Source organism: Hibiscus syriacus, unplaced genomic scaffold (assembly GCF_006381635.1).
Source record: "Hibiscus syriacus cultivar Baekdansim isolate YM2019G1 unplaced genomic scaffold, ASM638163v2 tig00111027_pilon, whole genome shotgun sequence".
Lineage (NCBI taxonomy): Eukaryota > Viridiplantae > Streptophyta > Magnoliopsida > Malvales > Malvaceae > Hibiscus > Hibiscus syriacus.
Genome location: NW_024062960.1, coordinates 4,014,864 through 4,086,952, shown reverse-complemented (window position 1 = coordinate 4,086,952; position 72,089 = coordinate 4,014,864). Strand labels below are relative to the sequence as shown.

The following is a 72,089-nucleotide window of genomic DNA, read 5'->3' as shown; positions in this document are numbered from 1 at the left end:
TTATATTATAAACTATATAATTATTATAAGCTATATATAAATTATGTTTATGTGAACTATATATATAAACTATATATGTATAAACTATATATTATTCAAAATGAGTGATGGGAGAAAACTTTTTAAAAGAAATATTTTTTTGTGTGAAATTTTTTGATTTTATTTCGGAATTTAGTTGAGAAATTTTGAGAATATAGGGAAATTGAGAATTTAGAGGAAAATTGGGAAATTTAGAGAGAATAGAAAAATTTGGGAAGTTGCCGCCAATGATAGTGTCCAACAAAATATTTTGTGTTAATTAGGCTCATGCTCCTCCAACAATCATCATTTTTCCACTTGTATTTGATTTTTGATTTCTTTCATTTTAGTCATGGTTTAATTGTAAATATCTTATTGAATTTTCAATTCGATGCAATTTAATCATGCATACATTCTAATTACATTTAATTATATATATATATATATATAATATAAAATATATAGTTTATAAATTATATTAATATAGTATATATATGTATGTTAACTAATATAAGTAATCTATAGATATATATATATATATATATATATATATATATATATATATATAGAAACACTATGCATAAACTATATAAAGTAATAAAGTATATAGTTTATAGAAACCCTAAACCCTAAACTTTATACACTATACATGTATAGACAGTTGATAATTCATATATAGTTTATAACTTTATATAAACAATAGTTTATATAAATTATATATGTAACATTAACCTATAGTATATAAACAATAGTTAATATATGTAACCTATAGTATATGTATACGTGTAAACTATATATGTAACTTATAGTACATGTATGTATAAACTATGTATAGTATATATAAACTATATGTATAAAGTAAATTACTTATATAGTTTATAGAAACACTATGCATAAAACTATATAAAGTAATAAAATATATAGTTTATAGAAACCCTAAACCCTAAATAATATGCATAAACCCTAAATCATAAATCATAAACATTAAAATATAAACCCTAAATCATAAATAATAAACCCTAAAACCTAAACATTATGCATAAACAATAGTTAATATATGTAACCTATAGTATATGTATACATGTAAACTATATATGTAACTTATAATACATGTAAGTATAAACTATGTATACTATATATAAACTATATATATATAACCTATAGTATATGTATCTATTTATATGTTATATAAATTATATATGTAATTTATAGTTTATAAACAATAGTTTATATTAGTGTACTATATAGTTTATACTTTATAACCTATAGTATATAATTTATAAACTATAGTTTATATTAATGTACTATATAGTTTATATTAATGTTAATTATCTTAACTATAATTTATATTAATATAGTATATAGTTTATAAACTATACTATATTAATATTAATTATATTAACTATAGTTTATAAATTATACTATATAATTTATAACATATAGTTTATATTAATATTAATTTTATAGACTATATTTTATATTAATATTAATTACAAATTATAAACTATATTATATTAATATAAATTAATATTAATATTAATTAAATTAATATTAATTATAATATATAATTATTTTTATATTAATTATAATATATAATTATTTTAATATTAATTATAAATACTTTATTAATATAAATTATATAAGGCGGTGGCACCAAATAACCAAACTAGAATTGTCATTTTTCTCCTATTTTTATTTTTCTTCTGCTCTTAATTGTTTCCCTCTCTCCAAACAACCTATATAAGGTGGTGGCGCCAAATAATCAAACCTTGTCATTTCCCTCGTATTTTTCTTTTTCTTCTGCTATTAATTGTTTCCCTCTCTCCAAATAACCCATCGCTCCAACGATTGATTTCCTCTCCCAAGAAGGAATCTTCTCTTTTTCATTGTTTTCTCAGTGTTACAGTGAAGAACAAAGAAGATGACAGGCGGATCTAAATCCAATCCACCAAAGCCTAGGAAGAGAGTCGACGCTGCTTCAACCGACGCTCCTACAGCCTCTCTTGTCCGCGCCAAAGATGGAAGTGCTTTTGTCAAATGGTAATCTCATTCACCCTCAACCTAGGCTTTTGTTTCGATTTCCTTTCTGGGTTTTTGCATCATTTTGAAAATTTGAGTGACAAAGTTGTCTGTATCATGGCTGATTTGCATGGTTGGACTTTAGAAATGCTGAATCTTTATGGTTGTAAGATCAGCGATGCTAGTTTGGGTGTGATTGCAGACAACTGTCAATTGCTCAATGACCTTGATGTCTCCGGGTGTGCTATCACTGATTCCGGAATTGCATCTCTGGCTCGTTCTAATCAGATAAATCTGCAGATCCTTTCTGTGTCTGGTTGCTCTAAGGTCTCCGACAGAAGCTTGCCTTCACTTGGAAAATTGGGTGAGACCCTAATCAGTTCAATCTGCAGATTCTAATCAGAAAATGGTATTTTTTTCTTTTTTTTTTTGTAGAATGCAGAATCTGCTTCTTCATTACTCAGAAAAGTGCCTGCAATTCTCTTGGTAGTTTGGGGATCATTGTCATGAGGCAAGGATTAGTGGATAATAACTACTGATTGCTTGCTCTTTATTAATCTCGGATCTTTTTTCTAATCAGTGATTGTGCTTGCTCTTTATTAATCTCTCTTTCATTTTAAGTTGAAAAGTTCTTCAGCCTTTCAATTTCCATATTCTTCTCTCAGGTAAAAGATTCTATGCTCACAGAATCTGTCTTCTAGCTTCTTCGGATACATTCGGTGCCATGTTTGATGGTGGTTACCGGGTAAGCCAATTCGAGGATATTTTTCCCGTCATCTTTTTTCACTTTCTGCTACTTTGCCATCCCTTGGACAGTATTTCGAAATCGAGGAGCACATTGCTATATAATATAATAAAATGCTTCAATAGAAGGATGATCGACATGAAAATTGTTTTGCAGGAGAGGGATGCCAAAGATGTTGAGATTCCAAATATCAGATGAGATGTTTTTGTCCTAATGATGAGGTATATATTTGAATGCTCACTTGTAAATGTATAGTAAAATTGTGTTGGAAAGTCCTCACTTGTTTGCTGTTATGGTATTATGCTGCCAGGTATATATACACTGGAACAGTGACCGTTGAAATCGATCTTGCTCAAGAACTTCTTAGAGCTGCTGATCAGTATCTTCTTGACAATCTTAAGCGTCTTTGCGAATACACCATTGCTCAGGTGTGTATGTTTTACTGTGATATTTCTTCTACTGATCATATTACGGATTTACATGATTATCTGTTCTAATTATCCGTTTTTAAAGGATATTTATGAGGAGAACGTTATGCTGATGTATGAACTAGTCGAGGCCTTCAATGCTACCACACTACGTGAAGCTTGCCTACTCTTCATGTTAGAGCAATTTGAAAGAAGCAATTTGAAAGAAGCAATTTGAAAGAATAAGTGCCAAACCTTGGTATGTGATTCCCAAAACTGTACTTTGATTGTCGAAAAGTTGATGTTTCTAAGCCGTTTGATGCTGTGAACATGCAGGCGTAGCTGTTTGATTCATCGCATCATTCCAGATTTACAGGATTTCTTCGTAAGTTCACTTGTAAAGTGTCATGACCCTATGAAGGACACATGTGAACTTTTAATTGATACCTCGCTGTCGATTAGGTTACACCATCAATTTGTGAGGTCTTTTCTTGTGGATAAAACTGATAGATTCCGTGTTATATGTGTTTGTATATATAGGAATTGGTAGAACTGTGAGAATTCTTTGATCTAATTCTAATATTATGAAAGTTTTACACCAAAAATTCTTGTCATTTACTTTTTTTACAGTATCACATGTGGTAGTATAGAAAGTGGACATTAAAAGGTGTGTACTATTTGTTTTTCATCACTTCTCCAACTATAAATCATCCTTTAAATCTTTCACTTTTCTTCGTTTTCAATTTCTTGTTCCTTACAGTTTTCTCTCTTACAAGATAAGCTAGAATCAAAATGAACTTGGGTTAGTCATTTAGTCTCCCAATTTCATTCACATTATTGAAGTTAGGTTATGGGTTGTGGACCTTTTCCTTATAGTTTTTTACTTTATTTTCTTAATTTAGAGGCTCAAGTTATTTTATATAATATTATTTTTTTTATATAAATTAAACTATATAATTTATATAAATTAAACTATATTAATTTTTCTTTGTATTATTAATAATGTTTTATCTAATTTACATTTAAATAATTTTATTAATTTTATTAAATAATTTTATATAATAGGTCTATTTATTAATATAATTATCATAATAAATATTTTTATTATAACATTTAAAAAGTAATCATATTAATATTTTAATTACATCATAAGCTAAAAATCTTATAATTTTATTAAAATCTTATAATTTTGTCTATGGTTTATATAAGTCAGGTAAATATCAGATTAGATCTTTAACAAGTCAGATCATTTACAGGTCAGGTTAAAAACATGTCAAGTTCATAACAGGTCAGGTTGAAACAGGTCGGGTAATACCAGTTATTTACCAGGTCAATCTCGGGTTCGGGTTCATATCAGTCGGATGTAGTTCGGGTTCGGGTATCATATTTTCGGTTCAATTCGAGTTCAGGTCGTTCTCAGATCGGATGCAGGTCGGGTTCAGATCCATAATTTCCAGGTCTAAATCGGGTTCAGGTCAACACCAGTTCCGACTCGAGTCGATTTTGGATCGTCACAGTGCAGGTCAAAAACAGTTTTGACTCGGGTCGGTTTCAGTCAGTTTTGCAGGTCGGTCAACTTTTTACAGCCCTAACTCAGGTAACATATTAACGTCTAACTCAGACAATTATTATATTTTAACAAAAAAAATATAAATTTAAAAGGTAATGAATAAATAGTGACTATTTTGTCATTTTTAATAATCGATAAAGAATAACTCGTATAATTGAGAAACTCAACAAATAAATTTTCTATAATCATAATCGGGACTATTCATGTACTTTATTATAAAAATAATAATATTAGTTCCGGCCAAGTTTCTTTAATCAAGTCTTTAAAATAAATTTCTCATCGTCTCCATTGTTCACAATTCTGAACTCTGTGTTCATTTATATCGAAGCCGAAGAAGTCTTTAGTTTCATCCCCTTTCTCTTATTACATTTTTTTTGCCTTGTACCCCGAGGCTGAGCGTGGATCGCCAGTATTTGATCGCTCGAAGAATCGATTAAGCAGCTGTGACGGCGGCGGCGGGGGGTTTACAGTTGTGGTGGATTTCAAGTTGGTTATTGGGGGAAAGAAAGAGAGAAACATGGATAAAATTTGTTAACTTTATTATTTATATTTTTGGGAAGGTTAAGGTGTTGGTAAAAAGGGGGATTTTTCATAAGATTTGAGCGGGTTTTTTTTTTAATTTTAGAGATGTTGACCTTAACCGATGGGCTTTGAAGTAATATGGAACTGTTTGTTACATGAGAACAAGATGACACTTTACATTGGTCGCGAAGCTTCAAAGGTTTCTTCCCCCCATCTTCTGTGTGTTCTAGAAATGGGAATTACAAGGGATTTTTATTTGATTTTTGATTCGTTTTTCTTTGTAGTTGTGGAAGAGAATTTGTTCAGAAACAACTACAGAGATCAACCTTCTTCTTGACAATTGGAAATACCTTCTTGCCGGCCTAGTTTTTCAGGTTTTATTCTGTTTCGGATTAAACCCATTTGGTTTTTCGATCTATTGTTTAAATAATTTCAAAATATCATTTATTTCTCGAACACTTTTAGCATTTTAAGTAGTAAATGTGGAGTGGCAAAGCTAGCATCTTTCTTAAGATCAAAGATGCCTGTTTTGATTTTTCTTAAAAGTAAGATATTGTACACTGTAATTTGTTCATGCAGATAACATTGCATCACCGATGATAATTTTTTTTACCTAAATGGATGTCATTGTCAATTGTTTAAGCTTTGTTATGCTACATTTCAATGCTTGTCAAAGAGTTTTGTGTGAGCTTGTTTAGTGTTTGTATTGTCCAAACTCCAAACTTCAAGTATGCTTAGTTAAGAACACTAAGAAGGCTGTGGGTCTAAAATCTGGTTTTGTCTCTGCAGTATATTCATGGTCTAGCTGCCCGAGGAGTTCATTATTTACACCGGCCAGGGCCAACACTTCAGGATCTTGGTTTCTTTCTTCTTCCAGTAAGAACACCTTTCTTTTGATTTTCCTGTTTATCTCTGTTTCTTGCCAATTATTTGGTGAAATTTCTTGTTATATATAATTTTCGTGTAAATTTAGGAGCTTGGGCAAGATAAAGGCTATATCAGCGAGACATTGTTCAGCTGCATCTTTTTATCATTTTTATTGGTAAAGTTATTCTTATGTTGTTGGTTTTTTCTTCGTTATTTAATTGATTTCCTTAGTTTTGCTCAGTTCTCACATTTTCATTACACAGTAATGCAATTCTTTTATTTCTGTTTTATTAAAACTTTTATCTCTCCACTTCTAATATGTGAGTTTCTCTATTTTCAGTGGACTTTCCATCCTTTCGTCTTCAAGAGCAAAAAGATCTACACAGTTCTAGTTTGGTGCAGGGTGCTAGCATTTTTAGTTGTAAGTATACCCAACGTATGACTTTGTTGTAGGACTGGTTTTTTTGTAGGTTCTTCCTTCTTTAAAAGTATGTCTATGTTCATCACTGTGATTATTAAGAATCATTATTTTCTCCTATTGAATATTAATATGGTTGCCCTTGTTCTGTGCCTGGTTAAAACTTTTTAATCTAATGTGTTACATCAATTTGAAGTACCATTTTCATCAACAACCTGCTCAGTCAAACTGAACTCACTGCTGAAATTGTTCAACTAACTTTATAAACATGATGAATCTTGATAAATCATGAAACATTAAGCCATTCCTCAGTCTTTTTGTTTTCTTTGTTTATTCATGTGACGCAGGCTTCTCAGTTTCTCCGAATCATTACATTCTATTCTACTCAGTTACCTGGTCCAAATTATCATTGCCGAGAGGTATAGTCTTGAACTATGTACTTGCTCTTGACTTTATGATTACACTATGAAATGGGATTATTATTATTATTAGGCATTCTTGTTGTTCTTTGGGTTTAGAACATTTTAATAATGACCTCTTCTCACTGCAGGGTTCAAAGCTTGCCAGGTTGCCGAAACCGGACAGTGTGCTTGAAGTGCTCATAATTAATTGTATGTATTCTTATTGCATTCAAAATTTCAACTTATTTCCATTAGATATATGGTTAGGTGTTTTGATAACAAATTTGGCTCATTTGCTAGTTGATTTTTCAGTTCCTCGAGGTGTAATATATGGTTGTGGTGACTTGATCTTTTCATCGCACATGATCTTCACCCTGGTCTTTGTGCTCACCTATCAGAAATATGGCACACAAAGGTAAATTGCATGCATGGCTTATTCAATTAACTTATTTTTAGGCATTAGCTACGATTGTAATGGGGAAATAAGTGAAATAACACTAGTCGGAAAATCCTGAGATTATTATGTCAGGGTACTATTCTTGTAATACTTGTGATTCACAGTAGCAAAATGTTAGACCAGGCTGTACCATAAGCTTGTTTGATTAGTTTTTTTGTATATAGTCAATGGGGCTAAGAATTCTAGCTTGTTCTGTTGACATACATATGAGTTGACAATTATTTGGTTGTTGATTGTATTGTTTTGATTGTGCAGGTGTATGAAGCAGTTAGCTTGGTTGGTTGCTGTTGTTCAAAGTCTCTTGATTGTGGCATCCCGCAAACATTACACAGTTGATGTTGTTGTTGCATGGTATGAAGTAACCTTTTGAAATGTCAGTTACATATACATATTTTTTTCTTCAATTCATTTTGATTTTAGTATGACCTCTGCACAGGTATACTGTTAATTTAGTGGTATTCTTCATAGACAAGAAACTGCCAGGTTAGAAATTAGAATGCTTTGATTTTTGATCTTATCTCATTTGGTATAATCTAAAATCTTCCTCTGCTAGGGGCATAACTTTACCAGTAGTTTTAACACCAAGATATAACTGCAGAATTGCCTGATAGAACCAGTGGAAATTTACCAATATTGCTACCATTAAGCACTAAAGACAAGGAGAGTAAGACCAAAGAAGAGAACCAGAAGCTCTTGAATGGGAATTCCGTAGACCCCGCAGATTGGGTATAGTAATTTTATATTTTCCTTTCTGAATTTTTCACGGTGATATCCGAATGTTATTGGCATTTATGTTTTTCTACTATTTTGTTTAGAGACCGAGAACTCAAGTTAATGGCAAGGTTCTGGAAGATGCAAATGGAATCCACGTCGATACTGCAATGAATGGTGCATAGATGATGGAAGCTGCTTTTACCATCGTAACTGTGCCGGCTTGATTCCTTTTAATCTCAGATGAAAGGCTTAGTGCTTTCGAGTACTGGTAATTTGATTTGTATTCTTAAGGAAAACAGAAATTTGAGTAGTGCACTTGTACATTGTGCTGTCCTCCCGTGTCTTGGTTAAAGTCATCAGCCAACATCATCAGCATCTAAATATATCATGGAATTTTCCAAGTTCCTATTGCCACTGCCATTCTCTTTCTTATGTTGATAGTTGTTGGAATACTGGTTTTTTTCTCTCAACAACGTCGAATGCTTAAAATGTAATTGTTCTCTCAATGCCGAAGGCTATTGAGATAAACTACTTTTTTAAGTGTTTCTGCATCTGTGTTTCATCTCATGGCATTGCACGTGGGGACTCAACTGAAACTCTAACCAAAAGCCGAGGATGACAATGAAAATGTGGTGAAAGGTAAAGGGGTAGCAATGTGGGCCCCTTGATATGTTTTGCCATTAAAGAACCTCTGATTCCTGCACCTAAACTGAAAGGGCTCATGACATTCCGTTTCTTTTCTGGTGCATGTGATGATGGTGTAAGCTGTCACGTATTGTCTAAATGTTCCATTTAACCCTCTTTCTTTTAAATACGTTTGAGTGGCACAATAATGTGCGGCAAAAAGCTTTTGCCTTCAATCATCTAAATAATCCAGGCTGCTGCATCTTTCATACAATGTTTAAATGCTGCACGTTATCTTTTCTTGAATCCAACAATGGAGCAACTTGGCCTTGTCGAGTAGCACAAATGCAAACATAACCATGGTTCTTTCGGACATTCTCGGTTGAGTAATTGTCCGATTGAAAGGGCCGAGGCTTGAGAGCTTGGAGAAGAAGCTGGAATTTTATCATCGTTGCATGTTTGACTGACCATCACTTCATCTGGAACCCAAAGTGGGTGCTTATTCTTATGCCAATACTTACGAGACATGGACTTGAAGTGACGGACGTAAGATTTTATATTAGTTGATAAAATTATAAAATTTTAGGAGATAAACTTATAAAAGTTTAGGGGTGAAAACAGATCGTCAATAAAAAAATATAAAGAAAATTTGTAAATTATATGAGATTTTGAAATTTTTAGGGATTAACCGTTCCTACTAGCCCCTTTGGTTCATCCATGTGGACTCATTTGATGATTTTATCCTTTTCCCCTTGTTGAATGAGAGTGACGAAACGTGCTTAAACCGAAACAGGGTTTGTTGTGCTTATCGTACCTGATTTATCGGGACTATGCATTGATCCTATGCCTCCGTTTTATTCTAGAGTTAGCAAGTTGTACCTGTAACCTGATATCCATTCTGTTTTCCCCCCCTCAGCAACCACCGTATTTAATATTTATGTGAACTGATAATTGTTGCTTATAAACCTTGTATCTCAAATCAACATATTAAGAAAGATTTGTATCTCAAATCAACATAATAAGAAAGACATGATAAAGGCCTGGTATTTTGTTCCCGGAAAACATTAGGTGAAGCACTAGGCTAGCATTTGTCCGATGAAAAGAAAGCTGTATACAATTTTGAACTAGGTTGGTTTGCCACATTAACGTGCACCCTTTTCAAGTCCACAACTTGAGCACTAAAGAGCCATACAGGGAAAACTTTTGCTGGTTTAAAAGAGCAAGAGGATAGACTCAAAAGATATTGTCCGTCTTGTGTAGTTCATTGATGGCGGGACCAGACGCTGATCCTCCTCAGCTTGTTGATCTGTTGACTCAATCTCGTTCACACCAACTACATTGCATGCGATAGAGTGACAAATCTCGCAAGTCTTATAACAATTAAGCAGACTGAATCAGGAAACTATCAGTAAAAACATTATCAAGAAACAGTAGTCCCAAGTCTATGCAATCACTCAAAAGTTCCATGAAAAGATAGTTTTCACTAAAAATGTTAGACTTGTTTTATTTACTTATTTCCTCTGATCTTAAGCCAGGCCTCAGCACAGTGTTTATGAGCAGCGGCAAGCTCATCCTTATAGTCTCCCTGACATAAAAATCGACTAAGAAAAATTCTGAACAAATACTAGCTTGTAACCATCCCAGACTATTAAAAAGAAGTGTTAATATATAGTTGATGCTTACGAAGTTTGTATATGTCCTTGTCTGTGTTATCCCCAAATGGACATTGGACAGCAATTTTATTGGGTACTACTACTATATATTGAGATGAAAATCTCATATTTGTTAATTGATATATGGTTTGGAGAGGGGAATTATAGGTGATTTCATTGGTAAAGTAGAACATATCCCACTCTTGGTGCAACATTGCTGATCACGCTAGCATTTGCTCAGCTTCCTTAGCCATTGTATTTTAACCCACAGTGCAGAATGAAGAGCTAAAGCCTTGCAATGTGCCACAAACTTTGAACTTTCAATTGTGCATGTGCCCCATTCTATTATCGGACTCAGAAAAATTCAGTTCGAGAATTCGGGGGGTGTTACAAGCAATCTCATTGCAAATATTACACTAACAATATAACTAGTGCCTTTATAAGAAAAAAGTTCCGAAGGCACCTGCCCCAATCTAATCCACACAAGAGCCTTATTGGAATTCAAATTTAGTGATTGAATTTCATGTTCCTACTTCCTTAGAATAAGATGATTGTGTTGGATATATCGTGGATTAGATTATGAAATCCATCAAGTGATCTTTGTGGTAAAGTAAAAGGAAATGTTGTTCTTCCTAAAGGTTTGGGTTTGAGCACGTGTGTTATCGTTTGATTAAGAAAATTCTTAATAAATACTACCTTATAATCATCCTAAACTATTCAAAAGAAATCAATCTTTCTCCCATAGTAGATTAGCCCAAAAGATCTATGTAAAAAATATGTAATTAAATAAAAAATTCAAATCAACATGTGATTATATGATAACATAAATAAATTGGTTAAACGGTTTACCAATTCAAAGTGCATATTTACTTAATTTTTATTCTAAATGCAATGAACACAGTAATCAGCTGAAATTGATGTGATTAATTAGGTTTTTAAAGATGGAAAAAGCAAGATGTTCCAACAGCTTAATCACCAGAAATTGGAAACAACTTAGGCAACACAAGTATTTCTTTCCCCCCCTGCTAAGGTAACCATCGCTCTCAAGAGATCAAATTCAATGTTTTCGATTACTATAAAATTAATTAAAAGTTCACTTAGATGCCAATGGAATTTGAATTATTCAATCAGGCTCAATAGGTAACTTAGAGTCACAAGTGAACTCATCAAGTGGTCTTAGTGGTTAAAAAAAGTGTTATTCACTTTAGAGGTTTTGAGTTCGAGCAACTATGTCCATAGAGTGTGCACGTATTATTAATGGTTAAAAAATTATACACAAATACTATCTTATAATAATCTCATACTATCGAATAAAAAGAGAGCCAAGAGTGTTGTTATACAAGTATCTGAAGATTATTTTGTTTTTTTTTTACCAAAAAGAATATGTAAAAAAAGAAGAAGAAATGTTATAAAACAGTAAAAGGTTCTTTGATGGCATATTTACGTTTTACTATTTAAATTTTGACAAAAATGTAATTCAATTAAAGGATATTATTTGATATATAGATAGTGCAAAATTTATTTTAATTTTATTTTATAGAATTCAGTAGTTTTATTAAAATAACAAATATATATTCAAAATTACAATGTAGATTTACAATTATAACCGTAAACTACATATATAATAGGAAATATTTCTATAATTATTAATATAAGAAACTAGTCACTTAAGATCACACAATGACTGTACAAGGAACAAGTTAAAAAACATACCCAAATAAACTCGAATGAGAGGTATATACGAACATATCTGATTACATCGGTAAACAAACTACAAAAGTGAATCAAGCTACTGAAAGACTACTGACAAACCGCCAATTAAAGTCGGACGACGTGAGAAAACTATCCACAAACGTAAATCACATATGCAAATTCAATATGAGTGTCCAAAGCAGGGAATATAACAAATAAGCGCCATTTCGATCAGTTGTGACGATGTCAAATCCAACTCTAATAAAAAGGATAAACGACAAAACGATTGAAAACGTATCAAAAAGCAGAAAAAAACATGCCATAAATGCAGAGGAATTAAAAACTAAAAAAAGCAAAGGAAGATCAGAGATGTGATATATACAAATAAAGAGAAAATAAGAAATATCGGTGACGACAACCAAAGCTAAGACTGGTGTCGTTGTCTATCAACCAAAGATGAAGAAAAATTAAGCAGCTATCAGAGTCTTAGAAAGAAAATTATTAGAGATTTTATGAAAGAGTATATAAACTTGTTTTAATTTTAAATCTTAAAATTTGAAATGCTTTGCACTAAACCTTAAAATTCTATTTTTTAAAATAAATATGAGATAATATTTGTTCAAAGACTCTTAACCTTTGACAAAGAACTCTCATATCCCTGTATATGCGATATTCGAACCCATAACCTCAAATAATAAAATTAGGCATGTCCTTTTCTTTCTATGTATTTAAATAATTTTCTTTGAATTAAATTACACATTTATCAAATTTAAAAGAGAATTTTATTATAATAATTATAGTTACATTAGATTATATTTGATCCTAAGGCAAGTGAACAAACTCTGTTACAAAAATATATTAGCCAACGCTGCCAGCCTGCCACCAAATATATAACTAATTTCCTACTACAAATAAAATGAAAAACATATTAGATTGTTTGTTGATTTGAGGTAACTGCTTTAAAGTTGACTTGCTTTCTTATTTAAAAAATTGCTTACATTTCAGATTTTAACTGTTATATATATAAATATATGCAGAATATAGTTGTTAACCAATTAAATAAATAATATCTTATAATTATTATTTATTATTAAAAAATTGATAGACTAACATTGATGATAAAATGTTATTTATCTTCTATTTTATCACTTTTTCTTGGGTTTTTGTTGATTTAACTTTTTCTTTAGAAAAAAGGAAAAGGAATAAATTGATGACCGAGGAATGGGAAAACCTACACTATTTGACTCGATCCAAGTAGAGTATATATATTAATATGGTATTATGTTGATTTTTTTTATGCTTTAGACTTTCAGAATAGAATTAGATACATAGTTTGTGTTCAGAAATAATTTTCTCACGACGTTTGACTTTGATCTTTTATTGTTGATGGTTTTTTAGTAGTTTGATCTCATGTTATGGTTCGTTTATCGATACAATTAGATCTACCCATATATATTTTTATTTGAGAATTTTAGATGAATTTTTAATTTTTTTTCTTATATAGTCATTGTATGATCTCAGTTATTAGTTTTTTTTATATCAAGAATTATAAAAATATCATAATTATATGTTCAATTTACGTTTATGATTATAAACAGTCATTGAAATATTAAATGTTTTATCTTTTTTATAAAACAAACTACTTCTATTTACAATAAAAAAACTCTATGCTTACGTTGAGATGATAATTAATGTTCTTTGTAATATTCTACTGCATCTATATTACTTATAAAATTTTAATTGAACTAGTGTTATGAATTGATCAAATAAAAGATTAGAAAACTAAAATTTTAAAAAATTGGTGAATTTTATTATAAAGATATATATATATATATATCCAAAAGTCAAATAGCTTAAACAATAATTTTAAATAAATTTTTAAATAGATTCATAATTTTTATTAGACTATGGATAATGTACACTCATACATAATTATTTGAAATCGGATGTTCTAAAAAGAAAAACATTATATTTTACCCCCGAAAATCACTTAATGTATTCAATTAAAAAAACTTTTAAATGTTTTCATTAAAATATTTAAGTTTATTCACATATCAGTTGAAATGGTAACGAGTACTAATTAATAATCTCGACATTCTTAATTTCAATTATAACATGTCGACACCCGTTTTGTCCTATTATTATTATTATTAATTAATTAATTTTATTTATATTTTTTTAGGTTTTACAATAAGCCCAAAATGGGGCCACAAAATAACCCAAACTCGAAGCCCAAAATACAAGTTACATCCAGACCCGAAGTCCAACCAATCAAAACCCAAACTCAGGCCCAGTGCACAACCCCTACCCAATTAGGGTTTCTAAAACCCTAATCTAACACAATCATCATCAGCCACCGTCACCAGAGAAAGATCTACCGCCGCCATTTTCCCCAATCAAATTTGCTGCATTGCTACACTAATCTTCGGCCACCGATGCTTCCATCAATCCCCATCAGCCCTGCCATGTCAGTGCTGTGAACACCATTTTTACAACCCAGAGACCCAAACCCCTAAACCCGACCAAGACTCAACTCGGGTCTAAGGTAACCCTGTTGTTCCTGACACCCATCCATCAGCTCCTGCCACATACCACCTAGCCTCCAGCTATCAGCCACCCGTGCACGCCATTGCAGAAAGAAGAAAACAAAACCTTCAATTATGATTTCTCTGTAAAAAATGGGTATATTAACCCATGCAAAAACCTGTAATGGGGGTCGAAAAAATTCATCTCCAAAAAAAATATTGTAATACTGTTTCAAGCAATAACAACAAAAAAGGTTGTTTATCCTTGTTCTTTTTTTATGATATGCGATTAGCTGGGTTCTTTTTTAGTATTCTTGCTATGTTCTTTTCGAATACAATAGATAAAAAATTTTACTTTTCGTTTTTTAGTTCAAATAAAACAATTTATTTGTTATTTTAGTAAAAAAAATATACACTTATTTTTTCTAAAATACCTTGCATATTCAAATAAGAAAAATAAATAAATTTCCCTTTTCGAATATAATGATCTAAATACCAGTAACTAACAACAAATAATATAAAAAATAAGTAGAGGATCGTATCTTACCAGTGTCTTCGGAGGTTTACCGAAATCCGGGGTAGCAGAACGATCTAGGGTCGATTTTGGGTATTTCTATGGGGCTTTCGGTGGTTTTAGGCCATAATATAGACTCTAGGAGGCTAGATCTAGGCTCGAGGGGTGGCTGAAGAGGCTAAAGGTGACCGACCCACTGTCGGTCGGGGAAGAGGGGAGAGCTGGATTTTTTTGTGTTTGGTTGAAAATGAAAGAGAGAAAAAACTTTGGTATATATAGAGAAAATTAAGGGGTAAATTACATTGAAAACCCTATAAAGTTATTATGTGTTTACATTTTGGTCCCTATAGGGACCAAAATTGCTATTCACTCTTTTAGTCTCCCAAACTTAGCCCTTTTTTACATTTTGGTCACTGAACTTTTCATTTTTAATTTATTGCATTTTTATTATTCCGTTTTGTTTTATTTTAATTTAGTCACTGTTAGTTTTTGATTTAACTACTGTTATTTTAATTTTTGCATTTTGATCATTGTTTATTTCTATTTTAGTTCTAGCTTTTATTTTTCTTACATTTTAGCCAATGTAATTAGATTTTATTGAAATTAGGTCATTGTACTTATTTTACATTTATTTTTTTATTTTAGGTTTTTTTACTATTTTTACTATTTGTTGTTTTAATTATTTTAATTAAGTTTATTACTATTTAATTTGTTTCATAGTTTCAATTTTCTAAATTTAGTTTTTAAATTAGATTAACATTCGAATCAAACTTAGAAATTAGGATGACACTCTAGTTTAATTAGGGAGCAATTCGAGTCGAGTTTTCGCATAAGATGCCCGATTACTCAAATCGATTGCTCAACTTTTAAAATTTTTTAATAATTAATATTTTCTAAAAAATGTTTTAGGTTTAATAATTTAGATAAAAATTAGCTTTTTAAATTAGTCCTCAATTTTAGAAATTATCAACTTAGGTCCTAAGCTTTTAGATCTTTTAGAAATCAATATTTTTAGATCTTGACCTTTTAGTCCTCAAATTTCGATTAAAATTTTATTTTAGACATAATTAATTAAAATTAATATTAGAGCCTCCATCTTAGGTTTGATTTCACATTTAGTCCTTTAATTAGGTGAATTCTTAATTTGGTCCTCACTTTTGCTCGAGGTTCCAATTTAATTATTCGAAACAATATTTATTAAAATTAATTTAAGGTAATAATAGAATCTTTACTTTAGGATAGATTTCACTCTAGTTTGATTTAAGGAATGATTCGAGTTGGCCCTTGTAACACCCATCTCATGTATACACATACGTATACGAGGTACATATGTCACATCATTAATATTATTGTTCCTAATTTGAAATCCCGTAAAAATTTTGTTTCATTTTATAAAATATTTAATTCACTTAAAAGAAAACATACATTAACTTAAATAGACGAACAAAAAGAAATGTTTAATCACCTCATCATTTTACAATGGTTTAATCTAAATATTGTTAAGAGTGTTTTTACTAAACCCTATTACATGCCAACTAAAATAGATCAAAAGTAAACAAGTATGTCATACGGTTACTGATGAGGTGACTCTGGCTTGGATGTCCAATAATCTCCTTACTCAGCTTGAATTCAACCTACACGTGAAATAAACACACGTTAAGTACTACTTAGTGAGACAAAAACTAATCGCATAAAGAAATCCATAAATATATCATTACCCTCTACTGATTAAATACCAATTCTTTATTTCCATTCATTATCATTTCTTTATCATGCACACGTAGTGCCCATACGTCATTCATAAATAAATTAAGAATTTTGTGCTTTGCACACATAGTGCCGAAATGGTTATTCATCCACATAGGATGAATTCCATGAAATGCACACTTAGTGTCGAAACGGTTATTCACCTAGATAGGATAAATTCCATGAAATGCACACTTAGTGCCGAAACGATTATTCAACCACATAGGATGAATTCCGTGAAATGCACACTTAGTGCCTATTTGGTAATCACCACATACATATTAAACAATCATACATATGTAATTCGTGCAACATATAAAGACACAATTAAATGCACTCACCTGACTTGTCTCGCTATGTAACCAATGTAGTGCTGATTACTCTGGTATTTTGCCTTTGCCCTTAGTTTTGCTTGTTTCGGGAGCTTGGTTCCGATCTTTGTAGCTATGGAGAATGCTTCACCCACGTGAAAGAAAAAGAAAAGGAAGTAACTATTTGGTGTTTACTTTCCCTTTTCCCCTTAATTTATACCTTAATAACTAATAATTTTAAATTCATTTTCTTGTAAATGACCAAACTGCCCTCTTAATAATTCATTGTCACAATTTAGTCTAAACCATTACTCTTAATCATTCTCATATTTAACCTTTAATCGAATCAATCCTCCTAATTTTTAAATTCTTTCAATAAAGTCCTTAATTCATTATTTGAGGTATTACAATTCTTCTCCTTAAAAAATTCACCCTCGAATTTTAAAAAAGTACCTGAACCGAAGAGATATGGAAACTACCTTTTCATATCCTCATATCTTTCCCAGGTAGCCTCTTCAACCTTTTGATTCTGCCAAAGCACTTTAACCAACAAAATCCTTTTGTTAAGTAATTCGTTTATTTCTTTAGCCAAGATTCGTACTGGTTCTTCCTCATACGTCAAATATGATCGGATCTCTATTTTCTCAAGAGTGATAACATGCGAGGGGTTTGATTTGTACCTCCTAAGCATCGATACATGAAAAATATTATGGATCTTATCCATGTCCGGAGGCAAAGCTAACTGATAAGCTACGAGACCAACCCTTCTTAAAATCTCATACGGTCCAATGAACCGACTCATCTTTCTTTTTTTCCCAAAACGTAATACATTCTTCCAAGGCGATACGTTCAAAACTATTTTGTCTCCCACTTGATATTCTATTTCTTTCATTTTTTAAATCTGCATAGGACTTCTGGCGACCTGAGGCTATCTTAAGATTACTCTGGATAATCTTCACTTTATCCTCCATATATTTCATTAAATCTGGCCCAACTAGGTCTCGATCTTTCAGTTCAAACCAATTTAATGGTGTTATGCATTTTCTCCCATATAAAGCTTCATACGAGGTCATTCTAATACTGGATTGATAACTATTATTATACGTAAATTTCACTAAAGGCAAATACTTATCTCATGATCCTTTAAATTTAATCACACATGCCCTCAATATATCTTCTAATACCTGAATAGTTCGTTCTGATTGTCCATCTGTTTGCGGATGAAAAGTTGTGCTGAAGTTCAATCGAGTACCCAATGACTCATGTAAAGACTTCCAGAATCTTGAAGTAAACCTTGGGTCTCGATCGGAAACTATCGATATCGATACTTCATACAGTCTCACTATTTCTTTTATATACAATTACGTAAATTTATTCATCGAGTAATCTACTCGAACCGGAATAAAATGAGCCGTCTTGGTCAATCTGTCTAATATAACCCAAATCGAGTCCTTTTTACCCGGTGATAACGGTAGTCCTGAAACAAAGTCCATTGTTACTCGTTCCCACTTCCACTCAGGAATATATATGGGTTGCAATAAACCGGATGCCACCTGATATTCAGCTTTCACCTGCTGACATGTTAAACATTTGGTAACAAAATTTATGAGAGCTCTTTTCGCCAGACCACCAATAATGACTCTTCAAGTCTTGATACATCTTATTCCCTCTTAGGTGCATAGTCAAAGGGCTATAATGGGCTTCGCAAAAAATATCTCTATTCAAATCATCGTTATCGGGAATGCAATATCTTCCCTAGTAATATAAGCATTCATTATCCCAAAATTTGAAATCTTTGGCTTCTTCTTTTTTGACTTGCGCCAATCTCATTAAGCATTTCTTATCTCTACCTTGCAGCTCTTTAACCCAATCCAAAAACATCAACCTTAACTTTAATTCAACCAATAAAGCATCATCTTTTTTTAAATACATACGTGCATCTAAAGCCCTTAAAGCTATAAAAGGCTTTTGACTGAGTACATCTGCTACCACATTAGCTTTTCCCGGATGATAGTCAATAACCAAATCATAATCTTTTAGAAGTTCAATTCATATTCTCTTCCTTAAGTTCAACTCTTTCTGAGTCAACAAATACTTTAAACTTTTATGATCTGTGTAAACATGGCAACGCTTACTGTACAGATAATGGCGACAAATTTTCAAAACAAACACTACTGCTGTTAATTCCAAATTACGAGTTGGATAATTTTTCTCGTGATTCTTCAGCTATCTTGAGGCATAAGCCATGACTTTACCCTATTGTATCATCACACATCCTAATCCGTTATGAGATGCATCACTGAAAATGACATAATCCTTACACGACTCAGGTTGCACAATAACGAGTGCCTTCGTTACTATTCTCTTGAGCATATCAAAACTTTCTTGGCATCTTTTCGTCCAAACAAAAGACACATCATTTCGTAACAATTTAGTTAATGTCAGAGTTAACATTGAAATTTTTTCCCTAAATCTCCTATAATAACCAGTAATCCCCAAGAAACTTTGAACATCAAAAATATTCTTTGGGGGTTGCCAATCTACTATAGTTTGAATCTTTTTAGGATCCACTCTTATGCCCTCTACATATACTATATGACCAAGGAAAATAATCTCAACTAACCAAAATTCACATTTGGACAGCTTCACATACAACTTCTTTTCACGAAGTATCTGAAGAACCACTCGAAGATGAGCATCATGTTCCTCATTTGACTTGGAATATACCAAATATCATCTATAAACACTACCACGAAATGATCCAAGTACGGTTGGAAAATTATGTTCATTAAATCCATAAATGCAGCAGGAGCATTTATTAATCCAAATAACATTACTACAAATTCATAGTGTCCGTACCGAGTACGAAAAGCCGTCTTGGAAATATCATTCTTTTCGATCCTTAACTGATGGTACCCCGACCTCAGATCTATCTTAGAGAACACTGTTACACCTTTCAACTGGTCAAACAGATCATCAATCCTCAGAAGAGGATACTTGTTCTTTATCATTACCTTGTTCAATTGACGATAATCAATACATAACCGCATAGACCCATCATTCTTTTTTACAAATAGCACAGGTGCTCCCCAAGGAGAAATACTGGGTCGGATGAATCCTTTATCAAACAGCTCCTGCAGTTGTTCTTTTAGTTCCCTTAACTCAGTTGGAGCAATTCTATACGGAGCCATAGAAATAGGTTTGGTACCCAGGTAAACCTCAATTCTAAATTCTACTTCACGATTGAGAGACAAACCCGATAACTCTTCAAAAAAAACCTCTGGAAACTCCCTAACTGTAGGGATATCATGCAATCTCACTTCCAGAACCCTAGTGTCTATTACATTAGCTAAAAAGCTATGCATCATTTTGACATCATTTTCTTTGTCGTCATGGCTGATATCACATTGGAAGTTGACTTCGCTTTATCACCAATCACTATAATCTCGAAGCCCTCTGCATCCTTGAAAAACAGTTGTTTCTGATGACAAACTACCCATCCATGATGTAGAGACAACCAATCCATGCCCAAAATGATTTCAAACTCATCAAAGGGCCTCCATTAAGTTTTCAAAGAAAACAACCCATTGAATCTTAATTGGACACCTTCTATAAACCTCTGTTACCCTTGCACTATGACCCATATGATTTATTGCTATCATTTCACTAGCAATTAGTTATAAAGGAATTCCTCTATTTCTAATCACCTTGGTACTGTTCGCGTGTTGTGAGTACTATAAAATATACGCAAATAATGTGCAAGTATACACAATCGCTCAAGTAATATAATGATGAGTGAGTATCGTCTCCACATGGATTGGGTGAAATTACGAAAGTCTAACCAAAGCAATTATCTAAGTATAGTTAGTCTTGATATATACAAATGTCACGGTAATGGAAATGTGTATGCTGGTGAATGTGGATTGATGGTGTGATGGTGTAGCAAATGGAAATGCAGTGGCAATGATGGATGTTTAATGTTGAGTATGGTGAAATGTCAAGGCAATGAAAAATGGTAAAAACAGTAAATAAAAAGATAAATAAAATAAGAAGAAAATAATCCTCACGTGACAAGCTTCCAATGAAATGAATGGTAAGGATTGGTCTAAGGTTGCTAAACTTATTTCTCAAGTATATTTAAGCTATCTTGTCTTTACTTACTCGACATGGCTTTCCTAAGGTGTTCAAAAAGAACCTAACAGAATAGAATGCCAAGGCATCTGCTCTCACTCAACGATGTTGGACAGCCTACCCTATTGATAAAGACACCCTTTTTAGTCGTTGAAATCCTATCCTAGTCTCTTTCGAGATCTAAGGGATTAAGTTATAATATTCCTAGGCCGATTCAAAGCCCCTTGAAAATACCATAACCCATTGCTTATGAGGATCTTATCTTGCGTTTCTTCCAAATACTTACAAGTATTTTTAGCTTAGGATTCTTCCGAATACCTAACCTTCATCTAAGAGATGGACATTTCCATGCCTCTTACAAGTCTAGATGGTGAAGCATTCATAAGCAAAGCAAATAATGAACCAAAATAAACTTAAATATACCATTAAAAATAAAGTTTAAACAACCATTAAATCAACCACCACCAAATAAGTTAGTTCATGGTGGGGTTCGAAATATCCAAACACAAAGTCATGAAAATATTCATTCCAACAACCCACAAATTAATAGAAAAATAGCAGAAAAAGGGAAGTGAGAAGAAGCCTTCGACGCGCCACCAGAGGTCTCCTCTCGGCCACCACGAACCACCTAGCTCGCTAGCTCCTTTCGGCGCCTAGCTTGCCACTCCTTGGAGCTTTATCAATGGAGGAATATCCCAAGGAAGAAGAAAGGAAAAGAGAAAATAAAAATGTGATTTTTCTGCTCTATGCGTGTGCTCTCTGTTCGTGTATCTCTCTCCCCCATGAGGTGTCATATATAATAAATAAAATATCTAGGGGTAATGATGAGTTTATTGGGTGCAAAATACCCCTCATACCCCTAGAATCACATGTTGTGCATGAACCTTATCCTCCAAGTGGCAGTGGTCCATTAGCAGCTCTGGCAGGCGGTTACAGCAGTCCTTCACGTGCAGAGAGAGATAGCTGTCCAGTGCCAGTTGTCCTTATGCAGAAATATTTTTTTGTCTTTTTCTGCGCCAGAAATGCCAAGGCATTTCAATCTGCTTTAGCAACGTGTGATGCCGCGGCATTACTTCCCAAAGAATCATTTTTCTTGCTATTCCCTGCACACCATAGACAAACTGCACCTTTCCCTCAAACAACACCATTAAGAAATAAAATAGCACAACCACCACAAATGCAACTATATTCAACCACATGATCCTAAAATGACTAAAATGAGCTTTTAAACAAACAATAACTTAAGTGAAAAAGGCTTTAAAATAGCCTTTTTAGGAAGTTAACACACCCCCAAACTTAAGCTATTGCTTGTCCTCAAGCAATGGATAGCAGTTACATAAGCATAATGTCATGGCAAAGTTCGATAGTAAGACAATAGGACAAAATTGAATTTCAACCCTCAGAACGATAGGCTTCAACATGCTAGACTTATCAAAAATTCAAGTACTTTTCCCTAGGTCAAAATCCTTTGTGGTAGTGTGTGTGCGTGATTGTATCCAATCTATACTTAGCGAATTTAGACAATTTCTAATCAAGTCCCCTAGTTTTTTTCAAGGCATTTACTTATTATTAAGCACATTTTTACTCTATTTTCTTTGATTTTTTTTAAATGCTGTTACGAAGGGAGTCAGCTCATCACACCTACTCTCCCACGCTCTAGATGAACGAGAGCATACCTTCCATCCCCGAGCTAGTTAAGTAGAGTCATCCCGTGACTTCTTTCATTCACTCATATGCACAAGGCTTCCATTTATTAAAGAAAGTTCCAAGAAATGCCACGGCAAAGAGGAGTGTCCCTCTACAGCTATGCTTAAGCATTTATTTACAGTTTCATTTCTAAGGGAGTTTGTTTTTGATTTTTCTTTTAAACACCATACTATATTTCAATGCTAAGACTAACTAAAGTTCCTTCATAAAAATTTCCTAAATTTTCTAAGTATAGAAAACATACAAATCGTGTAAATATTTTTCACAAAGCATCAAGCCCTAGAGTAAGTTCTATCATTCTCAACAGTCATTTACATTCAAAATTCTAGCCTAACAAAATTATCATCATCGGGTATCCTCAAAACATTTCATCTAACTGTCCTACCATTTACTGATGCCATGGCATAATACTATGCTAATGCTATCATGCATATGACCTACCAAGAACAATACCTCCCCCAAACTTAAGGAAAGCATTATCCTCAATGCTTTAAAGAGAACTAAACTAACTATAAACTATATGTTATGCAATGAAATGCAACTAAATGAAAATGGATGCAAGAGAGGTACCTCAATGTTTACGTGGTGGTGGTGCTTTGGAGGTGCTAGCAGCTCCTCGTCGGGTGCGCTTTCGGATAGGTGCTGGGTTGGACTCGGAAGAAGTGGAGTAATAGTGCGTAATGCGTCCAGCCGTGGTCTTGGTGCGGTGACCACTACGTTGTGCATGAGAAGGATTGGGTGCTGGGACGGGGCTGGGTGTTTCTTCGACAGGGACAGTGGGCGGATATTCAGGAGTCTCAGACCGGTGTGTATCAGGAGTAGGGTTAGCAGCAGGAGGATCAGGTGCATCGTGCTCAGGCTCTGGAGATGCTTCGGCATTGAATGCTGGCATAATTTCGGTTGGGAATCCAGGAAAATTCCGTTGTCCGTGGGGAATGATTTCTTGAAAGAATGATTCCACCACAACATCTCTATGCTTCACATATCCAAAGAAGTTACGGATGTCACCGTGTAAAGCATGCATTTGAGCTTGAGTATGCGTCACAGCTTCCTCGATAGCAAGTAACCTTGCCTCGGCATTCGATTCTGTAGCACCTGCAGATTGCTCATGAACAGGGTCGTTAGACTTGGGATTTTCAATCCCTAACAACAGTGGAAGTCTAGCCCTAGTGATGCCCGATAATCCAGGTAAAATTTCATCAAAAGCATTTTCCTCAACCTTTTTCTTACGACATAAAGTGGTAATTAAATTAGGAAACACCAAAGCACTTGCCTTTTTACCCAAACAGTCGTGAACTTGCTGAACAATGATACGACCCACATCGATCAGACGGGATACCATTATAGAATGTAAAAGCAATAAGCGTGAAAGTGATACCGTAGTGTTGTGGGAGGTGGGCATGAGTTTATGCTTGAGGAAGTGATTCCATAATTTGGCACGCGGCTGAAGACGTTCCTGGTTGACCGAGTATCGGCTCTTCTGGCGACCATTCCACTCAGTGTTTTCGAAACAAAGTTCCTCCAAGACCCCATCATATGTGTTGCTATCGGCTTCCTCTTCGAACGTGGCATGGTTATCCACAACATCCTGCAAATGAAAATAACGATTAATAGCAGTGGATGTAAAACGGATTTGCTTACCTCGAACGAAGATGGAGTGTTGATTCGGCTTGGAAATATTTGCATAGAACTCCTTAACTAATGAGGTGTTCACCGAACCAGGATGACGGGCAAACTTCTGCCACTTGAGTGGCGTCACAATGTCCATAACTTCGGGTCCAAAACCACCATCGGTTTCCTCGGTAAAAATAAATCCTAACTCAAAAAAGAGTTTTCGGTTCTTGAAGTTTTGGAACCGAGCCTTAGCCTCATCGTTCTCAAACTGTTGCCAAGCGGTCGTGTCGGTTGGTGCCGGTCTTGAGCGCACCATTTTCAGTGTTTTTGAAGTAAGAAAAATGAAAAAGGAAGAAGCTTTTGAAAGCTTTAAAAAACTTGGATGTATTTCGGCTATGGAGAGAATAAGGGAAGAAGATAAGTAAAAAGAGAGAGAAAAAGTAAAAGTTAACATGAAAAAGAAAAAATTAATAAAAGAAACAAATCAAAAGAATATCTCTCCAATTAATGCTTTGTCCTTTCCTCCCTTTGGTAACCGCTCCTTGTACGGTTTGCAGTAATGTGGTCCCTACAAATCAGATCAAAAATTAATTACAAAATAAAATAAAATAAAACTAGAGAGAAAAAAAAACTTGAATGTTAAATTTTATTTATGCACAGACACAAATTCAATGCCGAGGCATCAAATTTTGGTTCTCCTCTGAGCACACTTCAGTATCGTGCAGCCGTAACACGTCCTTGTTGTACGGTGGTGGAATTCCATTGTAGGCTTTCAGACGCTGGCCATTGACCTTGAAGATCTTCCCATTGTTATCTCTTGATGTCAACAGCTCCATGGGGATAGACATAATGCACCTCAATGGCCCTGACCATCGAGATTTTAGCTTCCAAGGAAAGAGTTTAAGTCTGGAGTTGTAAAGCAAGACTTGTTGCCCCACATGAAAATGTCGTGGCATCAGTTTTTGGTCATGCCACTTCTTGGTTTTCTCCTTGTATATCCGAGCATTCTCATATGCTTGTGCTCTAAACTCTTCCATTTCATTAAGTTCTAATAATCTCTGCTCCCCAACTAGTTGAGCATCGAAATTCAATCGCTTGATAGCCCAATAAGCTTTATGTTCAAGCTCAACCGGGAGATGATAAGCTTTACCATACACTAACTTGAAGGGTGACATCCCCAAAGGAGTTTTGAATGCTGTTCTGTACGCCCAAATGCTTCATCCAACTTGGCGACCAATCCTTTCGCTTTGGGTTCACCACTTCTCTAAAAATCTTCTTGATCTCTCGATTAGATATCTCAGCTTGGCCATTGTCTGCGGATGATATGCCGTGGCATCTTGTGTCGAACTCCATATCTCAGCAATGCCTTGGCAATCAACTGTTATCAAAATGGGTTCCTTCATCACTGATGATAGCACGAGGTACTCCAAACCAAGTGAAAATATACTTGTGCAAAAACTTGAGTACGGTCTTGGAGTCATTCTTTGAAGTTGCTATTGCTTCCACCCACTTTGACACATAATCCACAGCAAGCAATATATATAATTTTCCTTCAGAAGATGGGAATGGTCCCATGAAGTCGATGCCCAACATCAAACAGCTCTATCTCCAAATATTTTGCAGCGGCATCTCATGTCGTCTGGAGATGTTTCCAGTCCGTTGGCATCGATCACATCCTTTGTAAAATGCTTGGGCATCTCTAAACAAAGTTGGCCAGTAAAAACCTGATTGCAGGACCTTAGCAGCAGTCCTTTCTCCACCAAAATGGCCTCCACTTGGGGCCGAATGACAATGGTACAAAATATCACTTTGCTCATCTTCAGGTACACATCGTCTAATGAGCTGATCGGCACAATGTTTGAACAGATATGGCTCATCCCAAAAATAGCGCCTTGCATCATGCTTGAACTTCTTTTTAGCCTGACTATTCAAATCAAAAGGCACAATTCCAGTAACAAGAAAATTAACAAGGTCAGCGTACCACGGGATTGCCGCGGCATATAAAAATTTTCTCATCAGGAAATTCCTCTTGGATATCTACAGTGTCATGGCATTCAGAATTGTTCTCTAGCCTAGATAAGTGATCAGCAACTTGATTTTCAGTTCCTTTTCTATCTACCACCTCTAAGTCAAATTCTTGCAAAAGTAAGATCCACCTAATAAGTCTAGGCTTGGCATCCTTTTTGTTCACTAAGTATTTTATAGCCGAATGATCAATGTGAACAATAACTTTAGTGCCTATTAGGTAAGGTCTAAATTTATCAAAAGCAAATACTACGGCAAGTAATTCTTTCTCAGTGGTGGTGTAGTTTAATTGTGCTTCATTTAAAGTGCGGCTAGAGTAATAAATAACATGAAAGATTTTACCTCGGCGTTTCCCCAAAACAGCTCCTACGTCATAATCGCTTGCATCACACATCAGCTCAAATGGTGATGTCCAATCGGGAGGGACTACAATGGGTGCCGAGATCAGTTGTCGTTTCAGCTCAGTAAATGCGCCGAGGCATAATTCGTCAAACACAAAGGGTTGGTTTTGTTGAAGTAATGTGCATAAGGGTTTAGAAATCTTGGAGAAGTCTTTGATAAACCTTCTATAGAATCCAGCATGTCCAAGAAAACTTCTTATTCCCTTGACCGAAGTTGGTGGTGGCAATTTTTCAATCACTTCAATTTTCGCCTTGTCTACCTCAATACCCTTGTGTGAAATTTTGTGGCCTAATACAATGCCTTCAGTCACCATGAAGTGACATTTTTCCCAGTTTAAGACCAACTCAGCCTCCTCGCATCTCTTGAGAACTTTTGCTAAATTGCCGAGGTATCGTTCAAAAGTCGTCCCCACAAACAGAAAAGTCTTCCATGAAGATCTCCAGAAAATCCTCAACCATATCTGAAAATATAGCTTGCATACAGCGCTGAAACGTTGCTGGGGCATTACAGAGTCCAAAAGGCATCCTCCTAAAGGCAAAAGTGCCATAGGGACAAGTAAATGTAGTATTCTCCTGGTCCTCTGGTGCGATTGCAATTTGATTGTACCCCGAGTACCCATCCAAAAAGTAATAGAATGCTTTGCCGGCCAATCGATCCAATATTTGGTCGATGAAAGGTAGAGGAAAGTGGTTTTTCTTCGTAGCTTTGTTGAGTTTTCTATAGTCTATACATATCCTCCATCTGGTCACAGTGCGAGTGGGTAATAGCTCATTATCCTCATTCGTAACCACCGTCGCGCCTCCTTTCTTCGGAACACATTGGACAAGGCTCACCCATGAGCTATTGGAGATAGGGTAGATCACTCCAGCATCAAGCCATTTCAGAATTTCTTTCATCACCACTTGCTTCATATCAGGGTTGAGTCTTCTTTTTGGTTCAATTGAATTGCCGTGGCAATCTTCTAGCTGAATCTTATGCATGCAGATCGTGGGACTAATGCCTTTCAAATCGGCCATAGTCCAACCAATTGCTTTCTTATGCTGCATCAAAACACTTAACAAACTTTGCTCTTGGTTAGCAGTAAGGTTAGCGGAAATAATCACCGGTAAAGTCTCATCGCTACCTAAGTAAACATATTTAAGATGCCCTGGCAAAGTCTTAAGCTCTAGATTGGGTGCATGCAATAATGAAGGCATAGGAGAAATGAATTCATCAAAATTCAGAGGTTCAAAATTCATACCTGATCTAACTTGTACTAAGCTAGATTGCTCCTCCAAAATTGGAAAGTCGTCGGACTCCACTAAGCTTTCATCATCCACCCAATATTCATTTTCTGCTAGCTGAATGAAGTTATTCTGGCAAAGATGTTCAGTCTCTTCTTTAATTACTGAGTTCAATTCAGAAATGCCTTGGCATTCAGTGTCATCACAATTTTGAGCGTTTCTAAAACATTGACAGTCACACACTGATCAGCCACTCTCATGGTGAGTTCACCTTTTTCACAGTCTATCAAGATACGTCCAGTGGCTAGGAAAGGTCTTCCCAGAATGATTGGTGCCTTGGCATCAACTTCGCAGTCCAGAATTAAGAAGTCGACTGGAAACACAAACTTGTCCACCCTTACTATGACATCCTCGACTCTCCCTTCAGGTTTAACATGAGATTTGTCGGCAAGTTGTAAAATAACTGAGGTGGGTCTTGCATCTCCTATGCCAAGCTTCAAGAATATCGATTTCGGCATTAAGTTGACATTTGAACCAAGATCACATAAAGCCTTTCCAACGAAATTAGGTCTAATTGAACAAGGAATAATGAAGCTGCCCGGATCATTTCTCTTTGGCGGCAACTTACTCAATGAAGAACAAAATTCTGTTACCGTGGCAACAATCTCTACTTTCCTTTTCTTGGTACAGATGTCCTTCAGAAATTTGGCATACATCGGCATCTGTTCAACAGCTTCCAAGAGAGGTATATTGATATGGAGCTGATCAAGAATGTCTACGAACGTTGAACTGAACTTCATCATTGTGCTTCTTCAATCTTTGCGGGAAGGGTGGGGGAGGTCTAGCTTCCTTAGCTGTAGGAATAGAATTTTCTTTTGCCTTGACATCAGAATTTGGTACCTTGGCAGAATCCTCTTCCTTGTCCTTCTCAGAAACTCTATCATCTTGTAATTCAGCTTCAGTAGTGGGATTAGAATCATCTTGTTGTGGCCCACTATCCTTGACTTGTCGATTGATTTGTGTTCCACTCCTAAGAGTTAACACATTGCAATGTTCTTTTCCAGGCCCTTTAGTGACTTCAGTATCACTTGGAAAACGTCCTTGCTGACGCTCTTGCAATGCCATAGCAATCTGACCAACTTGACCTTCCAAAGCTCTCAGAGACGAGCTATGGCTTTGAAGTAAGGCGCCTTGACTATGAAGTAAAGCTCCTTGATTTTTAATTGAAGTAGAATGGTCTTGTAGCATTGTCTTCGTAGTAGATATGAATTCTTGAATTGTAGCTTATAAGGAACTTATGCTCGCTGAAGATGAAGCTTCTTTGTTAGCATTATGCCATGGCATAGCATTTTGGTAACCTTGAGGCTCATTGTGATTATGCTGCCTAGTAGGTTGATTAGCATTGTGGGCTCCTTGATTTCCCCATGAAAAATTAGGATGCTGACGCCATCCAGCATTATAAGTGTTTGAGTAAGGATTGTTGCTGCCTCGATTGTAATTGCCTACAAAGTTGATGGACTCATGGTTGGTTGGGCATTCACTCTCGTGATGATTGCCTTGGCATAACAGACATGCCAGACTAGTTGTTTTCACTTCCTTCACATCAGTGGAACATTGTAAGTTCTTCAACATTTAGTAATAGCAGAGAGTTGAGCGGACACCGAATCTTTGGCTTCTAACTCGAATGCTCCAGCTCTCCCCCCACTCCCAAGTCTTGAGGAAGGAAATTGATAATCATTGTTAGCAATTCTGTCCAAGATAGCAAACGCCTCCGTAGGTGATTTGTCCAGCAATGTCCCATTTGCCGAGGCATCCAGAAACATCCTCGTGGGTGCATTGACTCCATTATAGAACATGACTACTTGAGTCCAATCATGAAAACCATGATTTAAACACTTTCAAAGCAAACTCTTGTAACGATCCCAACACTCATACATGGATTTGTCGTCGCCCTGGCGAAAAGATGATATTTCATTCCTTAGCTGCGTATTCATATTCGGTGGGTTGTACCTCAATAAAAAACTCTTGCAAAGATCGGCCCATGATTCCATCGAACCGGCTGGTACACCACTCAACCAAGCCCTTGCTCGATCACGCAATGAATACGGAAAAAGCTTTAATTTCAGAAAATCCTCATGCACTCCTTCTTGGCGGAAAGAATCACAAACTTCCAGAAAATTGCGAATGTGCTGCCTGGCATCTTCAGTTGGCATACCCCCAAACTGCCCAATGGAATTCAACATGTTGAACATGGCTGGTTTCAGCTCGAAATGTGCAGCTTGAATTTCGGGTGCCACAATCCCAGGATTCAGATCATCCAGCATCGGATTTAAATGATCTCGAATAACACGAGGCCTGATAGCAGGTTCAACATTGTTTAATGCTGCGGCATTCTGATTTCCGTCATCTTGACCAATGCCTTGGTTTCCAATCTGATACATATTTTCCTTGAGCACATCTTCTTCTTCTAAAGTGTCTTTTAATCTCAGGTTCTATTGGTTCCAAAGGCTCTTCAGAATTTCTTCTAGGCATACACTAAATAAACCTAAAAAATAAAACAAAAATATCAAGTAAACTATACAAAAAATAAAAATGCAAAACAAAATAAAATGCTCTGGCAAAACTAAATAACTTCAGGCTGCCAATCCCCGGCAACGGCGCCAAAAACTTGTTCGCGTGTTGTGAGTACTATAAAATATACGCAAATAATGTGCAAGTATACACAATCGCTCAAGTAATATAATGATGAGTGAGTATCGTCTCCACAGGGATTGGGTGAAATTACGAAAGTCTAACCAAAGCAATTATCTAAGTATAGTTAGTCTTGATATATACAAATGTCATGGTAATGGAAATATGTATGCTGGTGAATGTGGATTGATGGTGTGATGATGTAGCAAATGGAAATGCAGTGGCAATGATGGATGTTTAATGTTGAGTATGGTAAAATGTCAAGGCAATGAAAAATGGTAAAAACAGTAAATAAAAAGATAAATAAAAATAAGAAGAAAATAATCCTCACGTGACAAGCTTCCAATGAAATGAATGGTAAGGATTGATCTAAGGTTGTTAAACTTATTTCTCAAGTACATTTAAGCTATCTTGTCTTTACTTACTCGACAGGGCTTTCCTAAGGTGTTCAAAAGAACCTAACAGAATAGAATGCCAAGGCATCTGCTCTCACTCAACGATGTTGGACAGCCTACCCTATTGATAAAGACACCCTTTTTAGTCGTTGAAATCCTATCCTAGTCTCTTCCGAGATCTAAGGGATTAAGTTATAATATTCCTAGGCCGGTTCAAAGCCCCTTGAAAATACCATAACCCATTGCTTATGAGGATCTTATCTTGCGTTTCTTCCGAATACTTACAAGTATTTTTAGCTTAGGATTCTTCCGAATACCTAACCTTCATCTAAGAGATGGACATTTTCATGCCTCTTACAAGCCTAGATGGTGAAGCATTCATAAGCAAAGCAAATAAAGAACCAAAATAAACTTAAATATACCATTAAAAATAAAGTTTAAACAACCATTAAATCAACCACCACCAAATAAGTTAGTTCATGGTGGGGTTCGAAATATCCAAACACAAAGTCATGAAAATATTCGTTCCAACAACCCATAAATTAATAGAAAAATAGCAGCAAAAGGGAAGTGAGAAGAAGCCTTCGACGCGCCACCAGAGGTCTCCTCTCGGCCACCACGAACCACCTAGCTCGCTAGCTCCTTTCGGCGCCTAGCTTGCCACTCCTTGGAGCTTTATCAATGGAGGAATATCCCAAGGAAGAAGAAAGGAAAAGAGAAAATAAAAATGTGATTTTTCTGCTCTATGCGTGTGCTCTCTGTCCGTGTATCTCTCTCTCCCATGAGGTGTCATATATAATAAATAAAATATCTAGGGGTAATGATGAGTTTGTTGGGTGCAAAATACCCCTCATACCCTTAGAATCACATGTTGTGCATGAACCTTATCCTCCAAGTGGCAGTGGTCCATTGGCAGCTCTGGCAGGCGGTTACAGCAATCCTTCACATGCAGAGACAGTTGTCCAGTGCCAGCTGTCCTTATGCAGAAATATCTTTTTGTCTTTTTCTGCGCCAGAAATGCCAAGGCATTTCAATCTGCTTTAGCAACGTGTGATGCCGCGGCATTACTTCCCAAAGAATCCTTTTTCTTGCTATTTCCTGCACACCATAGACAAACTGCACCTTTCCCTCAAACAGCACCATTAAGAAATAAAATAGCACAACCACCACAAATGCAACTATATGCAACCACATGATCCTAAAATGACTAAAATGAGCTTTTAAACAAACAATAACTTAAGTGAAAAAGGCTTTAAAAGTAGCATTTTTAGGAAGTTAACAGGTACCAATATATGAATGCGGAGAACCTGAATCGACTAGAACAAAAATAGGCTCATCAAAAAGTTGAAATGTACCTGTTATGATCTTCGGGTCATCCCGATCCTCATTGGTCTTTATATTATAAACTCAAGCCACTCCCCGAGTCTCTTACCTTTGACCGACCTTAGATTGACCGTCTGACCTTCCTCTTCCTCTTTTTATACTAGGTGTTGCTACTGATCTCTCAGATTGCACTGATCTATCCCCAGATTTCTGTGGACAGCTCCTAGCATAATGACCCGTTACTCCACAAATAAAGTAAGCGCCAAAGAACACCCTACACACTCCCCGGTGAAATTTATCACATGGGTTACATTTTTCTCTAACAGCTCTACCCGAGCTCACAACAAACGAATGAGACTGTTTAGACTTCTGTGCAACTTCCCCAAAATATGTTATATCGGTATATCGAGAGCCTGATCCCTTGCCTCTCTTAGCATAATGTGTAGATGAAGACATACAAATCCTCTTTTCCTCCTGTATACTCTGCTCAACAACAAGAGTCTCCTCTTGAGCTCTTTCAATCACCTTCACTCTATTTATCACTTCTTGAAGACTGGATAAATTTAATGCTAACATCATCTCTTTCAGTTTAGGCCTCAGACCCTCTATGAACCAATCTCGATGAGCTTCATCATTAGGAACAACTTCTATAACAGAACGACTGAGTTTATTGTATTCAACCTCATACTCATGCACCACTCGATCACCTTGTTTCAAGCTAATAAACTTTAATAACATTGATCTCATAAATTTTTCCCTGATATACTTGTTCTTGAACTCATCTTGAAAGAACTACCAATTCACTTGCTCGGTCGACGCATACATCATTGTATTCGTCTACCATACCCGAGCCAAACCTCGAAGTAATGATCCTACTCCGCCTAACTTTTCATGATCGAAGCATTGCAGACTTTCCAACATCACCTTAACGTCATTCAACCATAAATCAACGTCCATTGAACCTTCACTTTCTTCTCCCCTGAACTCTGAAGCTCCCAAACTTCTTAACTCTTTTGGAATTAGCATTCGCGGTACTAGAGGAGCATGGGGATACAGAGGAGGTTGAAACCTTGTTAAAATAGCATCTAGAACTTGCATAAATGCTCTGAACTCTGGAACATGCATACTCTGAGGTACTGGTGCACTAGCGTTGTCAGACGAAATCGGATGTTCGCTATTCTCTTCATAGCTTTCACTCCCCAATTCGTCTTTACTCTCGACCAGTCGCTCTTCTTGAATTAGTAGAATCTAACATCTATCATAACATTCATAAGAATCATACTTAAGTTAGTAAGGAAATACATATTTCATATTCATTCTATACCATATCAATATCCTTGACATCTTAGTGGCATATAAACTATTTTTATATCAAACTACACTTGTTTTCTGTCGAGAATCGACTAAACTTGTAGCTCTGATACCAATAAATGTAACACCCATCTGCTGTATACCCATACGTATACGAGGTACAGATGTTTCATCACTAATATTATTGTTCCTAATTTGAAATCCCATAAAAATTTTGTTTCATTTTATAAAACATGTAATTCACTTAAAATAAAACATACATTAACTTAAATAGATAAACAAAAAGAAATGTTCAGACGCCTCATCATTTTACAACTGTTTAATCTAAATACTGTTCAGAGTGTTTTTACTAAACCCTATTACATGGCAACTAAAATAGATCAAAATAGACAAGTATGTCATACAGTTACTGATGAGGTGACTCTAGCTTGGATGTCCAATAATCTCCTTACTCAGCTTGAATTCAACCTACGCGTGAAATAAACACACGTTAAGTTTTACTTAGTGAGGCAAAAACTAATCGTATAAAGAAATCCATAAATATATCATTATCCTTTATTGAACGAATACCAATACATTATTTCCATTCATTATCATTTCCTTATCATGCAATCGTAGTGCCCATACGTTATTCATAAATAAATTATGAATTTCGTGCTTTGCACACATAGTGTCAAAATGATTATTCATCCACATAGGATGAATTCCGTGAAATGCACACTTAGTGCCGAAATGGTTATTTATCCACATAGGATGAATTCTGTGAAATGCACACTTAGTGCCGAAACGGTTATTCACCCACATAAGATGAATTCCGTGAAATACACACTTAGTGCCAAAACGGTTATTCACCCACATATGATGAATTTCGTGAAATGCACACTTAGTGTCGAAATGGTTATTCACCCATATAGGATGAATTCCGTGAAATGCACCCTTAGTACCAAAACGGTTATTCATCCACATAGGATGAATTCCATGAATTGCACACTTAGTGCCTATTTGTTAATCACCACATACATATTAAACAATCATACATATACAAGTCGTGTAGCATATAAAGGCACAATTAAATGCACTCACCTGACTTTCCTCGCTATGTAACCAATGTAGTGCTGATTACTCCGGTACTTCGCCTTTGCCCTTAGTTTTGCTTGTTTCGGGAGCTTGGTTCCGATCTTTGTAGCTATGGAGAATGCTTCATCCACGTGAAAGAAAAAGAAAATGAAGTAACTATTTGGTGTTTACTTTCCCTTTTCCCCTTAAAATTATACCTTAATAACTAATAATTTTAAATTCATTTTCTTGTAAATGACCAAACTACCCTCTTAATAATCCATTATCATAATTTAGTTTAAACCATTACTCCTAATCATTCTCATATTTAACCTTTAATCAAATCAATCCTCCTAATTTTAAAAATTCTTTCAATAAAGTCCTTAATTCACTATTTGGGGCATTACAACCCTTGCCTAAATGCTTGAGGGACTATCTTGATTATTCAATTCAATAATTGATTAAAATCAAATAGAAGTAATATTAGAGCCTACAGTTCTAGGTATATGCCTTGAGGTCCTTTAATTTTCATAATTTGACACCTTAAGTTAGAAAAAGCCTTTAATTTACCTTAGCTTAATTAGGATGAATAAAACTTGTTTGATTGCATTTTATTTTTAAACCTAAGGCAATGTTCACCTATTAAGGAATTAATGGTATATCTCCCGCAAATATGCTCAGGGGTGATTACTGGTGATTCCCAAAATAGGTCGACATCATTTTTCAAAGACTGCATCATGATTTTCTAAAATTAAGGCAATGTTCGATTATTAGACACAATAGTTGATCTCCTGCATTTACGCTTAGGAGTGAATGTTATCGGTCTCAACAAACGAATATCCTTTTTAACTTTGCATCCGTAATGATTTCAAATTAAACAAAGATCGAACTCAAAATTTTTGATTTTAAATATAAGGTAATCAACTAGGTGCCAATTTTTGGGCGCTTGTGGGGATGCTAATCCTTCCCAATGCGTAATTGACTCTCGCACTTGATTTCTGGATTTTTGCAAACCTTAAAACTTGGTATTTTTGATAAAAATAAAATGTTTTATTAAAATAACCCAGTTTTTATGGTGTCTCAATCACATCTTAAATGATTGGAGGTGACTCCTCACATTTCGATAAACTCTTTTCCAAGAGAAAACCCCAAAAACGATATCGACAAGTGCACATGTCAGAAAGTAAATCCACAAGCAAGAACAACAGTGATTTACTTTTGTAATCATTTTATTTTACCAAGCAAAAAAAATATATTTGTAAATCAGATTATATAAACCCGAGTAGATATTGTACAAGGGTTTCTTTTTCGGTTTCAAAAAAAGAAATAAAAGCAAAAAAAAGGCTGAAAGATTCAAACATATATTTCTAGTGTTTTATTTTTTAACTTTCGAAAACAAATAAAAAAAATAAGAAAAATAGAGGAAAGTTACCTTCGGCCGAGCATGTTGCCAGCGTTCGGAGGTGAAGAGGAGAGCAACATACCTCGAGATCGTCTTGATCCAACGACAGACAAAGGAGATCCGGGCGGTGGAAGTCGAGAGGTTCTCGACTTATTTCGTGGAATTAGGGGTTGTTATTTACAAAACCGAGCCCGAATTTGTGACCACCTCGTCGAGGCGAGTAAGTTGGTGAATTTTAATGGCCAACGGCCGCCGATAGTGGCCAAGCCGAGAAGGAATAACTTCTCTCTCTAGTTTTTTTTAAAAAAAGAAAATGAAAAAAAGATAAAGTGACTTTTATAGGAAATTTTAGCAGAAATTGCACTTAAGTCCCCCTAAGTTATTCGTGTTTTTGCAAAATAGTCACCTGTAGGGACATGTTTTATAATTTACCTGTTTCTTATACATGTTATATATATTTTTGTTTAATTGTTGTTTAATCCCCCTAACTTTAACATGTTTTTGCATGTTAGTCACATGTAGGGATTGTTTTTGTGATTTACCAATTTTTATGCATTTTATATATTTAGGATTACTTTATGTTTGGTCCATGTATATTTATGCGTTTTACATTTAGGTTGTGTAGTGACTTTTTATTTTTTTTTAAAACACTCAGGGATTGATTTAGTGATTTCCCATCTTTTATTTCGAATGTATATTTTAGGCTAGAAAAAATGGAATATTTAGGAAATAGCCCCTGTAGTTTATGCATGTTTGTATTTCAAACCAGAATATGTTTTATTTATTAATTTTAATTTGGCCATGCAATTTTAGTTTATTTTTAATTTAGTCCCCATGTTTTATTTTTTATTCTTTGTAATTTTAGAACTCAATATTAAGCATCTCATTTTAGTCACTTTTATACTTTATTTTATTTTAATTTTGACATGTTGGTTGTATTGTTTATGTTTTAGTCATTTTTAATTTTATTTTAATTTTTGCATGTTGCTTGCATGTTAGTTCATTTTAGTCCTTAATTAATTTTGCATGTTACCCTCATAAGCATCACTTGACTTGAATCGAAATAAATTGAGTAAGGGTAATATTCATTCATTTTAATATTATCGTAAATTGATTGTCTTAACGTATAAGAAATTTACTTTAGATAATTTTAAAACGAAAGTATATCCCATTTAGTGACACGAACTAAATCAAATTCATTTTAAAATTGAGGGACTGGGAAAAAGATCATGTTCTTTTAATTAAATCCATGGAGAAAAGATTGTTAGATCGAATCTAAGGTCTCGTCTCGAGATATTTAAATAACTGAACATCCTTATTCTCATTAAATATTGGGAAAATAATTAATTAATTTTACTTGCTTGATATGCCTTGAATTGGCTTTATTTTTGCATGTGTTTTCCATTGGGTTTTTTCCGAAATAATAACACTCAAATCGATATTAAGAATAGTAGTATCTTTCTATTTCGGTTGGAGTAATAAATGATTGTTTTAAGGCATGAAAGGTCTTTATTCTTGACTGGAAATAATTAGACATTATCGGTTTCTCTTTTAAAAATTATTTTGGGTGTTGTTATTTTGAATTAATAATGAATTTTAGAATGAAATTTTAATATTTCTTTATTTCGATTGAAGTAAGAATCGGTTACTTTAAGGTATGAGAGATCGATTCTTATCGATAGGAAATAATTAAATATTATCATGTTTCGTCCAAAAATTCAAAGAATGTTATTCAGGGGATCTTAAATTAAATTAGACTAGAACTCGTAAATTCCATTGCAAAGACAATTAATTAATCGACTAAGTACCGATTTAGGGCACTGTGGGGGTGCTAATCTGTAACACCCCCAACCCGTACCCTACCCAGATACGAGTCTGAGGTGTCACATTGACTTTTCAAAATCTTTACTTTTACTAAAGAACGAAAATTTTCAAATTATTTTTAAAACAAATGGGTTATCACACATATTAGAGCACATTCAACTCAATTCTATTAGTACATGCCAACTATATTTGAAAGAACAAAATACATATTAATTATTACTTTTCTGATCTGAATTTCGTAAGGGATATGCTGACCTTTCTTGCTCCTTTTAGCTTCTCTTCTCCTTTTTCGTAACCTACGTGTGAAACACTCACACGCTAAGTCAATGACTTAGTGAGGCATAAATAAACTTACTGTAACATATCATTACTATTTCCTATTATGCATACTTCATGCAATCATATTAAACTATAAAGCATATTATACATCAAAACATAAATTCATACATATCCATATCATTTCATTATCCTTATTAATATTCTTATCATTATTATCATTTATATCTCTTTGTCACATGCTCTTGTACTTAACAATATACGCATCATAAAACATGTATATCATTTCACAACGAGTACACATAACATCATATCAAATCATACATATTTATATATAATCAGTTCCATTATTACCAGTCTTAACATTAGTCCTTATAACTTTATACTCTTATCTAGAATATCCGTAATCATCATATCATGCATTAACTAAGCAATACACCACATCTTAGCACATACCACTTCACAACGAAACAAACATATAATCATACCAAGTTTATTCATATTATCCTTTTTATTAGTCTATGTACACATGTGAGAACTACATATATGTGAGTTTATAAAGGTTGTGCGCATATTGATACATGCACCACATGCCCTAAAGCTAAGTATGATGAATTTACTATACCACTTGGCCCTATCACATGAGGCCGGACCAAACTTCTTAAAGACAAGCTTCAAATCACAGTTCAAGCATTCATCCGTAAGGGTCTAATAGCAGCAGATTTGCAATAACTTTTTTAAGGGGATCCAGTTGTTATCCGGTCGACATGTCTTCTGGAGATACAACCGTATATCTCGTATCTTTCCAACGATTCTTGAATCGCATCAATCCGTCATCGGGAACTTAAGATATGGTCATTTTACTAAAGATGGTGCATGCATGAAATCCTATACGGGATTAATACGTGATTTTGTAAATATTACGAATTTTCAATATTTACATTGATTATTTGTAATATAATTTAATATAGGATGATGAATTATCTTTTAGGATCAGATTTATTATTTTATTAGGAATTAAGGTTGGGTTAAAACAATATTTTTAGTTATTATTATTTTCTTAGGAATTAGAGTTAAAACATGTTTAGTTTATTATTATTTTATTCTTTAGTTATTTAGGACCTTTAGAATTCAACCCCTATATAAAGGAGGCTTCATTCAACTTTGTAAATCAGATTTCTTTGATTAATAATATAACGAGAGTTCGTTTTTGCAAGTGCTGATTGCCTTGTGCCTTCGAAGCTTTTTCTCCTCGAATTCTTTCAAGTTCTTGTGAGGGAGATTAATCTTCACACTCTAATTTGCCTTTTCATTGTGACTAGGAGGGTTGGTTAGAGCCATATTATCGTGTTTTCCTTTTCATTGCGACTAGGAGGGCTTGATAGGATATTATCCATCGATTTTCTACATATCCATCCCCGCCATCAATCATCTTTACCATTCACTTTCATAAGGGAGATCTTTTGATTTCTTGGTTATTTTTCTTTATTTTCAATTCCTTTATCTTTTATTTATCTTGTTTTAATCTTGTTCTTCATCGAGTCTAGAGCTTTTCTAGGTTTGATTATTCAACAAGAGCAAAGTTTATCAATCCGCCTCCGCTTCCCTATCAATTGGTATCAGATTTGGGTCGACTCTTGGAAAGAAGCAAGCAATCTTACTTGTTCTTACCCACAAAACCATCAAGGTATCCCAACGGAGCTAGTTCACAAAAGATTCATCATTTTAGGTTCTTTTTATTTAATTTTAATTTAGATTCAAATCATTCTTGTTAGTTTGCTATTTTTTAAAAAAAAAACAAGAAAGCCAAAATTTCAAAAAAAAATTGCAAACGAATGTATTTAGGGCTGATTTTCTCCAGATATCATATTCATCTTAAGAGTAATCTCCAGTCCAAAATTCACTCCAATCATAGTTCATTAGAGCCTTCAAATATATCATTTAAGTTTTATTGGCAAATTCAGTCTAGAATCTTATCGAAATTCTTGAAAATTATACAGGAGGAATTTCTTGGTGAAAATTTCCAGATTAAAACTTCATATATTGGAGATCATTAAAAAATCAGAATTTTTGGAGATCAAGAACACCTTCGAAAAAAGCAATCAAGAAAAATAGATTATTTGAGAACTCACCGTTCAACAGAGTCTACTGGATACTACTAAAGGTATTTGGTTCTGAAATTTTACAGGTGGTTTCTTGACACATCGAAAGACATTCAAGATTTTTTCCAAAATTTTTGGACATTGGTAACCCTCTCAAAAACGTTGCTCAAGTTGATCCAGCATTTTTCAGGTTTCTGGGTTGGTTTTTTTTTCTTTGACTCTTAGTTCTTTAGGTTCTTTTGTTTTTCTTTTTTATTGTTCTTTTGCATTATCTAACACATTATCTTTCTTGTGTTAGAAGGATTAAAGAGTTTGCATACTTCTTCCTTCTTTGCATTCTCGTTCTCTTGGAGTCTAACCCTTGTTTGACCTCTTAGAGCTTTTAGGTTTTTCTTATCGCCTTTATTAGTAATCAAACTCCGATACGAACTGTGGAAGACTACTTGGTAAAGTGAGTTTTAAAGAGTACAAAACCAGCTTACTTGTCTCTCGTTGTATTACTTTCTTGGAGTGACTCTTGAGGTTTCTTGATTTGTTAAATTTACTTTCTTTTATTTTTATTTTACTTTAAAATCTTCTTTTGAGTTTGCAGGATGAGAGACAATAATAATGAGACACTTACGGCTATCTTTGCCGCACTTGAATGACTCATAACTCAATTTGATCAACTTAAACAACGCCTTGAGAACGGAACGAACTACAACTGGATCTACCAAACCAGAATCCAAGGCCAAATGTTGAAATTTGGCCCCCAGGCGAGCATAACCACGTTTTCAGCACCCAAACTCTTTGCAAAACCAAATTCACGATCCCTTTTAAAGGAGACTACATCCAGACAAGTACTCGATTGGGAAGGAAAAGTTGATCTCATGTTTGCATACCATGACTGCCCCCAAACTGAACAAGTTCCCCTCATCACCTTGGAATTTGAAGGATATGCTCACACTTGGTGGATGGAAACAAGGAAAAAGCTCGACAACTTCCAAATTCAACCAATCACTTCTTGGACCGAACTCAAACACGCCATGAGGAACCGATTCCTACTGACATATTATACACGAGAAGTTAAACAACGACTACATGACTTCAACAAAGTAGAAGTTCAGTTGAAGATTACTACAAGGAGATTCAGTCCTTACACAATAGGGCTAACATAACCGAAGAGGAAGAGGACATCATGTCAAGATTATTCGTCAGCTTAAACTCAAATATCGTTGATATTCTTGATCTCCATGGATACGAAAACCTTGAAGATACACTAAAGAAAACAATGACAATCGAAGCACAAATCCAAAGGAGATTCCGATTTAGAGAACATTAACAAGGTACTTCATTCTCTTACCAAGGAAATCCTTTAAATCCTTCCTCATCTTCTACTCCATCTTCTCAAAAAAAGTCGAGAGATGAAAAACCCGACAATGATAAACAACGACCAGCAAAGAATGAAACACTTCCAGCCCCTAAAGATGACACCCGACCAAGAGACATCAAGTGTTTTAAATGCTTAGAAAGAGGCTATATCAGTCGTAATTGTCCAAACACGAGGACCCTAACCATACTAGGTCATGGGTCTTACAATTATGACTCCGATGAAGACATCTCCGATATTCTAACACATGCCGAATCCAAAGAAGATAGTGATGACTATGGAAGCGATGAGTACAATGGCACAATCTTGGTGATCCGTTATACCTTGAACATCCAAGCATCTGACAAGTCTGACATACAACGTTCTAACATCTTCCACACATGTTGCCTAATCAAGGAACAACCATTCTCCGTCATCATTGATAATGGTAGTTGTGTCAACGTTATTAGCTCCTACGTTGTTGAATCACTCAAACTTCCTTGCCAACGATATCCAAAACTGTATTGCTTACAATGGCTTAATGAGAGTGTCGAGATGAAGGTGGTTAAATAATGTCTCGTTAATATCAAGATGGGAAAGTATTGTGACGACGCATGGTGTGATGTAATTTCGATGCAAACATCTCACATTCTCCTAGGACGTCCTTGGCAATACGACAACGACATCACATATTATGGCCGAAAGAACACTTTCACAATTCCAATAAAAGGTAAACCGTTCTTACTGAACCCTCTACACCCCAAAGAGATTCTCATAGATCAACAACGAATTCTCAAGGAGACATGGAACTCGAAACAAAAGGCAAAAGAGGTCACAACCGATAAAAGCCAAACAAATGACCCACGGGTGGTGAGTGAACCTCAATATGAAAATAAAAGAGTCTCAAAACATTTATGCGAGTGTAAAAGACATGAGAGATACCTTTTTTCAAAATAGGATGTGCGTTATAATCCGTTTCAAGGACTCCGTTTTATCAACTATCACTAACATCACATATTTGCCTACTGTATTTTCTTCTCTATTGCATGAGTTTCAAGATGTCTTAAGAAACCCACCAGATGGTTTACCACCTACAAGAGGAATAGAACATCAAATCGAATTCATCCCTAGATTAACCATACCAAACTGCCCCACTAACCGATGTAATCCAGAGGAAACAAAGGAATTGGAATGACAAATAGATTCATTGTTACAAAAAGGACACAACCGTGAGAGTCTTAGTCCTTGTACAGTTCCCGTCATCCTAGTTCCAAAGAAAGATGACACATTTCAAATGTTTGTTGATTGTCGACCTATCAATCGGATAACAATCAAGTATAAGCATCTTATTCCACACCTAGATGATATGTTGGATGAACTACATGGTGCAAGTATCTTCACCAAAATTGACTTGAAGAGTGGTTACCATCAAATTCGAATGAAAGAAGGTGACGAATGAAAAACAACATTCAAGACAAAGTTTGGCTTGTATGAATGGCTTATTATGCCCTTTGGACTCACAAACACTCCAAGCACCTTCATGAGATTAATGAATCACATTCGTAAGGAGTTTATAGGTAAATTTGTTGTCGTTTACTTTGATGACATTCTTATATACTCATCTTCTCTTGACTCTCATTTCATTTACGTTCGAATGGTTCTCGAAGTTCTTCGACGAGAACATTTATACGCTAACATGGATAAGTGTGTATTTTGCAGTGATAAGCTTATGTTTTTAGGCTTTATAGTTAGTGTACAAGGTATCCATGTAGATAAAGAGAATGTCAAGGCAATTCAAGAATGACCCACGCCTACTTCCATCATCGAGGTAAGATCTTTTCATGGTTTGACAAGTTTCTACCGTCGCTTTGTCAAAGATTTCTCAACCATTGTTGTACCATTAACCGAGATCATCAAAAAGTTAATTGAATTTAAATGGGGACCACTACAACAAAAAGCTTTTGAACTTCTTATAGATAAGTTATGTTCTGCCCCTATTCTTCGTCTTCCCAATTTTTCTAACACCTTTGAGCTAGAATGTGATGCTTCAGACATAGGCATTGGTGTCGTCCTCATGCAAGAAAGACAACCTATCGCTTACTTTAGTGAAAAGTTAAAAGGTACACAATTGAACTACTCTACCTACGACAAGGAACTTCTTACAATTGTCTGAGCACTCGAAGTATGGCAACACTATCTTTTCCCTAAAGATTTTGTCATTTACACGGACCATGAATCACTCAAATGGTTAAATGGACAAGGTAAGTTAAACAAACGACATGCTCGATGGGTTGAGTTCATTGAATCTTTTCCTTACATCATCAAATACAAACAAGGGAAAGATTACATCGTAGCTGATGCATGCTAATGTTCTAGGTTTTGCACATATCAAAGAACTTTATCCTAACGATCCAAATTTTTTTGAGATTTATAAACAATGTGTAAAAGGTGCTTTTAACAAGTTTTATCTTGTAGATGGCTTTCTTTTTCATATGAACAGGTTGTGTATACAACAAGGCTCTTTGCAAGAGTTCTTAGTTCACGAGTCATATGTCGAATGACTCATGGGACACTTCGGTGTTCACAAAACACTCGATATGGTCATGAAACACTTCTTTTGGCTGCACATGCGTAAAATAGTGGAAAAGATTTTTACATCATGCATCACGTGCAAACAAGAAAAGTTAAAGGTAAATCCTAATGGTTTGTACATGCCTTTACCAATTTCTTCTTCTCCTTGGATTGATTTATCGACGGATTTTATACTTGGCTTACCCCGCAGTAAGAAAGGACGAGATAATATTTTTATGGTTGTGGAAAGATTCTCAAAGATGGCACACTTCATTCCTTGCCATAAAACGGACGATGCCACACATATTGCTGATTTATTCTTTCGAGAAATAGTCCACCTTCATGTCATTCCTTGCACCATTGTGTCTGATCGTGACACTAAGTTCATAAGCCACTTTTGGAAGGTATTATGGGGTAAGATTGGCACAAAACTTATCTATTCCACTTCTTGTCATCCTCAAATCGATGGACAAACCGAAGTAATAAATCGGATTCTAGGATCTTTGCTAAGAACTTTGGTAGGTAAGAATACTCGTAATTGGGAAGAATGTTTACCTTTTGTTGACTTTCCTTATAATCGATTCATTCACTCGTAATAATTTATGGTTTTAACCCATTAACTACTTTGGATCTTATTCCCTTACCTTTAGACCAGGTTGCCAGTTTAGATGGTGAAAAGAAGGTTGCCCTTGTCAAAGACATTCACACCAAAGCCAAACTCAAGATGGAGAAAACCTATGAGGAAATTACAAACCGAGTTAACAAGGGCCGACGACATGTCACCTTTGAACCAGGAGATTGGGTATGAGTTCACATGAGAAAAGAGAGGTTCCCGACACAAAGGAAATCCAAGCTAGACCCACGAGGCGATGGCCCATTCCAAGTCCTTGAACGAATCAATGACAATGTCTACCACTTTGATCTTCCCGGTGAGTATAACGTGAGTGCATCCTTTAATGTTTCTAATCTCCTTTTGATATTTCAGATTCGTGGACGAATCCTTTTAAGGAAGGGAGAGATGATACATGCACCACACGCCGTAAAGCTAAGGATGATGAATTTACTATACCACTTGGCCCTATCACATGAGGCCAGACCAAACTTCTTAAAGACAAGCTTCAAATCGCAGTTCAAGCATTCATCCGTAAGGGTCTAATAGAAACATATTTGAAACAACTTTTTTAAGGGGATCCAGTTGTTATCCTATTAACATGTCTTCTGGAGATACAACCGTATGGCTCTTATATTTCCAACGGTTCTTAAATCTCATCAATTCGACATCGGGAACTCAAGATATGATCATTTTACTGAAGACGGTGCATGCAGGAAATTTTATACGAGATTAATACGTGATTTTGTAAATATTACGAATTTTCAATATTTATATTGATTATTTGTAATATAATTTAATATAGGATGATGAATTATCTTTTAGGATCAGATTCATTATTTTATTAGGAATTAAGGTTGGGTTAATACAATATTTTTAGTTATTATTATTTTATTAAGAATTAGAGTTAAAACATGTTTAGTTTATTATTATTTTATTCTTTAGTTATTTAGGACCTTTAGAATTTAGCCCCTATATAAAGGATGCTTCATTCAACTTTGTAAATCAGATTTCTTTGATTAATAATACAACGAGAGTTCGCTTTTTGCAAGTGATGATTGCCTTGTGCCTTCGAAGCTTCTTCTCCTATTGTTCTTTCAAGTTCTTGTGAGAGAGATCAATCTTCACACTTCAATTTGCATTTTCATTGCGACTAGGAGGGTTGGTTAGAGCCATATTATCGTGTTTGCCTTTTCATTGCGACTAGGAGGGCTCAATAGGACATTATCCATCGATTTTTCACATATTCATCCACGCCATCAATCATCTTTACATTTCACTTTCATAAGGGATATCTTTTGATTTCTTGGTTATTTTTCTTTATTTTCAATTCCTTTATCTTTTATTTATCTTGTTTCCAGCACTAAAAAGAAACCCTAGCTATTGCTGCCACCTTCCCCATTCATTCCTTATTGTTCTTCATCGAATCTAGAGCTTTTCTAGGTTTGATTATTCAACAACAACAATGTTCATCAATCCGCCACCGCTTCCCTATCACATATGATGTCACCACAGCTCGTATAAAATCCCACTAGGGGCACTTAGAATTTGTCCTGAAGGACCGTGCAGAAATGTCCCGAATGACCACTATGTATCGAAGGACCACTCCTTAAGAACCATATACATATTCCAATGGACCAAATAAGTGTACCGAAGTACCGCATATATGTTCCAAAGGATTACATATATATCCCCGAAGGACCACGTAGAACCCTCGACTCTTGGCATACCAACTATACCCCTAGCTCTCATGACATATAACATGGGCATTATCCTTTATTTCATATATTCACATAAACATGTAATTCACTTCCATATTTCACATAGCTTATGTCACATAACTTGGATCACATATACATATAGTCACGCATATCACTTTTACATAGCTTATATCAACGTTTCATGTCATTTCAAATTTCTTGTCACATTACTTATATCTCATTCTTATGTTTTCTCATAGACATATATTTACATGTTCATATAGTCCACCATTTCATCACATAAATATGTACTCATATAGCTTATTTCATTTCATATATAATCTCATAACTTATCCTTATCTAAATCATATAATATTCTTATAACTCATAGTCATATATATATCATTTTACCTATACTTATATTCACATGGTTTATATTCTTCTTCTCATAATCACATATGTCCTGTTTAATAGCATATAGCATATATGTATATAATAACTTATATCATCCCATATAGCTCATGCTTCATTCTCTTATATTCACCTATATCATGTAACCTATGTCATACTTATAAACACATATCACATCTATTATTTCATTTATATATATTAATCTAATCTATTTACTTAGTTCAATTTCATATAACTTATATGCCATAATTTTATTTAAGCACATGAATCTTTCCCTTATAGCTTATCTTACATGTTCGTATCATCATTTATGTTAAAGTCTCCTAATTGATATACTATTCTCATATCCTTCTATAGGTGAATCTCGTTTAGCTTATCTCACTTCTCATTTAATCATACAATTCTATTATACTAATTCGCATAAATGATCACACAACTATGTACTTGTCCAACTCAGGTTCCTATTATTTATATAACCTTTACATTTGCTTACTTAACTCATATTAATTCTCATGAACTCACTTTTATCATATTCTCATATTATTACATAATTTATCTTATAAACATGTATTCACATACCTTAAAATCATATAAATTATACAATTCATACATAGTCACATAGTTTATATCATATTCACATAACATGTATTCACAACAATCATATAACAGTTGCAATAACATGTATCACACTTACTCATATCAAACACATGCTTATAATAATGAATTCATGCATTCTAATACATGAAATAGACTTATCGCAAGTCTTATTTCCATTAAATATCATATACTATCTAATATGCACTCACCTAGCCTCACTAGTCAATATCATTCTCTTAACTTTTCTTCGATGCCCATTACTTGTCGATTGATCTGAACTTGCTCTCGATCGATATCTTTGTAGCTAGAGCAATGGGAGGAAGAAGGAAGAAAAGGTTCTGGATAATTCTCCCCCTTTTTCACGTGCATCTCTTATAAAAGGGATAAAATATATTTTAAACTAAAATTATCATAATGCCCTTCACTCTTTTCATAATTCTTATTTAATCCCATACTAATATATTTATACTTAAGTCCTTGAACTTTTAGCTCATTTTGAAATTGAGCACAAGGTTTCCAAAATTTTCATTTTAGTCACTAACTTTGCTTTTGGGATGTTACATAATCCTTCCCCACATGTAACCGACTACCGAACTCAAATTTTGGTAACGCAGACCGCAAGTTTATTGTTTTAATTAAAATTAATATTTTATTAAAATGACGAATATGTTTTTGGGTGCCCAGTCACACTCTAGTCAAATATTGATGGCAACTCTTTAAACCATATTTTATCATTAATCGATCATAAAAAATTATTTTGAAACAATACCCTTTTTCCCTTTTTCGAAAAACCGTTTCGACGTAACCAAAGATAAATATATTGATTGGTACACACCTTAGTTCCTTGGTTTTCCGGTCCAAGTTCAATAATTCTACCTAGGTGTTGACACATTGTCATTAGCCAGCATCTCTTTGATTCGATGTGCCCTTTAATTACCTCAAATTCGCAGTGTAATTAGATTCCACCTAAACTATATCCCCACAGGGAAGCTATTGGGGAATTAGGTTATCAACAGTGTTTTGAAAATCGGACAGGCCGGTTCAACCGGGAATCTCTGCCTAGTCCGGTTCAATCTACACTGGTTGAACCGCTATTAGTGAACCAGTCGGAACCGCTGAACCGTTCGAACCGGACCGACTGAAAATCGAAAAAAAATTAGAAAAAAACCGCCAATTTTGTTTTTTTTTTAAAAAAAAACCAAACAACGTTGTTTGTTAAACGAGCCAAGTCGAACTCGAGTATTGCTGAGCTCGACTCGAACTTGAAAACTTTAAAAGTAAGCTCAACTCGACTCAAACTCACGAGCTAAAAATTATCAAGTTCAACTCGAACTCGAAATATAATATTGAAACTTGAACTCGAAAAGGCTTGAACTCAAAAAAAAATTTAGAAGCTCGATTGAAGCCTAAAATTCGAACTTGATTGAAGTGAAAGAATAGTTCACTCAATGCTCACCAAAAGGCTCCATGATTTTGAATGCCAAATTACCTCTATTATTTATAGAAGTTAGTTGGGATGCTCTTCTATGTTTCTTAGCCATGTGAGATTGTTTTGTTATCATATTTTTTACTCTCTAGACTTTGCGATGCTCTTCTATGTTTCTTAGCCATGTGAGATTGTTTTTTTTAAATTATACCAAACAATATCATTTTGTTATGATTTTTTAGTCCCAAATTTATTTTTTAATTATAGTTATATAATTATATTTATTATTTAATATGTTTTACCTTAAATATTATGTTGTAGTTAATTTGAATCATTTTGTTTCACTTGATTTATGATTTTTAACTTATATATGTTATGACTTGCTTTGAATATGACTTGTGATATAAAAAAATTATTTTTTATTAAATATTTTTGATATTTTTATTTAATTTTTTAAATAATTATGACGTCGTCCGGTTCTTTTGACCGATCGGACCGATTCAATCGGTTAAACTAGTGAATCGATAATATAACTGGTTCGTTAACCGGTCCGGTTCTGAAAACCATGATTATCAATTTCAAAAGGAATGACTTCAACCACCAAGATTCTTTCATATGATTTCCAATTTTTTAAATTACAACTTTGATTGACATGCATAAGTATATACTAAATTTTTATAATAAAAAAATGCTTAAGATACAGATAAGGATCCAAGACTCGGTCTTTACCAACTATATATGTTAAGATTTGATCGATGAACAAAAATCCTATTTTTTATATAATTATCATTATTTAATTTATTAATCAATTAATTCAGATCAGATATTACAGAAATTTATTATGAAAACAAACTTCCTAACCTAATTTATTCTATTCACAATCGTACAAATTCAACCCCTCAACTTTAATTAAAAGAATTAGTGTATCATCCGCTAAATCAATTGATCATCGGTATATAAAAACATATTCTTTAATTAATGTTAAACTTGATTTGATGGCCAAACTTAAGCACCTAGATAAGAAGGCTCTGACTAACATATTGGTTGCCAGTTCAAAGCTCCAGAAGCAGATTTTTTTTTCCACACTCGTTTTGGCTAGGTTGTTAAGCAATTGGTATGCCTAAGCTCCAATATTTAATTCTCGATATTGTAGGGTGGCGTTGACATCTTTGTCACAAAGAAAAAAGATTTCTTTACGTTAACTAAACACAACAAATTATAACGAAAGTTCCACGTTCAAAACCTCGCCGGCCGCTGCAGTTCCAATATAAATAGAAGCTTTATCTTCCTCCTTTGCCTCTCACACTAACTCTCCTTGTCTTCATCTCTTCTCTTCTTTCTTATTGGAATGGTTTGTGCTTCAATCGAAATGGGGCGCCTTGTTTTCTTGTTTGCTTGCTCTTTGCTTCTTCTGGTGGCTGATTCAACAGCCTCTGCTGCAATTGTGGAGCATACATTCAATGTAATCGTCATGGCTTTAAGCGTACCCTTCACGTTCCTTTAATGATATTTAAGGCCATATTCGATAAGTTTCTAGTGATATTTAATGTCCCTAAGCTTATAATTTGAGTTTGCTTGCAGGTGCAAAATTTGACTCTTAACAGGCTATGCAATCGCCAGGTGATTACTGCAGTAAATGGTAGCTTCCCAGGTCCCAGAATCCGAGTTCGAGAGGGTGACACACTTATTGTTCATGTCTTTAATAAGTCACCTTACAACTTGACCATTCACTGGTAAACCTTCATGGAAATTACAGTTGAATTTACTCAAAGTCATATGTTTTTAACTATTTGCTAATGATATCTCGACCAGGCATGGGGTTTTCCAGATACTGAGTGGCTGGGCTGATGGACCTAATATGGTGACTCAGTGTCCAATTCAACCCGGAAATAAATACACATACAAATTCAAAATCATTAAACAGGAAGGAACCCTTTGGTGGCACGCTCATGCCTCGGCGCTCCGTGCCACCGTTTACGGTGCACTCATTATCCGCCCTAGAACCGGCAACTCTTACCCGTTCCCTAAGCCCTACAGGGAAGTTCCCATCCTATTAGGTATATATATCTATTGGGAAACTAAGATTTTACATTATGTTCCATAGCTCTCTAGGTTTTAGCTAACAAAGAGCAATGCCGGTTGCAGGTGAGTGGTGGAATGCTAATATCGTTGATATCCAAAACGAGGCATTAGCCCTTGGCCGTGGTCCGAATGTTTCTGATGCTTATACAATAAATGGCTGGCCCGGTGATCTCTATCCATGCTCTACAAACCGTAAGTGTATGAAATTAATTATATATTGTTAACGTATCGAATTTAAATCTTTAATTTCGTTATATGATTCTCGATAACCAGAAATGTACAAGCTTAAGGTGGAGCGAGGGAAGACCTATCTCTTACGTATTATCAACGCTGCACTCGATAACCAGCTATTTTACAAGATAGCCAATCATAAGATGACAGTAGTGGCTGTTGACGCTTGTTACACCAACCGGTATGTCACCGACGTGGTGGCTATTGCCCCTGGACAGACAGTTGATGTTTTGCTAACAGCGGATCAGCCGATCGGGTCGTATTACATGGCCGCGAGAGCTTATGCAAGTGCATTTGGTATAGTACCGTTTGATACTACTACAACGAGGGGTGTGATCGTCTATGACGGTGCAGTATCTTCAACAACGCCGCTAATGCCAGTCTTACCTGCTTTCAACGACACCCCCACGGCTCATAAGTTTTATAGCAACCTTACTAGTTTGGTCGGTGGGCCTCATTGGGACCCTGTCCCGGTTAAAGTGGACCACAAAATGTTCGTCACCATTGGATTGGCGCTCCAAGTCTGCCCGTCAAACACAACTTGCCAGGGTCCATTTAATGGAACAAAGCTCTCGGCCGCCATGAACAATCAATCCTTCGTGCCACCTAATGGCTTGTCAATGTTGCAAGCCTTTTTCTTCAACGTTGGAGGAGTTTACACCACTGATTTCCTGGCCAAGCCCCCGGTTCAATTCGACTACACCAACGCAAGCATTAACAGCAACCTGCCTCTGCTATTTGCTCCAAAAGGAACCAAAACCACCAAGCTTAAGTTTAACTCCACCGTGGAGATGGTTTTGCAGAACACGGCTATTCTTGGAGTGGAAAATCATCCGATGCACCTCCATGGCTTTGATTTCCATGTAATGGCTCAAGGGTTCGGAAACTATAACCCAGCCACAGATACAAACAAGTTCAATCTTTTCGACCCCCAAATGCGCAACACTATCGCTGTACCTGTTGGAGGATGGGCTGTCATCAGATTCGTAGCTAATAATCCAGGTTTATTTTCTGTCATCAGAATCTGTCAAAGATTCTTATTTAAAAGCATTGAAAAGATATTCAACTCAACATTTTTTTTCAATTCATCTAAAATGTGCAGGTGTATGGTTTATGCATTGCCACCTTGACGCGCACTTGCCAATAGGACTGGCCACTGCCTTCGTGGTTGAGAACGGACCAACTCCGGCGACAACCTTGCCTCCGCCGCCAGCGGATCTTCCACAATGCTAGACAATGTTTCATTTATATATGAATATGAAAGTAGTTGACGTTGTTTTTGTATCTGAAACATCCTTCAGTTTTCTTTCATGATTTTGGATTTCATTCTTTATGCAAGAGATGTCAATTTAGTTTATTAAACTTCATTGTTACATCGTGTTTTACATTTCCTAACGTTTATTAAAATTTAAATAAAAATCAATATTATATTATCAAATAATTTAGATCGAGTAGATGCTTATTTAATTATTTAATATTAAACACTCACAACCTTAGTATTCATGGGGCTCGAGCCCATGACCTAAAAAATTAACAATAATTCTTTTGTCATCGATGTCACTTGGTTCGTGCAATGCTTCACCCTTAGTATTCACACTCTCACTTAACACCCTCTTTTACTTCATTAGGCTTTGAAATCACCAAAATAAGAGTTCCGAACATTATTCATAGAAGTTTCAACGAGATTTATACACAACAACAAAACTGTTCTACAACGGCGTTTCTAGTTGCGTTTTGAGAGTAAACGCCACTAACTTTAAACATATAGTTACGTTTACATTCCAAACGCTATAAAATGGTAACTTTAGCGGCGTTTTTATACAAAACGCCGTGACAAAGTAGTACTTTAGCGGCGTTTATATAAAAACGCCAAAATTGGGTTCATCTATAGTGGCGTTTCTTCAACAAACGCTGCAACAGAGTAGTACTTTAGCGGCATTTTTATACAAACGCCTCAATAGGTTCATCCATAGTGGCGTTTCTCAATAAACACCGTGAAAAATAGTACTTTAGCGGTGTTTTTGCAATATGGTTAATCTATAGTGGCGTTTTTTCAACAAACACCGCAAAAGAATAGTATTTTAGTGGCGTTTTTATACAAACGCCGCAACAGAATAATAATTTAGCGACGTTTTTATACAAACGCCTCAATATGGTTAATCTACAATGGCGTTTTCCAGCAAACGCCGCAAAACACGTGTAGTTTAGTGGCGTTTATATAAAAAACGCCGCAATAGACCATATATAGTGGCTTTTTTGTAAAAAACGCCACTTTATTATAAACCCTCCTAACACGGATTTTAAGAACTCACACAGTACAAAGCTTTATCTTTGTCTCTTTTATTTTAGGGTTTTTAAAATGATAGAGCGACTGCCAACTTCAAATCTGCTGTAAAAAAAACGAAAGCAGCTCATATTTTCGAAAATTTCAAACCCCTCTCCCTCCAAGGAAAAGCTTTCTCATTTCCCACCATTTTCTTCCCCATTTCCCTCTTTCTCCGAATATATAGGAACCTTAGAACCTAAAGTTTCAATCTTTGCTGGTTGGAACTTCTTTCCTTCTCCTTGTTCTTTAAATAAGCTTGGGATTCAACTCTTTTTCTATTTTGCGTTCATTATGGATTATTGCATTTGAAAATGTTTGAAGCTTTACTGCATCGGGTATTTTATGTTTGTTGAAAACATTTTGATGTTTCGATATAACAAATTAAGTTCAAATGAATTTTAAGATTTTACAAATGATTTTCTAAGTGTATTCGATTTAATTAATCGAATATCAAATTATTACTCCAAGTCTTTCAAGATCAATTCCAAACCTTACTAAAAGTGTAAAATTGTGTTTTATACTTAATATATTTTTGAAACAATTTTCACAAAGTATTTTGAACCAAAATCAAGCCTAAAATCAAATTTTCAAAGTGATGCACCGATGCACCAATCCATGCATCGATGCACCATGGAATAAATTGAACATCGAATGCATTTCATGCATCGATGCACATACCATGCATCGATTCACTGAGGATTTTATGAAAACATCGAATGCATTTGATGCATCGATGCACCAGCCATGCATCGATGCACTCTGGCTATTTTGAATCATCGAATTCACTTGATGCATCGATGCACTCTTAGTGCACCGATGCACTAAGGGTCCAACGGTCAAAATATTTGAATTTTACGCTGATGCACTGATTCACCATGGGTATGCATCGATGCACTGACGCTGCCAACTTCTTTAATTAATTGTTTTCACACTTAAACGGCTCTATTGACTCCACTAAGCATCCCCAACGTTCAGAATCATTTGAAGGTGTATTTAAACAAACTTAGAAGCCATTGATCAATAACAAGAAACAACAATCAACAAGAATCAAGAGAGAATCAAAGATAAAGCATCAAACCTCAAGTTTGAGCATTTCAAGCCTATTTTTCATTCAATATTCATTTTGATTTCAAGAACACTACTTGTACTCAATTGTATTCATTTTTTAGTGTTCTTTTCTTTGTTCTAGAATTATGCAAACAATCTACCTTGTGAGGATTTCCTTGTAAGTTTGCAAATTTGTAATCTTCTCTTTGAGAAAGAGTGTTATCAAGAATTGGGGTATATTCTTGAGGGAGTTGTAAGGTTATCTCTTTGGCCTCAAAAGAAAGAACAAATTAGTGAATTTGTTGGAAAATCCTTAGTGTGGATAGCTAAGGTAGTGGACGTAGACTTTGATTGAGAAAGTCGAACCACTCTAAATCGCTGTGCAATTACTTTCAATTTTTTGCAAAAGCTTCTACCAAAATTTTAATTGCCAATTCACCCCCTCTTGGCCGATTCCGTCGATCGATTAACTCAACAATTGGTATCAGAGCCTCACTCATTTTAAGGTTTAATCGCCTCTTGAGTCGATTCGGGAAGAGTTACATCGATCATCAAGTCATCAATGGCCTACTTCAAATGTCGACTCGGGTCTCGATTCGATGCTCGTCAACAAGCCTCCTTTCTTCAATGGAGCTAACTATGCCTATTGGAAGAATAGGATGATGTATTTTATTCAAGCAAGTGACATGGGAGCATGGAATGTTGTAGAATACGGATATATCAAGCCTCTCACTCATCCAAGATTATGGAGTGAAGGAGAGACAAAAATGTTCCAGCTCAACTCCAAAGCAATCCATATCATATTTTGTTCTCTTGGACTAGATGAATATGGAAGAGTTTTAACTTGTACAACCTCCAAAGAAATATGAGATAAACTACAAGTCATTCATGAAGGCACCGACGAGGTAAAAGAATCTAAAATTAGTCTTCTAACACATAGCTATGAAAATTTCAGGATGAAACCAAATGAAGATATCAAAGCTATGACGGATAGATTCTCAACGATTGCCAATGGTGTCAAATCATATGGAGAGATCATTCCAAGCTTGTGAGGAAGTTAGTTTACTCACTTCCAAAATCGTGGCAATCCAAGAAGACGACAATCATCGAGGCTAAGAACCTAAAATCCTTAACCCTTGAAGAGCTAATTGGTTCCCTCCTCACTCATGAAATGATGCTTGAAGATGAGGTGGACCTCGATAAGATTGATGAGACACCAAAGGAGAAGGAGAAGAAGAAAAACATTGGAGTTGCTCTTAAATCCACAAAAGATGAGACTGATTCAGATGAAGATGACGATGACGAGGAAATGGCATTGTTTTTCAAACGGTTCAGAAAAATGATGAGACCTTACTGAGGAAGAAAATTCAAACAAAATGAAGGTCTAAAAAATGAACCAAAAGAGAAAGATCCTATCATTTGCTATGAATGAAAAAAGTCGGGGCATGTTAAATATGATTGCCCATAATTGAAAAAAAAGGGTCAATCAAAGAATAAGCACAAGGCTCATGTGGCTACATGGAGCGATGAATAGGGTTCTGATGAAGAGGAACAAGAAGTAACAAACTTGTGCTTGATGGCATTCGGGGAAGATTCTATGGTAACCTCTAACTCATCTGAATTAGATGATTTATCTTATGATGAGTTATTAGAGGAATATAATGGGTTGGCTTAGGATTATGAGAAATTGTTTTTAAAATATAAAAATGATGTCTCAAAATTGAAAAATGAAAATAAGCTCATATCCAAGACAAACAATGATTTTGAAAGTAAAATCAAAGATTTGCATATCAAACTAGAAGAGTTTGAAAAGAAAAATTCGGATTTGCAAAATTTACTTTCAAAGGTCAATGATGATCATCAAAAGAAAATTGATGATCTTAAAGCTTCTTTTGATAAAGTTGAAACAAAACGTTTTGAAAATGGAGAAAATTCAAAATTCAACTTTGTTAGAAAAAGTTTTAAAAACTACAATCATAGAGGTCCCCGAAGAACCTATAATGGAAAAATCGTTAAAAGTATATGGGTTCCTAAAGGACTCATTACTACTAAAGATAAAGATATCCTACAAAAATGGATACCTAATGGGACTAGGATTTTGGAAACTAATGAATATGGATCCAAAAGAATTTGGGTACCAAAAATTAGAAATTAATCTATGTTTGTAGGAAAAGGAGCATTGCTACAAGGCACGGGAAACAAATTCAAACTCATGGTACCTTGATAGTGGATGCTCAAGACACATGACCAGAGACAAAAGCCAGTTCATAGAGCTTAATGCCAAAAATATAGGAGAATTGACTTTTGGTGATAATTCAAAATGTCACATCGAAGGTATAGGTACCATAGGTAATACCTCTTCCATACAAATTAAAAATGTTTTATATGTGAATAGATTAAAGTATAATCTCTTAAGTATTAGTCAATTATGTGATAAAGGATTCAATGTCATGTTTAAAACTAGTGGTTGTAAAGTTATTGACATTGCATCTAATTGGATTATGCTTGTTGGTCATAGAATATGAAACATATACATGGTGCATTTAGACTATTGATATGACTAATTTATGCCTAGTTGCTAAAGATGAGCATGATAGTTGGCTATGGCATAGGAGACTAGGACATACTAGTATGAGTGTTTTGCAACGGCTAATTCAAGGAAATTTAGTTCGAGGGTTGCCTAAGCTTAAATTTGATAATGATAAAATCTGTGATGCTTGTGCTAAAGGAAAACAAAAGTGAATTTCTTTTAAATCCATTAATGATGTATCAACTAGTAAAGTATTACAATTGATTCATATAGATCTTTTTGGGCCAACTAGGACTACTAGCTTGGGTGGAAAACAATATGCATTCGTCTTGGTAGATGACTATTCTAGATATACTTAGGTTTTATTCTTAAGTACTAAAGATGAAGCATTAGAAAAATTCATCACGTTTTCAAAAGTAATCCAAAACGAAAAAGGTTACTATATAACTAGTGTTAGGAGTGATCATGGAACTGAATTTGAAAATCTTGGATTTAATGATTTTTGTAATTCTAATGGTATTAGCCATAATTTTTCAGCACCTAGAACCCCTCAACAAAATGGAGTTGTTGAGAGGAAAAATCGAACTTTAAAAGAACTGGCTAGAACCATGCTTTGTGAAAACAATTTGCTAAAATATTTTTGGGCGGAAGCCACAAATACCGCTTATTATGTTATAAATCGAGTAATGATTAGGTCAATCTTAAAGAAAACTCCATATGAAATTTTAAAAAATAAAAAGCCTAACATTAGCTATTTTCATCCTTTTGGATGTAAATGTTTTGTTTTAAACAACGGTAAAGACAATCTTGGCAAATTTTATGCTAAAAGTGATGAAGGAATTTTTCTTGGTTATTCCTTAAATTCTAAAGCTTATCGAGTATTTAATAAAAGAACTTTAGTTGTAGAAGAGTCTATACATGTTGTTTTTGATTAAAGATGAGGAAACTCAAGATCCTCTCGAGAATCCAACCATTGAAGAAAGGAAAATATCTTACCCAAGAGAGTACAACTATGTCAAGGATGGTGAGATTATAGGTGATCCATCCAGACGGGTAACAACTCGATCTTCTCTTAGAAATATTTGTAATTATTTTTGCATTTATCTCATGCATAGAGCCTAAGAATATTAAAGAATCATTAAAAGATGAACATTGTATTATGGCTATGCAAGAAGAGTTAAATCAATTTGAGAGAAGTAAAGTATGGACATTAGTTGAAAGGCCTAGTAATAAATCTACTGTAGGTACTAGATGGGTATTTAGGAATAAACTTGATGAGAGTGGTAATATAGTGAGAAACAAGGCTAGACTTGTTGCTCAAGGCTATACTCAAGAAGAAGGCATAGGCTATGATGAAACATACGCTCCCGTAGCTAGGATGGAAGCAATTAGAATGTTATTAGCATTTGCATGTTTTCATGAATTTAAATTATATCAAATGGATGTTAAAAGTGAATTTTTAAATGGTTTTATAAAGGAAGAAGTGTATGTGGAACAACCTCCTGGTTTTGAAAATTTAAAATTTCCAGATCATGTTCTTAAGTTGACAAAAACACTTTCTGGTTTAAAACAAGCTCCTAGAGCTTGGTATGAAAGATTGTCAAATTTTTTAATTGAGAAAGGTTTTTCCAAAGGGAAGGTTGACACTACATTGTTTTTAAAGCATAAAGGTAAAGATTTATTAGTAGTTCAAATTTATGTTGATGATATAATATTTGGTTCTACTAATGATGTTATTGGCCAAGAATTTTCTAAGATAATGCAAAGTGAATTCGAGATGAGCATGATGGGGGAGCTCTCATTTTTCTTGGGACTCCAAATCAAGCAAAGAAAAGATGACATCTTCATCAATCAAGCTAAGTATGTCAAAGATATGCTCAAGAAGTTTGGACTGGAAAATGGGAAGAAACATAACACTCCAATGAGCTCATCGACAAAGCTTGACATAGATGAAGGAGGTAAATGTGTGGATGTTAAATTATATAGGTTAATGATTGGTTCTTTACTTTATCTAACTGTAAGTAGACCGGACATTATGTTTAGTGTTTACTTATGTGCTAGATTTCAATCATGCCCTAAGGAATCACATTTACTAGCTGTTAAGAGGATCTTTAGATACCTTAAGGACACTCCTAGTTTAGGAATTTGGTATCCTAGAGACTCTAGCTTTAGCTTGCATGCCTTCTCTGATGCGGATTATGGAGGATGCAAATTAGATAGGAAAAGCACCTCCGGTACTTGCCAATTCCTTGGAAATATGCTGATTTCTTGGTTTTCAAAGAAACAAAATTGTGTTGCATTATCTACCACTGAAGCAGAATACATTTCAGCCGGTAGTTGTTGTGCACAAGTTTTATGGATGAAACAACAACTTTTTGATTATGGAATTGAAGTAGGTACCATTCCTATCAAGTGTGACAATACTAGTGCTATTTATCTCACTAAAAATCACATCCAACACTCTAGAACTAAGCATATTGAAATTAGACATCACTTCATTAGAGACCATGTCGCTAAGGAATATGCAGTTCTAGAATTTGTTGATATTTTGCATCAATTAGCAGATATTTTTACAAAACCTTTAGATAAGGAAAGATTTTGGACACTTATGAGAGAATTAGGTTTAACTGACCTATCTTCACTTAGTGTTTAAAACTTTAGAACTTTTAAGAATAAATGAAAAATGCTTATAATAATAATTTTTGATTGCATTCTTTGCTATTAGTTAGGGGGAGTTTATGTTCTTTGGTGAAAATTAATTTTATGTTCAAATATAGTTTAAGGATTAATTTGATTGATTGAACATGATTAATTTTCAATATATGAGTTGCCAATACCACTAGAGCCAATTATTTTAGCATTTTGAGTGTTTAAAATGGATTTTTGACATTTTTGTGCTTAATGCATCGATACACCTAACAGTGCATGGATGCATCCTTGAATGTGCATCGATACACCATGAAGGTGCACCAATGCACGCCTTGAATATGCATCGATGCACAAGGCCATGCATTGATGCATCCGTCGAGTTTTAGGTATTAAAACCCTATTTTCTTATTCTTTCAAATATCTAAACCTCAAAACACCCCGCCGTTCATCCCTCTCTCATTCAAAAATCACTTTTTGCTCAAAATCAACGAAATATTGTCGGAATCTTCGAGCTTTTCATTTATATATCTTGCTACTATCATTAAATCGTGCAACACAACATCTCATTCCTCTCAAATCCAAAATTTTCAAGGTATTTTTCTAAAAACCTCTATTTTATCATATTCTAATCTTAGGACTAGTTTTAATTAGTTCTAGGATGAACATTTTATCGGGCATTGCTTGTTTGATGATTACAAACTAGATTTTACAACCAATTTCATCAAAAACTCACAAATTTTCAAAGAATTTTTTTGAATTTTTGAAATTAAAAAAATCAAAAAATTGAATTGAATTTTTAAATTTGAAGTTTTTGATTTAATTATATTATTTTCATAAAAAACTATACATATTATGATTTTACAAAAAAATATTGTTTTCAAATAGTTTTCAAAACTATGCCCATTAGGATTCAATTTCGAGAACCTTGAATTATTGCGGACTCAATTGAGTTTTGGGATTGATTAAATTGCATACATGTGTTTCAATTTGCAAGTTATATTCCTTTTTTCGACTCCTAAACCATGTCTAATCCCAAACGCCCTAGAACTTCATCGAGTCGTTCTCGTTCAAGCCAACCTCCTAATCCCATTCCTCCTCCACCTATTTCTCTATTAGGATCTTGTTTTAACATGCTTGAGCGTCGTAGAGACGAATTGTACTCTAGGTATAGAAATTCTTTTCAAACTTATAGAATCCGGGAAGAGCGTATTGTTTCTCTTCAAGCTATGATAGATATTGACTTTGAATACCTTCCGATTCTTAAAGCTTGAAAGTTTGATAAAATGTTTCAGCTCAAACCTATCGTTTATCAACAGTTAGTCCGCATTTTCTATTCCAATGCGGTATGTATTCAAAACGAAACTCAATGTGGGACTATAGCCATTAGATCCTATCTTTTAGGCCAATATATTAATATTGATCCCGAGACTATAGCTTTCCGTTTTGTGTTAGATGATGATGGGTTATATAATGAGACTGAAAATGTGGAATATCCCTATGTTCCAAATTCTAGTGTTAGTACTCTACGATCTCATCACGATCGTTTTCTTCATTTGATGATCTCTTGGTGGTTTAGACCATCCGGAGGTATGTACTCCACTCTTCATACTAGGGATTTATGGTGGATGCAATGTATTAAAAATAAGATCAAAATAAATCTGCCCCACATTATTTTTAGTCAACTAGTGGATATCATAAACATTGTTCCTTCAAAACATGTTGAAACATTGATTTATGGATGTCTTCTGAGTAACCTCTTTATCAAACTCGGTCTAAATGTCTCTCTCGAAAATCCTATCCCACTCCAAAATCAAATCAATCTTACTTCCTTGAAGAAAGCGGATTGGAAACAAGACGAGGAAACCGGTCTTTGGGTATTTCGACCCGGTAAGCAAACTCCGGGAGCTAGCTCTTCACGAGCTGCTCCTAGCTCTTCTCGTGCTCCTCCTCCTCCTCCGGCACCAGCTGCTGAAGATGATCCTGAGTTTCAACAACTTATGCAAGATATCGACGATCACGTTCCAAACGATGAGCCTGCACCGGAACCGGTACAACAAGAAGATCAAATGCCACCATATTTTTTATCCTTCTTGGAGTCATTTGATCTGAGGTTTGCCTCCATGGAGTCTCAAATTACTGAGTTTCAGCGGGAGATGCGTGAACGTATGGACGCGCTCACTCTTGAAGTTCGAGCTCATTATCCTCCTCCTCCTGACCCTCCGATGGATTAGACCTTTTCTCCATGCTTTCTTAGTATTTCAAACTTGGATTGTTTTTGATGTTTCTGGATTGTTTATTTTGGATTGTTAAATGCCTGAATTTGTTATGGTTTGGATGATTGGATTTTGAACTTAATATATATATATATTTGGTTTGGTTGAATTTTCTTATTTTTGCATCATTAGATATATATGACCAATTCTGCCATTTCACATTTGTTTATGAATATTAATTATGGAACTAATGGCTAATATCTCTTTTGATTGTGATCTTAGCATCTTAAGCTATATATATATATATTTAAAATCAATTAGCTATGCTTTTCAAAACCTTGTTTAAAGCATTTTAAAATCTTTTTGATTTAACAAAAAGGGGGAGAAATATTAAGTGTTAAAAGGGAGAAGTGTTATAGTAAGGGGGAGTAATTTTTCAAAATTGATTTCAAAATTTTAGAAAATCTTAAAATAACACAAATGTTTTGTTATATCAAAAAGGGGGAGATTGTTGAAAACATTTTGATGTTTCGATATAACAAATTAAGTTTAAATGAATTTTAAGATTTTACAAATGATTTTCTAAGTGTATTCGATTTAATTAATTGAATATCAAATTATTACTCCAAGTCTTTCAAGATCAATTCCAAACCTTACTAAAAGTGTAAAATTGTGTTTTATACTTAATATATTTTTGAAACAATTTTCACAAAGTATTTTGAACCAAAATCAAGCCTAAAATCAATTTTTCAAAGTGATGCACCGATGCACCAATCCATGCATCGATGCACCATGGAATAAATTGAATATCGAATGTATTTCATGCATCGATGCACATACCATGCATCGATGCACTGAGGATTTTATGAAAACATTGAATGCATTTGATGCATCGATGCACCAGCCATGCATCGACGCACTCTGGCTATTTTGAATCATCGAATGCACTTGACGCATCGATGCACTCTTAGTGCACCAATGCACTAAGGGTCCAACGATCAAAATATTTGAATTTTACACTGATGCACCATGGTTATGCATCGACGCACTGACGCTCCCAACTGCTTTAATTAATCGTTTTCACACTTCAACGGCTCTATTGACTCCACTAAGCATCCCCAACGTTCAGAATCATTTGAAGGTGTATTTAAACAAGCTTAGAAGCCATTGATCAATAACAAGAAACAACAATCAACAAGAATCAAGAGAGAATCAAAGAGAAAGCATCAAACCTCAAGTTTAAGCATTTCAAGCCTCTTTTTCATTCAATATTCATTTTGCTTTCAAGAACACTACTTGCACTCAATTGTATTCATTTTTTAGTGTTCTTTTCTTTGTTCTAGAATTGTGCAAACAATCTACCTTGTGAGGATTTCCTTGTAAGTTTGCAAATTTGTAATCTTCTCTTTGAGAAAGATTGTTCTCAAGAATTGGGGTATATTCTTGAGGGAGTTGTAAGGTTATCTCTTTGGCCTTAAAAGAAAGAACAAATTAGTGAATTTGTTGGAAAATCCTTAGTGTGGATAGCTAAGGTAGTGGACTTTGATTGAGAGAGTCGAACCACTCTAAATCGCTGTGCAATTACTTTCAATTTTCTGCAAAAGCTTCCACCAAAATTTTAATTGCCAATTCACCCCCCTCTTGGCCGATTCCGTCGATCGATTAACTCAACAATGTTTCTTTAGCATGTCGATTACGCTTCTTGTTTCCTGAATCGGCTGTTGATTTGATTCTATGTATTATTGTGTTCAAAGCTTTACTGCTTTATTTCTTCTGTTAACTTTAATGGTATACATTCTAGTATTGACTGTAAGTCTGTAACTGCATATGAGTGAAAGTACTTGTTGAGTACTCAAACACTTATCTGAATTTGAGGTGCAGTTTGAGTTAAATCAGAGTAATTAAAGATCAAATTGAGTCGTATTTGAATATCTTTAATACATGAATTGAGCAACTCACGAGCCCAACAAGGATTTTGATTTTATTTACATGTTTTCAAAGTTGTGTTTTAACTCTTTTTAGAGTCAAGTTTCAAGTTCTTCTTTTGGGTAATGATAATTCTAATTAAGTCTTTTATATCTTGATTTTTTTCCTAACTGGGCTCGAGCAAAATTCTGGGTGGTAAGAGTAATCAATTGAGTCAAGTTTGTTTATCATTAACGGTTGAATCGAGCAACTCGTGAGCCTAACATGGATTTTGGATATTTATTATTTTATTTGATATGGATGTATACATATGATTTGGTTCATCATTGTCATAGATGGACAATCCTATCTAGAGTCAAATTGTCACTAGCCATTGTTTAAACTAAATCTGAACTCTTTATAAAGAAGAAAATCCTATCTTGATTCTTGAAGAATAAAAGATGCAGGTAGTCCCTACATGTAATTTAGATATCAGATAATTCATTTAATAATGTATGATTCTCAACTACTGCCACAATGCTATGTATAGTGTTATTTTTCTCTCAAGACTACTTTCTAAGCAGTGGTTAACATATCGTTTACTGCAAGGTAATTTACCAGTAAACAAAAATTACCTAAGTGTTTATTTATTATCAACTCGTTAGAACAACTTTGCACTTAGTTGAATATATTGTATCTGTAAAGACTAATAAATTTATATTTGCTCATTTTTATAATTCGTTACTGATTTTTTTGTGTGTGTAAACACATGGTTGATTTCCATGTAGAATAGAAAGCTTAACATTATTTTTAGGGAATAAAATAGTATTTAAACCTAATGCAAGCACACATATCAAAATAAATAACTATCCATTTCTATGGGACTAAATTCGTTGTTTGTCCTTGAAAGAAAATGTCTTAGCCGAAAATATGGTGTCTTAGCTATTCTAGTGGCCATTTTACCTCTTTAATAATATACAGTAATAAAACTCATTTTGATTGTAATTCTCTCTCAAATCCATGTGCATCCAAAGATTGGGACAAGAATTTCTCTTTCCCATAGATTCTTTAACACGGATAAAATTTTATCAGATTGAGAATGAATATGGCAATATGGAGGGTTCATATGGCCAGAAGGGCAAAGAGTATGTCAAGTGGGCTGCTAACATGGCTTTGGGACTTGATGCTGGGGTTCCATGGGTGATGTGCAAGCAAACTGATACTCCGGGTGATATAGTAAGGTCCTTACCTTTAATGCTTTGGTTTTCTTTGTAATGCTTGTGCATATCCAATCATGGAAGATGCTTGCTTTCTTGTTTTTAAATTTCGATTTTGTTTACAACATTGATATCTGAAACAAAAATTAGTGTTTTTCTTTAATTATGCTTTAACTTTTTTTGTTTGTCTTCCTTTGTTCTCTCTTACAGATTGATACCTGCAATAATTATTACTGTGATGGTTATAAACCAAATTCCCCTAACAAATTTGGACTGAAAAGTGGGACAAACTTTGGCCGTACTTCCGGTGGGCCCTTCTATATTACTAGTTACGATTATGATGCTCCTATTGATGACTATGGTAGGTGAAACTGCTCAAAGTTTTGAAGCTTGTATGGTCATAAATTTATATCTCTAAGATCAAATATAGCTGGAGCTTTAAGGTCCAAAACTAACCGATGATTTTGTCTCTAGGTTTAAGGAGTGATCCAAAATGGGGGCACTTGAAAGATCTTCATGCTGCTATTAAGCTCTGTGAACCTGCTCTAGTTGCCGAGGATTCACCTCAGTATATGAAATTGGGACCAAAGCAGGAGGTTTTCTTTTTGTTGCTTTTTTTAACTTCTTTTTCTGCTGTTATGCATCAATCAAATAGTGGATTAAATAAGTTGTTTCTAGGTCGATGTGTCCATCTAGACTTTATACATAAAGAAATATATCTTGCTTTTGCATGCAATTTACTTCAATTTGTAATTAGTAGTGTTCTCATTGGAGTAAGGTTGTATTGTTTATTAGAGGTGTCGATTAGGTAGGTCCGCCTGATTGGAGTCATTTTTGTTTTAGGCAAATCCACTTTGGGTTGTTTACTTCACTGAGCAGGTCCTTTCTCTCTCTTTTTGATTTTTTATTTTTTTGTTGCCCTCCCCTCTGCTAGAGATGGAGATCTGTTGGCTTAAATAGGGTCTAGTATTGATTTGGGTGAGCTGTTTGACTGAGGTTAGCTTTTGCCATCTCTGTTCTTGTTCAATATAATCTGGTTAAGTTGAGGAAAGAAAATGCTTATGGTTGGTCAACTAGCTAAATGTACAACTTAACATCCTATAAAAAAAATCTATGTCGTCAATAAGTCACTAGACATTTATGACAATGTTGCTTCATAAGACTGCTCTTATGTGATGCTTGAAATGTTATAGTATGGTAGTACGGCAGCATAGAAGTTGCTCGATGATACCAAAACTGAGGTCAAATTTACTTTTCATCATACGTATACAAGGGTTGATGACCTTTTGCATCTTGTTCTTGTTCAATATTTTTGCTTCCAAAATTTTCAGTCTGATTTTCCCCCTTTGTTGCAGCAAAAATGATATGCATCCAAAAACCAGGAACATCTTGTACAGGCTGAGATTGAGGAAAGTTTTCAGTGGTGTCTTTGTGAAGGCAACTGAGGGTGTGATGGAGATGCTGCAGAAGGTGGAGCCGTATGTCACATACGGGTATGGAGGCAACTTTTCTTTCTTTCAAGTTCCCCTTTTTCTTTTTACCGGTAATTGTATAGAGGTGAATCTAATTTTGTAAGAACTTGTATAAATTTTAATGTGCTTCTCTATGTGTGTTGATGACTTTCTTTCAAGTTCCTTCTTCGTCTTCTTTCAAGCAATGTATAGACTAAATTCTAGAGAGCAATGTCAAACTACATTACATTTAATTTTAATGTTTATAAATTTTAATTTATTTTGTTAAGTATTTTTCTGCATAACTTGTGTCTTAATTAAAATGTATGGTTGTTGTTAATTAGATAAAACTACATGATATTAAATTTAGGTGATGTAGAGTAGAAATGAAATATGCAAAATCAATTAATCTTAGCTAAAGAAAGGTAATTAGCGGCGTTTGTATCCAAAAACGCCGCTATAAATCTGACCTTTTGTGGCGTTTGTTTCAACAAAACGCCGCTATAGATATGACCTTTTGCGGTGTTTTTTTACAAAAAGCTGCTATAGATCTGACCTTTTGTGAGCTTGTATCCAAAAATGTCGCTATAGATCTGACTTTTTGCGGCGCTTGTTCTAAAAACGTCGCTATAGATATCGACCTTTTGTGGCGTTTGTTCCAAAGCTGCTATAGATATCGACCTATTGCGATGTTTGTTCCAAAAACGCCGCTATTGGTCTTTACCTATTGCGGCATTTTTTTTTCTCAAACGTCGCTTGCGATATTTTTCCTATCGACGCAAGTGCTTTTAGCGACGCTTAAAAATGCCACTATAGGACTAAAAAGTGTCACTAAAACTCTATTTTGTTGTAGTTAGGGGTGTAAATGAGCCGAGTCGAGCTCGAGTATTGTTGATCTCGACTTGACTCGAATCGAAAACTTTGAAATGGAGCTCGACTCAACTCGAAAACTCTGAAATGGAGCTCGACTCGACTCGACTCAAAAACTCGCGAGCTTAAAATTTTCAAGCTCGACTCGAACTCGAAATCCTGAACTGAAGCTCGTGAGCAGCTCAAAAGGGCTCGAAATGAAAAAAAAAATCTTAAACTTAACTCGATTGAAGCCTCCAACTTAAACTTGAACCTGAACCTTAAATACATGAAAATCTTATAGTATTTTTAAAAAAAAATCAATACATAAATATTAATATTATTAATAATTTATTTTAAAAAAAATAAAATCTTAATATATTATATTTTCGAGCTGCTCACGAGCTTTTCGAGTCGAATATCAAGTAGCTCGTTTCAGCTCGTTAAAAACTCGAGTCGAGCTCGAGTTGAGTCCATTCAATCCGAGTATTTATCGAGTCTTGATCGAGTCGAACTCGAGTAGCTCGCGATCTGTCTCGTCTCATTTAGAGCCATAGCTGTAGTGATAGCATTTGAAGCTGATAATTTGAATCAGCTTCAAATGCTAGAATTCTCGTAGAATGGATGTGTTTAATATAATGTCAAAACTTGCTATGGAAAATACTATGATAAGGTTAAGATTAAAGTAAATGTGAAATATACTACATGACATTTTAATTATTGTTAAATTAACATTTAAATTGTGAAAATAACATAAATTTAGTCATGATTATTGTAGTATTCTTATAGATATAGTTCACACACTATAAGGCCCCGTTTGGTTCACGGAATATTTCATTCATGGGGCAATTTTTTTCCGGGTTAAAGATACCCATGTTTGGTTTCTCCACATTCCCAAGTACCAGTCAAAAATTAATACCAACAGTGTTTTTTTTCATGTTTCGTCGGGAATGTTAGTCCCCCATCTCCCTTAGGTATTTTCTTATTCATGTCCCCTACTTCCTAAAATACCCTTCTCCCCGCTTGGTTCTGCTGAAACAAAATCTTCTTCTTCTTTGATTTGGCATTGATTTCTGCTTCTGGCATATTAGGTAATTGCTTGGAGCCCTTCTGAAGATGAGAATTCATTCCCTTGCTGAAGACGAGAAAAAGCTTAGAGCCCAACAATTCTCTCAAGGTTGGAATTTTTATTCTTTCATTTTCTTTTTTTTTTTTTTTTGCAGGTGAGAAATCTCAAGGAAATTTCTCTTCTCCTTTTTTAAATATAATTTAACCTGATATTCATTCAGATGTCTAGAATCAATCATATAAGAATGTTTTTTCTTCTTGAAACGAATTTGTTTTTCCGTCAAATACATTTGTTAATGGGTTTGATTTTTGTTCGATCCGCAGAAGCTTTTTCATTCTATTCTTCGGTTCTAACATCACATTTAGATTATATTTTGGTTTGAAATCATATGTGTAATTGAACCTTTTTTCGCTTCTTTAGGGCCGATTATGGCCAAGTTTACCATAGCATTGAGAGAAATTAGGACATACAAGGAAGTTCTTCGGTCCCAGGTAATTCTCTAAACTATCATTTTTACATGAATTAAAATTTATTACTGAGGAGTAGGGACCTAAGATAACTGGTTTTGAATAAACTCACTCTTTGGCATTCTCCAACTGCTGCTGTGAATACCTGGTGAAAGGAAATGATAATCATTTAGAAATGTCAGTAGTAACTAACCTTTTGTTGGTTGTTTTCTTCATGGATATTTAACACCATCTATGTTCTATAAAATTGCCCTTTCTTTTCAAAATTGTGAGAATATAAATTTTACTGCTATATTGAACTTTGACACTATATAGTTCATTGTCCAATCATATTAACATACAATAATATTTGTGAAATGCTTTCTTTTCTCTCTAGGTTGAAACCGAGCTAAATGACAAATTACTGTAGTTTGTCAATATTGATTTACTTGAGGTCAAGGTAATCGTCTTTCTCTCAATTGAGATTTAAGTTACCCTATAAAGTTGTGAGGATTTGGAACTAACTAAAAGTTGGGCTGCCTTATTAACTTTTGTTATGTAGAAACAGTCTTATCAAAGAGAAACATAAGTTATTTATTTGTCACTTTGCTATAAATTCATCCAACTTCTTATAATCTGTGTATTATTTTAGTCATGTATTTTTTATTTGTAAGTTTTTATTTTTAAATATCTTATCTGAGTGCAGGAAGCAATTAAACACTTTGACAAGGCTAGTCTCATTTACGACTAGGTGCTTTAGAATTTAAAGTTATTTTGCTTGTGTAGTTTGTTAGCTTGCATTATTTTCATTGGTTGAATGTGATAATATAATTTGGAGTTGGCCTAAAATCGAATTAATTTTTACATTGTATTGCTTTGTGTAATCTTGCAGGCTCGTGAAAAGTTTCTTTCACTGAGAAAAAGTACAAAGAGTAATATTAACAATGTTTTGGAAGAGGTATCTTGCAAAATGGCTTGCTTTAATGGTTTATAATCCCATGTATCTGACATTCTTACTTGCGTAGATATAATGTTGATGGATATTTTAGTCTGACATGGTTGGTTTTATTCTAGGAACTTCATAATGCAAGGTCAACATTTGAGCAGACTCGTTTTAATCTAGTGAGTGACTTTCTAGCTGATGATTTCTAAATTGATGTTGCTTTGGTAGTTCAAAATTGGTTCAAGATGGTAAGTGTATGGTTTACAATTACATGTAACTTCTCTTTCAAATGTTGAAGCCAAAAAAGTGATTTGAGTTTCTGGAAGCTGTTAGTGGGACTATGATGTGCATCTTCGATACTTCAAACAGGTTATCGCATGGCATGACTTCTCTATTTCTTTCTCATTGTTTCAAATTTCAATCACTTGTTGAATGCATTTGCTCACGACTAACTTTGGTCATTTATAGGGCTATGAATTATTACATCAAATGGAGCCATACATTAATCAAGTTTGTTATCATAACTTCCCTCTAGTTCGAGATATATCTTTCCATCTCTAATTGTGTTGTATTTTATTCATCCAATTGTTCCTTAAAAAATAATATCCCTATACCGATTATGGTATCAGTTGTTCAAGAGATTAGTCATAGCATGTTATAAGATGCATGGCTTATGATTGGCTTTTCCTTTGAAGCAAACCAAAGCAAAAAGGGATCTTGTAACTTGAATTGATGATTCCATGATATCTGCATGGCATCATATTGATTTGAATATCCATTAAGGACATAGAAATAGGAGAGAAATTGAAATGGCACACCACCTTCCTCGAGTAATAATATGGCTATCTTTGTTCGTTAACAGCATCTATTGCAGCTTACTTCATTACTGTTGATAAAACTGTGTTGGAAAGTGCTAGGAGAAATTCTCGAGCTCAGTTGGACAAAAATGTTTGAATGTCAGAATCAAAGGTATTGGCAAAGGTTCCAAGGGTCACTATAGTTTAATGTTGTTAAGCTGTTTTATGGCAAATGATGCTGCCATCCCCCAATAAAGCTGTTTTAAGAGTAAACAAATGATTATTATATAAAAAAAAAGAGTAAACAAATGATGTTTTAGGTTTCTGTTTACAGCCATGAGGTTATATTTCTTGTAACCTTTAACTTGAAACTAAGTCAATCTTTTGACTTGGATAATTTTTTGTGTATATAATATAGCCAACATATATAATTAAGTTTAGAATGTCATGGCTATTATATTTTGTAAGTCTGAACATCATACAAACTTTTGATGGTTAATGTTATACTTTTTGTTATGTAGTATATGCCTTGCAAGTAATGTGCTAGTTTTCGAATATGTTAATTACTTTTTTATAAATTTAAATAATATATTTTTAGATAAATTATGTGAAATTTAATTAAATGTTGAAGTAGTGAAAGTTAAAAATCCCTAATATTGAATATTTAATTAAATGTTGAAGTAAAATTTTAATATATTTTTAGATAAATTATGTAAAATTTAATATTAATTAAAATTAAAATAATACATTATATATTTAAATAATAAAATAATATATTATCAATGAAATTTATATAAATAATTTTTATTTAAATATATTATAGATGAATTTTTATATAAATAATTTTTATTTAATAATTAGAATTTCACTTGTACAAAAATATAGAACAATGTCAATTTGGTAAAATATACATTCCAGTAATCTTTTATTCCTTCAACCAAACACTGTAATCTTACATTACTGTCAAACAAACCAAGCACAGTATTG

At 34.4% G+C, this 72,089-nt stretch overlaps 3 protein-coding genes and 1 long non-coding RNA gene across 5 annotated transcripts; all 4 read left to right on the top strand.

Moving 5' to 3' along the window:
• The first annotated feature begins 2,726 nt into the window (after positions 1-2,726).
• Positions 2,727-3,427, top strand: LOC120150951 (ARM REPEAT PROTEIN INTERACTING WITH ABF2-like). Its single transcript, XM_039163527.1, has 4 exons — positions 2,727-2,782; positions 2,939-3,003; positions 3,093-3,210; positions 3,296-3,427. Exons 2-4 carry the CDS (start codon positions 2,996-2,998, stop codon positions 3,425-3,427), a joined length of 258 nt encoding a protein of 85 aa, XP_039019458.1. The 5' UTR covers positions 2,727-2,782; positions 2,939-2,995.
• A 1,604-nt stretch (positions 3,428-5,031) lies between these two features.
• Positions 5,032-8,676, top strand: LOC120150833 (phosphatidylinositol:ceramide inositolphosphotransferase 1-like). Of its 2 annotated transcripts, XR_005518562.1 has the most exons (13): positions 5,032-5,480; positions 5,566-5,655; positions 6,071-6,157; positions 6,255-6,323; positions 6,489-6,569; positions 6,914-6,985; positions 7,117-7,177; positions 7,280-7,382; positions 7,680-7,775; positions 7,861-7,907; positions 8,023-8,150; positions 8,240-8,377; positions 8,408-8,676. XR_005518562.1 is itself a non-coding variant. In XM_039163451.1 (12 exons), the coding sequence occupies exons 1-12, from the start codon at positions 5,403-5,405 to the stop codon at positions 8,318-8,320; spliced, it is 993 nt and encodes a 330-aa protein (XP_039019382.1). In that variant the 5' UTR covers positions 5,032-5,402; the 3' UTR covers positions 8,321-8,676. The 2 variants fall into 2 exon arrangements, 1 of the variants encoding a protein (XP_039019382.1); XM_039163451.1 differs by having other exon boundaries at positions 8,240-8,676.
• Positions 8,677-48,585: 39,909 nt separating this feature from the next.
• Positions 48,586-66,215, top strand: LOC120150785. The gene is made up of 3 exons (XR_005518557.1): positions 48,586-48,597; positions 65,829-65,908; positions 66,022-66,215. It is a non-coding gene; the product is annotated as an uncharacterized LOC120150785 (long non-coding RNA).
• On the top strand, positions 50,700-52,962 carry LOC120150783 (laccase-7-like). Its single transcript, XM_039163406.1, has 6 exons — positions 50,700-50,809; positions 50,929-51,080; positions 51,160-51,404; positions 51,493-51,621; positions 51,703-52,662; positions 52,763-52,962. The coding sequence occupies exons 1-6, from the start codon at positions 50,717-50,719 to the stop codon at positions 52,891-52,893; spliced, it is 1,710 nt and encodes a 569-aa protein (XP_039019337.1). The 5' UTR covers positions 50,700-50,716; the 3' UTR covers positions 52,894-52,962.
• Positions 66,216-72,089: the final 5,874 nt, after the last annotated feature.

Coding starts and splice junctions, on each gene's coding strand:
- LOC120150833 (XM_039163451.1), top strand. CDS start 5,403: ATGGGCTTTGAAGTAATATGGAACTGTTTGTTACATGAGAACAAGATG. Junction 7,776..7,860: donor GTTGATGTTGTTGTTGCATG/GTATGAAGTAAC, acceptor ACCTCTGCACAG/GTATACTGTTAATTTAGTGG. Junction 7,908..8,022: donor CATAGACAAGAAACTGCCAG/GTTAGAAATTAG, acceptor ATATAACTGCAG/AATTGCCTGATAGAACCAGT.
- LOC120150951 (XM_039163527.1), top strand. Junction 3,211..3,295: donor GCGAATACACCATTGCTCAG/GTGTGTATGTTT, acceptor CCGTTTTTAAAG/GATATTTATGAGGAGAACGT.
- LOC120150783 (XM_039163406.1), top strand. CDS start 50,717: ATGGGGCGCCTTGTTTTCTTGTTTGCTTGCTCTTTGCTTCTTCTGGTG. Junction 50,810..50,928: donor TTGTGGAGCATACATTCAAT/GTAATCGTCATG, acceptor GTTTGCTTGCAG/GTGCAAAATTTGACTCTTAA. Junction 51,405..51,492: donor GGAAGTTCCCATCCTATTAG/GTATATATATCT, acceptor TGCCGGTTGCAG/GTGAGTGGTGGAATGCTAAT.